Genomic DNA, 70,618 nt, shown 5'->3' with positions numbered 1-70,618 from the left:
TTCTATTACTTCACAACACTTTTTATTTAAAAAATAAAATAACAAGTATTACTAAAATAAAAAAAAAGATATAAATTTAATTTTGATAGCATTTGTATAACTACCATAATCACTATTAACATAAACATTATAGAATCCACTTAAATATAAACATAATATATAATATTGTTCAGAAGCACTCCCTTTAAAAATATAATATTTGAATAGTTAATGAACAGTGTTTGTTCAGCCAAATCCTTAGATGCATCGAATGCATAAATAACGAACAATTAATCAACAATTATATATGATTCTTAGTTAGTATATTAATATATTATTGGATTATTTTAAAACAAAACTGGATGTAATTATGAAAGGTTTTGTTTGTTAAAGTTACTTAAAAATTAAAATATATCTTTTTTCCAATAAATACATTATACGTTGAAAAATTTAAATCTTTAATAAAACTTTTTATATTTAACATTTTAACAAATACCAATTAACAAAATCTAATTATAATTGGAGTATAAATAAAACGAGAACTACTCAGATAAAAATGCTTAAAACGTCTTTTTTTAAAAATGATTTTTAATAATTAAAATTCAATATATAATCGATTAAACCGTATTATTTTTGTCAAAATTAGATCAAACAAATTGATTTAGTCAAAAAATCGATAAAGCAAACATTGAATCGACTAAATTAATATTTTTTTTATAGAAAATGACTACAATAATTCTATTATAGAAAATGACTAAAATATTTCTATTATATATATATATATATATATATATATATATATATATATATTAATTTTGAGAACCTTAAATCTTTAACTCTATGATGGCATAGAGATAAAAGAAGGGTTAGGATTTACAATTTTTAAAATAATAATAATAATAATAATAATAATATTTTAATAATTTTTTATAATAAAAATATTGTAGTTAATTTTTATTAAAAAATATTAATTTAGACGGATTTAAGATATAATTCATCGATTTTTTGACTAAATTAATTTGTCGAATTTAATTTGGACAAAAATAATACGATTTAATTAATTATATATATTAAATTTTAATTATTAAAAAATATTTTTAAAAAAATATTTTAAATATCTTTATCTGAATAATTCTGAATAAAACATACACATCCATATAATTTCCTTTCAATAGTTAATCTCTGACAGCAAAACAAGGTAAGTAAAGCGAAAGTCTAAGGAAGATGCAAATGATGGAGTCCTTTAAAATGATAAGAACTTCCAGTAGCTTTGAGTGGCGAAGTGGCAGCGAACAAAAGGATTTCAAGGAGAAGATTTTGAGTTCAAGGTGAACAATTTATTCATTGATTCATTCTATTTTTTATGGAAAGTACCTACCTCATTCATCACTTCTTATTCTGATCCGGCTGGAGGATCCAAGTTTAATTTGTAAGAGAAAACAAAAAATGAGCAAATAAAATCGCTCATCAAAGTTCAAAACCCTAACAAAAAATGGGTAATAAATTAATAAAGCTGAATAGATAGATACTTGCAGTAAAAGTATATAGGAGTGATATTGATTCGACTCATCTTAACCAATCAATAAGATATCAGATCAGATCAAATGAGCAGAAGCAATATCACACCGATTTACTTCTGCAGAATTAATATTTCATGTATATAAAAATTGTGTCTGTGCAAGCAAGCAAACAAGAGTGATATTGATTCGGCTCGTCTAAAATTTAACATGATTAATAAATTTAAGATGAACCGGATCAATACCACGCCATGTACTACTTTTGCAGAGAAGCTTGTGAAGGCACGCAAGACAGTTACTAGTACTACTTTGAGGAGAAACGCACCCTCTCCTCGCTCCATATATATATAGCAGAGTGGAAACAATATAACTATATATTATTGAATAATCCCTCCTAATTACTCTCAGTGCACGTATGTACTATATATCATCGAATCATATCGTATATATCATCTATAACAAAGGTTACCCTACTTATCTTTTATTAATATTAACCAATACTATTCAAATTTTAAAGGATTGGAGGGATGAGTTAGATAATATGTACTGTAGTGTAACATGTAGTGCATAATAAGCATCTTTATCATGATCAAGATTCACCAATACCACTCTATCTCTGCATATTAATAATAATAATGGAGGATTAGTTCTATTTTTTGTTTTATGAGTTGAGTTATGACACATGAAGCTACTAGGAAAGTCATGTCACCAATGACGCCAATTGCTAATATCATGGCCATTCTCTTTCAACAAGAGTTAGCTATTTACGTGTTAATTAAAAACCATAAACATTACTTGCACAATTTTTCTAATATACTTTATATTTATTTAGACAATAAATACATTTATTAACAAAAAATAAATACTTAATAAATATATATGATTTATAAAAATATTTCAGTTTTAGTTATTTTTATTGAAGTAAAGTTTTTTTTTAATATTTATCATTTTTTAAAAGATATTTTCAATATTTAATTTTATTCAATTTTGTCCTGACGATTTCAACACATTTAATTTTTTTTTTTTTCGATTTTTCAAAACTATTCTTAGACATTTTTAATTTTATCTCTAACATTTTAGATAAATTTAAAATTTGAAAGTAATTTTGATGCCAATAAAAGTTATTAAGAACAAAATTGAATAAAATTAAATGTTAGAGATATTTTAATTTTAAAAAATCACAAATACTAAAAACAAAAAGTATACTTTATTTTTTATTGTTGACCTAACACTTATTTATCTAAAAATAATAGTGAATATTGACCTAACACTTATTTATCTGATGAAAATAATACTTTTTTTTATTGTTGACCTAACACTTATTTATATAGAAAATTATTAAACACTACTTTGGTAAAATCACAATTTAATAGCTAAAAAAATGCTGAAGGATATTTTAGTAGAAAAATTAATTACTAAAATTTTTTTGAAGGTTATTATAGTAAAAATATAATTTAATTGCGAGAAAAAAAACTGTTAAAGGATATTTTAGTGAATAAAATTTAATTAAAAATAAAATTTTCGCTAAAGAGAATCTTTGTAAAATACAATTTATTTTTTCTTTAAAAAATAAATAAAGTTAATGTTATTATTTATTAACAAATTAGAGCTCAAATGGCATAATTTTCACATTCTTATTTAGAAGTCTTGGATTCGAATTTCACTCTTAAATTTTTTTTAAAAGTTAAAAAAAATATTTTATAAATAATGAGAAAAAGAATATTATTTTAACTACTCTTATAAGAAGAAAGACAAATTTTTTCTAAAAATAAATGAGAAAGTCTAGAGAGTCAGCACTTAACTAGCAAAAAAAAAATGAATAATCTTACACTATTAAATATAATTTCACAATATTAAAAATATTATTAATGGTTATAATCACAAAATCTACTGATTCGCTAATACTCCTAAAAAAATATGTAAACCAGAATATTTTCAATAATGAACTACACACTCACTACCAAAAAGAATGGGTTTAGCCACTCCAAAAAAACTGTGGCAATTATGCTTTTGCAACAAATGAACATCTGTGGCTAAAGAGGGCGACGCGTTTTTAGTTAGCCACGCTTTTTACTCCAATAGCCACGGTTTTAACACCCGTGAAGACATTTTATTAGTCACAACTTTAGCACGTTTAGACACACTCTTTTTCGTGGCAAAATAAAACATACTTTACCTGTGACAAAATTGACCAGGCCGGACTTTTTTGCCACACTTTTTTTCGTGGTTAATGATAGAAGTTAAATTAAAAAAAATATCATAATAAAAATGCTCTTTAATATAAAATTACATCATATAATATTAAAAAAATTAATCACATTCCTATACGTATTATCCATAGTATAAAAATATAAAATTAACAAATACTTAGTATTAAAAAGAAAATATCCTAGATTAATGGATTTAATGTTAAAAAAATATTCAAATAAAACTATTACAAATTAAATATCAAACTTTGCTAAAATGATACAAATCTTGAAAGTACCAAAATAATGAATTTATCAAGCTCTCCATTTCATGTTACACCACATACAAAAATATTTTTAGGTAAATAGTAAAAAATACACATAACTTCGGCCACTAAATTATACACCACTGAATTATACACTCTGTGGATACTTTGCTTTGTGTACTCCAATAAAATCTGTTAAGCAACATAGAGACCAAGAATTAAGCTAAAAAATTAATAGGCTACTTCTCGGATGTAATTTGCAGCTGCTTTGCGGCCTTCAATTGTCAGTTACATAACATCTTTTAAAATGCCAATTGGTAATTTAGAATCTATCTACAACCAATAACAAAAGAAAGAATGCATGTTCGAATAAAAAAAAAAGTCTAAAATTAACTTTCATTGTTGACTAAAAGAAATATAAAAAACAAAATGATGTCATGAAAATCTTCTTCGCGATTAGGGTTTACAGATAGAATTCTGATTCCACCGATTTTGCTTGCTTCTTTGGTGACTCAAACTGACGGTACTCGAACTGCAAATGATGGTCCCTGCTCTTTCACAAAACGTCCGGTGTGATCGTAGCTAGAACCTAAACAGGAACGTCTTGAGCGAATTGCTCTAAAGGTTAGTTGAATTGATCTGAGTGCAGGAGTTAAGAAATTACGATCTGGAGAAACGGAAGAAAACAAAAGGAGTTGGCTGCATGTTATCAAACTTGAATCAATTGCAGGAGCTAACAAACAGGGATTTTGAGAATAGTGGGAGGGAGTTATTGTTAAGACTGGGTGAGTGGGCTACTTAATAAAAGTTGCGCTTAACATTGCCGCTCAAAATTTCATTCATCTTATTATAGATGTTAATTTGAATTTTGTTTAGTGAAGTAACTATAAGGGATAAGTATTGTTTTGGTCCCTCACGTTGAGGGTCGGAATCGAATCCGTCCCCGATCTAATTTTTGATTTAGAATCGTCCTTAACGTTTTTTTTTCGTATTAAAATCGTCCTTTTTAATTTTTATTCCTAAACTATCCTTCCTTTTTAATAAAATTAAAAAAATTAAAAAAAAAAATAAAACACAGTCTCCCCTTCCCCACCCTCCGGTCTCCCCCTCCCCCACCCCTCCGGTCTCCCCTTCCCCCCACCATCCACCCCCACCCCACCCCCACCCCACCCCCGGTCTCCCCCTCCCCGTCTCCCCTTCCCGCCACCCCCACCCCCGGTCTCCCCTTCCCCCCTCCCCCACCCTCCGGTCTCCCCTTTCCCCTTTCCCCTTCCCCCTCCCCCACCCCTCTGGTCTCCCCTTCCCCACCCCACCCCCACCCCACCCCACCCCCGGTCTCCCCTTCCCCCTCCCCCACCCTCCGGTCTCCCCTTTCCCCTTCCCCCTCCCCCTCCCCTTCCCCTCACCCCCACCCCCACCCTCCCCCTCACTGCCTCCCCCTTCCCCCCCCCACCCAGCGTCCCCACCCGCCCCCTCCCCATCTGCCCTTCCCCCCACCTCCACCTCCACCTCCACACAGAGAAGCAAAAACAGAAAATCAACAAATCATAAACAGAAAGCAACAATTCAGAAATCAACAGCAAACAATTTAGTCATCAATTAACAAAATTCTTCCATCAATAGCAAATAATTCAGAAATAAGAAATTCAGAAATCAAGAAAACCAACAACTCAAAACCAACAATGATTCAACAAATCAAGAAGCAGAAGACGAAGCAGCGAAGCAAGAAGCAGAGGCGGCGAGCAGCAGCGGCGAGGCGGCAACCAGCAGCGGAGCGGAAGCCGACGACGACGAGGAGGTCACGGCGGCGACCTCCCTGTTTCTCCCCCCTTCTTTCTCTCTCCACCCCCGGTAGCGTGGTGAGGACGACGGCGGCAGCGCGGCGAGGACGCGGTGGTGATGAAGACGCGGCGGCTCCAAGCCCGTGACCCCTTCACTCACGATCCAGCAGCGAGCTGCTCCCTCCCCGGCGCCATCCCCCTCCCCCTTCCCTTCCCTTCCCCTCCCCTCCCCTCCCCTCCCCCTGCACCTTCGTATACCCCCCCACCCACGCGTTTTCTTCCCCCTCCCCTCCCCAAACACGCGTTTTGTTTTTTTTAATTTAATATATTTTATTATTAAAATAGGAATAGGGGTAGTTTAGGAATTAAATTAAAAATTTTAACAAAAAGGACGATTTTAATACCAAAAAAATACGTTAAGGATGATTTTAAATCCAAAATTAGAAGAGGGACGATTTCGATTCCGACCCTTAACGTAAGGGACCAAAACAATACTTATCCCTAACTATAACTTTTTAATTTAGAGTAAAATTTAATTTTAATAAAAAAAATATCAAATTGTAAAATTTACAACTTTAAACTATATTTAAAAAATTTCACATACTAATTAGAATTTAGAATTTTTACTCGTTGAATTTTAAAAAAATGACATCAGTAAAAATTAAAATAAATAAACTTAAAAATTGAGAATTTGATACTTTAAATTGAAAAAAAAAATTTGTACATAATTAAAAAATGAACTCCCATAAAAATAAATTTAATTTATTTTTTAAATTAAATTAATAAAATATAGGTATAAAACTAATATTCTGAATTTTAAAAGTTAAAATTCTGTTTATTAAGTTGCTATAAATTAATAGTGAGTAATTAAATAATGAATAATTAAATTAGTTATTATTTCAATCAATCATAGTTAGTATATCTTTTACTTTCTAAAATTAGTTAGAACTATTTTATCAAAGATAAATATGTACTCTTTTTATAAGTACTCTTTTTATAATTTTAATATTTATTTTCAATTGAATCATTTTATTCTATCATCAAAGTCTTTAAATAATGCATACGATAAAATTGGACACTGAAACTGTATTTGACCAAAAAAATTACCCACAAAAAAATGTAACAACTAAAAAAATATAAATATTAAAATTGTAGGTATATAATTTAGTCTTTTTGGTTATATTACAATCTGATTTAGTAACAAGTAATGAATAATACAACCACGTTAAAAAACTACGCTTAAATAAATAAAAAATTAATCAAATCAGCGCATACTAATACTAAGTTAAAAAAACACATGATGATTCAGAGATATTTGCCAAATTCAAGGATTATACGAAGTGAGAAAATTGCACATCATCAACAACATCTAAAATTAAACCATTAGCATACTTTATTAATTTTTCATGGCAGCACTCAAAAGGAGGGAGAAGAATTCAACAATTGAATAATTGGAAAAGCCTGCACCTGATAAATTGAATTTACCTTAAGTTACGGTTTAAATTTTGAAAAAGTATAAACTGCATAAAAATATTTTGAAAGGGATGGAGGACAAAACCAAATTAAATGCGGAATTTAAAAGTGAAAATCGTTCGATTTTGCCACGGTAATCATTGAATCTGTGGTCATTGAGAGAACTCATCTCAAGTTAACCACGAACAAACAAAATCGTCAAAAAATTTCATAAAATTGGGCCACAGAAATACAAGACATTGCAAGTGATTACCACGATCATATAAATTTGCCATTCTTTTTAATTCGTGAGTATCTTCCTGTGATAACGTCCGTGTTTCTGGTAGTGACTATCCCTTTATCCTCCTAAAAAAAATGAACAATTCAAAAGTACGTATATAGTTAATCATATTTTTTACCTTTAATTACAAAAAGTAGTAAGGGCTCTAGATTCTCGGAATATAAATATATACATAATTAAGGTATGATTAGCCATGTGCATGTGAAATTCCTTATCGAAAAATAAGAATCTACTCATTATAGAATTTCTTCATCAGAAACACCTCCCCTACCCTGTCTTTTCGTCAGTTAATTCATTTATATAGTACAAAGCTAATTAAGAGAGAGTGTTTTATGCAAATTGTTGGCAAAGAATGAAGAGCTTAAACTCCTGTATAAACTAATATTGATTCTGATACCCTTCTTAACTAATATCACATGTTTATACAATGTATATACATGCAGTGGAAGTATACAGGTGTGATATTGATTCGACTCATCTTTTCCTTCTTCTTGGATGCAATTTTTAATTGGTAAAAATTTGTTTATTGCAAGTATTCTACAACAAGCATCTTATATATTTTCCCTAATAAGAACTAAACAAGAACATCTGGGTTCTTTTGTGCAAACTTGGATATAGGAAAGACATATGCTTTAGTCGCGATAGTGACTAGGACTGGTTAATGTTGTCCGCGTATTTGTTGATTTATATAATAGTCAACTATAATATTAGGGAGATGTATAAAGAGATTCTTACATGTTGATGTTTTTTATTGTTAGTGTTTTGGTAATTGCCACATGTATTCTATTTCTAAGAATCTAATTAAATTGAGTTGAAAAGCTATATATTATTGTTTTAGCACAACTTATTTCCTTTTCCATAATTTAAACGCAAAACGATGAAAGGTGGGTTTGAGCTGTATTCAAAGGGAGCGACTCAAGAACTAATGGAGTGTGGAAAGAATATTTCTCTATACATTCTCTTATTGAGAGAAATCATAGAAATTGAATTAGTGATTGAATTGACTCTATTAGTCATATGTTTGTGTATTTATACATAAATTTACTAAAGAAATTAACTGACTAACCATAAATAGAGTCAATGCTAACTAATCCTAACAAACTTAAAGCAGTGCTAACTAATTTAATCAGGCTTAAAGTTTGAATTATCAAGTCACACCCACTCTCAAGTCAGGTGCATGTATGTTGAGGAGCCTGAATTTGTATGTGATGACATGAATTGAACAACTTGAGACTCAATGCTTTAGTGAGAATATGCAGCTTACTCTGCAAACTTAATAGACAGTAGCTTGATCACTTGTTCCTTGGTTTTGTCACAAACGATGTGACAATCCGCTTCTATATGCTTTGTTCTCTCATGAAATATTGAATTAGCAGCTATGCGTAATGCTGCCTGACTGTCGCAGTAGATAGGTATTGGCTTCATTGGTGAGAATTTGAGCTTCTTATTCATGATGAAACGTATCCACTGGGCTACACATGTTGCTGCCGCAAGAGCCCTGTACTTAGCTTTTGCTGATGAGTTGGCCATCACATTTTGCTTCCTACTCTTCTATGTTATCAAACTTGTTCCCAGGAAGAAGCAATAGCCCGTTACTGACCTTCTCGAATTGGGACATGCAGCCCAATCACTATCCAAATATCCAATCACTTCAAGATTTGACTTGGTGGAAAAGAATAGGCCTTGTACTGGGGAGGATTTTGGTGCGGAATTTATAACCCACAAACTAACCGGCAAGTACATCGGGTCGTACCAAGTAATACCTTACGTGAGTAAGGGTCGATCCCACGAGGATTGATGGATTAAGCAACAATAGTATTTGATAGGATTAGTTAGACAAATAGAAAATAGCGTTCGGAAGTTCAAAAGCATTAAAAAGTAAATTTAAAGTTGAAGACAGACAGGTGAATAGGTGATGAATAAAATATGAAGAAACAGTTAAGGTTTCAGAGTTATCTATTTTTCGGATTGACTTTTCTTATTATTTTATTTTAATCATGTAAGATCTAATTTATGGCAACTATATGTGACTAGACCCTAATTCCTTAGACCTTTTTAGTCTCCTCTAAAATTCATCAACAGCCAATTCCTTGGTCAATTAATTCCAATTAGGGGGTGAAGTTCAATTCTAGTTATATGCCACAGAAATCCTAATTACCCAAACATAAAAGGATTATATGTCACGTATCCTATTAAATCCAGATAAATTAGAAATTTAGGAAAATATGTTTTCAAGCTGTTGTTCAAGTAAAGAGCTTTTCCAAGTTATACAAGAACGCATTTAGAAAGAGGGTCATACTTCCGTTCCACCCAAATTCATAAAATAAAGAACGAAAACAATTCTTAAATATAAATCCATACATAAATTAAAATAGAAAAAAAAATAAAATCAATCCATACAAATAGACAGAGCTCCTAACCTTAACAATGGAGGTTTAGTTGCTCATGGTAAAGAGAAAATAAGGATTCAGGTAAAATGTACTGAGTTTCAATCTGATGGATCTAAATTTTATAACTAATCCTAATAATTTAAAAATAAAATTTCTAAAATTAAAATTAAAATAATATCTTTTCCTATTTAAAAATCAAATTTGAATTTAAATTCGAATTAATTAACAAGTCTTCAGCTGATGGGTGGGGACCACTTGATTTGTCCATTCTGCAGCTTTTAATCTGTATTTTCTGGGCTGGAAACTGGGTCTAAACAGCCCAGAAATTGCCCCAAACGTCTTTCTGCGTTTTTTTGCACGTTGCGCATGTCACGCGTACGCGTCGGTCACACGCACGCGTCAATGGTCTTTTTCCGCGAGTCACGCGTACGCGTCAGTGACGCGCACGTGTCAGGCACGCGTGCGCATCGCTCCTCGCTGCCATCTCCTTTAATTCTTGTGCTGCAGAAACTCCATCAAATCCAGCCGAATGCTACCTAAAATAAACAGTATTGCACAAAACTCAAAATAGCATCCATAGTGGCTAAAATATAATTAATTCTTTATTAAACTCAACAAATTACATGCAAATTCACTAGGAAAAGATAGGAAAGATGCTCATGCATCACAACACCAAACTTGAACTGTTGCTTGTCCTCAAGCAACCAAAACTAATATAAGCTTAGGATGTGAATTTGCATGAGAATGAGAGTTCGATTAAGCTCCATGTCTCTTCTTATAGTGGGGTTTACAACTGTAATTCTGAACAGTTTTGGCATCTCACTTTATCCTTTGAAGTTCATAATGATTGGCATCCATAAGAACTCAGAATTCAGATATTGTTATTGATTCTCCTAGTTCAGTATGTTGATTCTTGAACACAGCTACTTTATGAGTCTTGGCGTGACCCTAAGCATTTTGTTTTCCAGTATTACCACCGGATACATAAATGCCACAGACACATAACTGGGTGAACCTTTTCAGATTGTGACTCAGCTTTGCTAGAGTCCCCAGTTAGAGGTGCCCAGAGTTCTTAAGCACACTCGTTTTACTTTGGACCACGACTTTAACCGCTCAGTCTCAAGTTTTTCACTTGACACCTTCACGCCACAAGCACATGGTTAGGGACAGCTTGATTTAGCCGCTTAGGCCAGGATTTTATTCCTTTGGGCCCTCCTCTATCCATTAATGCTCAAAGCCTTGGATCTTTTTTACCCTTTGCCTTTAAAGGGTTCTTGGCTTTTTCTGCTTGCCCTTTTTTTTTCTCTTTGTAAATTTTTTTCGCCATTTTTTTTTGCAAGCTTTGTGTTTTTCACTGCTTTTTCTTGCTTCAAGAATCAATTTTATGATTTTTCAGATTATCAATAACATCTCTCTTTTTTTCATCATTCTATCAAGAGCTAACAATTTTTAACATTCATAAACTTCACTCTAAAAAATATGCACTGTTCATGTCATGCATTCAGAATCACAGAAAATACCACCACATTTAAGTAATTAAGATTATTCTTCAATATAGACCTACTTTCTCATGCAATATATCACTCCTGTATTTTTTTTATTTGAATTCAAGCTCAGTGAGTAATACATGAGACATCTTTTCAGAATTAAAGCAATAGGGAGAACTAAACTAGTCCTAGGATTCTAATTAATAAAGGATCATGCAACAAAGAAAGCAAAAATAGCAGAAAACCGGAACATAATATAGAAAAAGAGGGGAGGAAATAAATGAAAGGAACTCAACCACCTTAGTTATCCTAGCGGTCGTTTATTCTTCAGGTTGTGCTCCTCAGTGAAGATGATTCGCCTCCCTTTTGGTGCCATAGGAATAAACAGAAAATCCTTAAGCAAAGAGTCAACACCAAACTTAAAGGTTTGTTTGTCCTCAAGCAAAGAAGAACTGAAAATAGAAAGAAACAAATATTAATATGCAAGAAAAAGGAAAGGATAAAAGAACAAGAGAGAATTAGCATTGGGAGAGGGAGAAGGAAAATTGAAAATGGGCGGCGAAGACGACGCGTACGCATACGGCACGCGTACGCGTGGGTCGCGGAATTTTCTTAATGACGCGTCAGTGTCAGGCACGCGTCTGCGTGCCCTGGGTTTTGCGTGATTTGCGTGAAGCCAGCCGCGCGCGCGCGCAACTCTCTATTCGCGTGGCTAAGGAACCAATATTAGCATACGACGCGTTCGCGTCATGGACGCGCACGCGTGGATGGCTGTTTGGTCAAATGACGCGCACGCGTCAAGGACGCGTACGCGTGGGCAATTTTGTGCTTTTAGCACACTTCCAGCCCCAAGCCAGCACAACTCTCTGTCCAAACACCTTTTACGCCGATTTACGAAGTCACGCATACGCGTCGATGACGCAGACGCGTGGAGTGCCAAAATCATGATTGACGCGCACGTGTGGGGTACGCGTATGCGTGGGTTTGTTTCTGCTAGAGGCATCATTTTCGCATCATTCCCGCACAACTCTCTGTTCAAAGTTATTTTTCACGCACGCCTGATTGACGCGTACGCGTCAGCGACGCTTGCGCGTCGTGTGCCCCTTTTTTTCTTATCCTATTCCTATTCTAAGATAGCTGCATGATCTGAAAAAAAGTAAAAATTTAGTAAAAATCAAATAAGGAAGAAAACTACTACTACTAAAAATAGCTAATAAGGATATGAAATTATCGGGTTGCCTCCCGACAAGCGCTTCTTTAGCGTCACTAGCTTGACGGTCAGTTCTGCTAGTTCAGCAGATGAGTGGACCTCTGGCGATCAATCTCGCCTCCAAGATAGTGCTTTAACCTCTTGCCATTCACTGTAAACTTCCTGTCAGAATTCTCTTCCTGTATTTCCACATGACCATATGGTGAAGCTCTGGTAACCACAAACGGTCCTGACCACCGGGATTTCAGCTTCCCGAAAAAGAATTTTAGCCTTGAATTATACAGAAGCACTCTCTGTCCTGGCTCAAAGACTCTGATGGCAATCTTCTTGTCATGTAGTAGCTTGGTTTTCTCCTTATAGAGCTTGGCATTCTCATAGGCTGAGTATCTGAATTCATCAAGCTCATTCAACTGAAGCATCCGCTTAATTCCTGCAGCTTCTGAATCAAGATTCAGATATCTGATTGCCCAGTAAGCCTTGTGCTCTAACTCAACTGGCAAGTGACAGGCTTTGCCATAGACTAACTGATAAGGGGACATGCCAATTGGAGTCTTGTACGCTGTTCGGTATGCCCAGAGAGCATCATCAAGCTTCCTAGACCAGTCCTTTCTTGAAACACTGACGGTCTTCTCTAGAATTCTCTTAAGTTCCCTGTTGGAAACTTTAACCTGTCCACTCGTTTGAGGGTGATAGGGGGTTGCCACCTTATGACGGACTCCATATCTGTGCAGAAGAGAATCCAGCTGTCTGTTACAAAAGTGACTTCCTCCATCACTAATGAGTGTCATTGGGACGCCAAAATGGCTAAAGATATACCTCTGAAGAAAGCTCATTACCACCTTGGCATCATTAGTGGGTAGAGCCACAGCTTCCACCCACTTAGACACATAATCAACTGCCACTAGAATATAGTTGTTTAAATGTGTTCCCATGAAATCAATACCCCACACATCAAACAACTCAACCTCAAGAATCCCCTGCTGTGGCATTTTGTGATTGGCAGGGAGATTTGTGGCTTTTGCACATCTGTCACAGTGCTTCACAAATTCTCTTGAATCTCTGAAGAGGGTAGGCCAGTAGAACCCACTTTGAAGGACCTTTGTAGCTGTCCTTTCACCACCAAAGTGGCCTCCATATTCAGAACCATGACAGTGCCAAAAAATATGCTGTGTTTCTTCATCTGGGACACATCTCCTTATTATACCATCTGAACACCTTTTAAAAAGGTATGGTTCCTCCCAAATGTAGTACTTTGCATCAGTCAATAGCTTCTTTACTTGTTGCCTGCTGTACTCCCTTGGAATAAAATTCATGGCCTTATAATTTGCAATATCTGCCAACCATGGAGCCTGCTAAATGAGGAACAATTGCTCATCTGGAAACGTCTCAGTCACAGCTGTGGGTGGTTGTACTCCTGCTTCAGGCTCAATTCTGGAGAGATGGTCAGCTACTTGATTTTTTGACCCTTTCCTGTCTTTTATCTCAATATCAAACTCTTGAAGGAGCAACACCCATCTGATTAATCTTGGTTTAGAATCCTGCTTGGTTAGAAGGTACTTCAAAGCAGTATGGTCAGTATAAACAATAACCTTAGAACCAAGTAAATAGGACCTAAACTTATCAACAGCATACACAACAGCTAATAATTCCTTTTTTGTAGTTGTGTAATTCTTTTGAGCATCATTTAACACACGACTAGCATAATAAATGACATGTACAAGCTTACCATGCCTCTGTCCTAAAACAGCTCCTATAGCAAAATCACTAGCATCACACATTAATTCAAATGGTAAATCCCAGTCAGGGGGAGCTATAATGGGAGCAGAGGTAAGGTTGGCTTTCAGAGTTTCAAAAGCATGCAGACAATCAGAATCAAAGATAAAAGGAACATCAACAACCAACAGGTTGCTCAATGGTTTAGCAATTTTAGAAAAATCCTTTATAAATCTTCTATAAAATCCTGCATGACCCAAGAAACTCCTAATTGCCTTAACATTAGTTGGTGGTGGTAATTTTTCAATTACCTCCACCTTTGCTCTGTCAACCTCAATCCCCTTACTTAAAATCCGGTGTCCAAGAACAATGCCTTCTATAACCATAAAATGGCATTTTTCCCAATTTAAAATAAGGTTTGATTCTTGACACCATTTCAAGACAAGAAATAAATGTTTAAGACATGATTCAAAAGAATTACCAAAAACAGAAAAGTCGTCCATAAATATCTCAATAAAATTTTCAACCATATCAGAAAAAATTGAAAGCATACACCTCTGAAAAGTTGCTGGAGCATTGCCAAGTCCAAATGGCATTCTCCTGTAGGCAAATACTCCAAAGGGGCATGTGAATGTTGTCTTCTCTTGATCTTGAGGGTCCACTGCAATTTGATTATATCCAGAATATCCATCTAGAAAACAATAAAAAGCATGACCAGCTAACCTCTCAAGCATATGATCAATGAAAGGCAGGGGGAAATGATCCTTCCTTGTAGCAGTGTTGAGCCTCCTGTAGTTTATGCACATTCTCCATCCTGTGACTGTTCTTGTAGGAATAAGCTCATTCTTTTCATTCTTGATCACTGTCATCCCTCTTTTCTTGGGAACTACTTGCACAGGACTTACCCAAGGACTGTCAGAAATAGGGTAAATAATACCTGCTTCCCATAATTTCATTACCTCTTTTTAGACCACCTTTTTCATAGTTGGATTGAGTCTCCTTTGTGGTTGCACAACTGGTTTGGCATCATCTTCAAGGAGGATCTTGTGCATACACTTGGTTGGACTAATCCCTTTCAAGTCATTAATGGTCCACCCAAGAGCTGTTTTATGGCTCTTGAGCACTGAAACAAGTGCCTCTTCCTCTTCAGGCTTCAGGGAAGAGCTAATAATTACTGGATATGAATCATTTCCACCCAAGAACACATATTTCATAGAAGGGGGTAAGGGTTTGAGCTCAAGCTTGGGGGCTTCCTCCTCCTTGATTGGCGTGTTCATCAGTTTTTTTTGGGGTGGTGAATCGTCAACTTCAACTAATTCACACTCAGAAATAGGATCCAGAACATCATTAAGTACCTCAGTTTCCAGTACTTCTTGAACAAGTGGTTCAATAACATTTATTTTCATACACCCCTCAGAATCATTGGGGTGCTTGAGGGCTTCAAAAACATTTAGGACCACCTGTTCTTCATTGACCCTCAGGGTTAATTCACCCATTTGCACATCAATCAGAGATCTACCTGTAGCTAAAAATGGTCTACCAAGTATAATAGAGGGTTTTACCTCCTCTTCCATGTCTAATATAACAAAATCAACAGGGAAAATAAATGGTCCTACTTTAACAAGTAAATCTTCAACCACACACACATGTAATTTAATAGAAAGATCAGCAAGTTGAAGAGAAATATGAGTAGGTTTTACCTCCTCAATTTGAAGCTTTTTCATCACTGAAAGTGGCATGAGGTTGATGCTAGCTCCAAGATCACATAAAGCTCTCTGAATGCTGACTTCTCCAATGGTGCAAGGAATGACAAAGCTTCCTGGGTCTGGCATCTTCTTAGGAAGGGTGTGTTGAATAATAGCACTGCATTCCTTGGTTAACACCACGGTTTCTTGCTCCTTCCAATTCCTCTTGTGGGTCAACAACTCTTTCATAAATTTAGCGTAGAGAGGCATTTGCTCCAGAGCCTCTGCAAAAGGAATGTTGATCTGCAGCTTCTTGAAGACATCTAAAAATTTAGAGAATTGCTTTTCTTTGGACGCCTTCTGAAGCCTCTGAGGATATGACATTTTTGGCTTGTATTCAGGGGCCTTTGGTAAGGTTGGATAAGTGTCAAGAGAGTTAGGAAACGGGTTGTCTGCACGCTTAGGAGGGGCGTGCTCTACTTCTTCCTTCTTCTCCTCTGGAGTTTCCTTTTCAACTAGATCTTCATTGACCTTGGTCTCAGAACCAGCTACCTTACCACTTCTCAATTGAATAGCCTTGCAATCTTCTCTTGGGTTCACCACTGTATCACCAGGGAATGTATTTGAAGACCTTTCAGGTAATTGCTTGCTCATTTGACCCATTTGCACCTCCACATTTCTAATGGAGGCTCTGGTTTCTTACATAAAACTCATCATCATCTCCCAATTAGAATCTTCTTGGGATTTAGAATTTGCCTGCTGAGGTGGTTGTTGTTGCTGAGACTGAAATTGGCGGTTATTATAGTTGTTCTATTGAAAACCGCCCTGAAAACTATTGTTGAAGTTCTGAGGTCTCTGAGGTTGATCTCTCCACCCAAAATTTGGGTGATTCCTCCACTCCTGATTGTATGTCTTAGAATATGGATCATTGTTGAGATTTCTAGGACCACTCACCATGTAATTCACCTGTTCAGAAGAGGGTTGAGCATAATCATAATTATCATTTTGCATAAAGTTACCTGCCATGTCATAGGAGACTTCCTGTGGTGGATTTTGGGTGTTGATAGCTGAGACTTGCATGCCACCCATCTGTTGAGTAAGTAGATTTATTTGCTGAGACATCAGCTTGTTCTGAGCAAGAAGAGCATTAACAGCTTCTACTTCCAACACGCCTCTCTTTTGAGTGGTCTCAGAGTTCACAGAATTCCTGTTAGATGAGTATAAATATTGGTTGCTTGCAACCAATTCAATCAGCTCAATAGTTTCCTCTGGTGTCTTCTTCTTGTGCAATGAACCGCCTGTAGAAGTGTCTAGGCTCATCTTGGACATCTCACCCAAGCCTTCATAAAAGATATCCAGTTGGGTCCATTTGGAGAACATGTCTGGAGGGCATTGCCTAGTCAGTAGCTTGTATCTCTCCCAAGCTTCATAAAGAGTTTCTCCCTCTTTCTGTCTGAAAATCTGAACCTCCAACCTAAGCTTAGTCAGCTTCTTTGGTGGGAAAAATTTAGTGAGAAACTCAGTAACCACCTTTTCCCAAATATCCAAACTCTCCTTCGGTTGGGAATCTAGCCATAGCTTTGCTTTATCCCTCAGAGCAAATGGGAAGAGCATGAGTTTGTATACCTCAGGATTCACTCCATTTGTCTTCACAGTATCACATATCTGCAGAAAATCAGAAATAAACTGATTTGGATCTTCATGAGGAAGTCCGTGATACTGGCAATTTTGTTGCACCAGGGTGACCAATTGTGGCTTCAACTCAAAGTTGTTTGCAGCTATAGGAGGTACCACAATGCTTTTTCCATAGAGATCCGCAGTAGGAGAAGAATAAGAGCCAAGCACTCTCCTCTGTTGATCATCCTCGTTCGGATTTGCCACATTGGCATTAGCATTATTGTTAGGATCCATAGTGGATTCTGTAGCCTTGTAAAGTCTTGCTTGTTGTAAACGCCGTCTGAAAGTTCTTTCAGGTTCAGGATCAAAGTCTAAGAGATGTTATTTGTCTCTGTTCCTGCGCATAAACAAACAGAAAACAAAAAAAGATGGGACTCTCTACGTCAGAGTGCAGAGAAGTCCCTGTGAGATAACCTATGTAAAATAATAAAATAAAAATACTAAATAAATAAATAAATAAAGTTCGAAAATAATAACTAAAATTAAATAAAAAAAATTTCGAAAAGAAAAAACAAATAGAAAAATTAAAATAAAATCAACTGGATAACACCAAAATTAATTTCAGAAATTAAGAAAAAAAATTAATACTAAATTTGTTATTTTATTTTTTTATTTTATTTTTTGAAATTAATAAAGCAGAATTAAAATAAAATTAAAACGAAAATGAAATAAAGTAATAAAAAAACGACAAAAGGTTTGAAAAGAAATAAAAAATGGATTAAATAAAACTAATTAAATAAAACAAAATAATGAAATAGACAAAACGAAAGTGAGAAAAAAAAAAAGAAACGAAAGTAAAAGAAATAAAAAAGGAAAACGGGGTGGGGGTGCTAAAGAAAGAACAAAGAAAAGAGAAAAAAATAAATAAATATTACGGGAAGAAAAATAAACAAAAATGAAAAATAAAAATTAATAATAATAAAATAAAACTAATTAAAATCGAAACGCCTGATCTAAGTAATCAAGCAATTAATAGTTGTTAATCACAGTCAATTTTCTGGCAACGTCATCAAAAATTTGGTGCGGAATTTATAATTCACAAACTAACTGGCAAGTGCACCGGGTCGTACCAAGTAATACCTTACGTGAGTAAGGGTCGATCCCACAAGGATTGATGAATTAAGCAACAATAGTATTTGATAGGATTAGTTAGACAAACAGAAAATAGCGTTCGGAAGTTCAAAAGCATTAAAAAGTAAATTTAAAGTTGAAGACAGACAGGTGAGGAATAAAATATGAAGAAACAGTTAAGGTTTCAGAGTTATCTATTTTCCGGATTGACTTTTCTTATTATTTTATTTTAATCATGTAAGATCTAATTTATGACAACTATATGTGACTAGACCCTAATTTCTTAGACCTTTCTAGTCTCCTCTAAAATTCATCAACAGCCAATTCCTTGGTCAATTAATTTCAATTAGGGGGTGAAGTTCAATTCTAGTTATATGCTACAGAAATCCTAATTACCCAAACATAAAAGGATTATATGTCACGTATCCTATTAAATCCAGATAAATTAGAAATTTAGGAAAATATGTTTTCAAGCTGTTGTTCAAGTAAAGAGCTTTTCCAAGTTATACAAGAACGCATTTAGAAAGAGGGTCATACTTCCGTTCCACCCAAATTCATAAAATAAAGAACGAAAACAATTCTTAAATATAAATCCATACATAAATTAAAATAGAAAAAAAATAATAAAATCAATCCATACAAATAGACAGAGCTCCTAACCTTAACAATGGAGGTTTAGTTGCTCATGGTAAAGAGAAAATAAAGATTTAGGTAAAATGTACTGAGTTTCAATCTGATGGATCTAAATTTTATAACTAATCCTAATAATTTAAAAATGAAATTTCTAAAATTAAAATTAAAATAATATCTTTTCCTATTTAAAAATCAAATTTGAATTTAAACTCGAATTAATTAACAAGTCTTCAGCTGATGGGTGGGGACCACTTGATTTGTCCATTCTGCAGCTTCTAATCTGTATTTTCTGGGCTGGAAACTGGGTCTAAACAATCCAGAAATCGCCCCCAGCGTCTTTCTGTATTTTTTTGCACGTTGCGCATGTCACGCGTACACATCGGTCACGCGCATGCGTCAATGGTCTTTTTCCGCGAGTCACGCGTACGCGTCAGTCACGCGCACGCGTCGATGAGCAAATCTTCAAATTACGCGTACGCATCAGTCACGCGCACGTGTCGCCATGGATACTTCCAAATCACGCGCACGCATCAGGCACGCGTGCGCATCGCTTCTCGCTGCCATCTCCTTTGATTCTTGTGCTGCAGAAACTCCATCAAATTCAGCCGAATACTACCTAAAATAAACAGTATTGCACAAAACTCAAAATAGCATCCATAGTGGCTAAAATATAATTAATTCTTTATTAAACTCAACAAATTACATGCAAATTCACTAGGAAAAGATAGGAAAGATGCTCACGCATCACAACTCACGCGCACGCGTCAATGGTCTTTTTCCGCGAGTCACGCGTACACGTCAGTCACGCGCACACGTCGCTGAGCAAATCTTCAAATTACGCGTCAGTCACGCGCACACGTTGCCATGGATACTTCCAAATCACGCGCACGCGTCAGGCACGCGTGCGCATCGCTCCTCGCTGCCATCTCTTTTGATTCTTGTGCTGCAGAAACTCCATCAAATCCAGCCGAATGCTACCTAAAATAAACAGTATTGCATAAAACTCAAAATAGCATCCATAGTGGCTAAAATATAATTAATTCTTTATTAAACTCAACAAATTACATGCAAATTCACTAGAAAAAGATAGGAAAGATGCTCACACATCAGATTTCAAGTATCTTAGTACTCTTAGACCAACTTCGAAGTATTTGTCAGTGGGACATTCCAGAAATTGGCTTAACTTGCCAATTGCATAGATGATTTTGGGTCTTATATTTGCCAAGTATAGTACACGCCCAATTAGTCTTTGATATTCAGTGTTGGTCTCTAACCTTGTTCCTGTGGATTTTGATAGTTGATTGGAGTGACTGGAGTAATTCGTTGGGGTTGTGGCACTCTTGGCAGCCAGCATGCCATAATCTTTAAGTAGTTCAAGGCAATATTTGCGTTGGTACATTGCAAATCCCTCCCTGTTTCTGGCAAACTTGATGCCTAAGAAGTACTTAAGTTCACCAATGTCCTTGATCTGGAACAGTTTGTGCAAGTGATCCTTGATAGCCTGAATCTCAACCATACAATTTTCTGCCAAGACGAGGTCATCCATATACACAAGTATGGCGGTGAAGGAATTATCAAAGCTCTTAGTGAAGAGACAATCATCATGCTTCGATTGATGGTATCCAAAACTGGTGAGAGTGGTGGCAAGCTTGGTGTGCCACTATCTACTTGCTTGTTTTAATCCATAAAGAGACCGTGTAAACTTGCAAACCAAAGTAGAATCATCAACCTTAAGGTCTGGCGGTACTTTCATATACACATCTTCTTCAGGGAGATTGCCATGGAGGAAGGCCTTGTTGGCATCAAGTTGATGAACGATCTAATCATTTGTGGCTGCAACAGCAAGAAGATTTTTGAGTATGTTCATTTTAACCACAGGGCTGAATGTATCAAAGTAGTCATGGCCAGGGACTTGGGTGAAACCCTTTGCAACAAGACGCACCTTGTACCTCTCAACACTTCCATCATCTTTGAGTTTAGTTTTGAATACCCATTTGCAGCCAATCGCGCGTTTCCCTTTCGACAGAGTAGTAAGAAACTAAGTGTTGTTCTTCTCTAGAGCTTCAAGTTCTGCACTAATGGCCTGCTGCCAACAAGGATGCACAATTGCTTATTGATAGATTTTTGGTTCTTCAACGGTGGAAAATGCTAAGGATAGGTTCCTATGTGAAGGTGACAGTGACTTGTAGGATAAGACATCACTTAGTGGATATTTGCATCGGGTTGCAGGAGCTGAAGATGATTGGCAAGTTGGTCCTGTGTTTAATAAGGAGAAGTGAAAGTCTCTTAGGTAAGAGGGGGTCTCCGTTCTCTGGAGGATCACCTAATAAGCCCATCAGGTAGTGTAGTATTTTGATGTTGTGTAATAGTATGTGATGCAGTTTGAAATTCATGTTGTTATGGTGAATGATTATGTGGTAATGTGTGTAAGGGAGAACTCGAAACTATTTGAGAAGATGTGTTTGGACTAAGAGATGCACACAGTGTATTATTGGATGAGAAGTGAGTGATATTTTGTGAATGAGAGTGAATGATTGAATTAAAAGGATCTATAAATTGATGAATATGATTTTCTGGTTCTGGTATAGAATCAGAGATGCCATGAGTAATTAAATTAAAAGGAAAAAGATTCTCATAGAACTCAACATCTCTAGAAAGAAGCATTTCTCTAGTTTTTAGATCATGAAAAAGGTAGCCTTTAACTCCTTGTTTATACCCCAAAAAAGCGCATTTTCTATCTCTTAATCAAGCTTTTTTTGATGAGCTGAAGTGGTGGCAACATAAGCAAACCAGCCAAATACTCAAAAGTAGTTAATATCTGATAGGTTGTCATATAGAATTTGGTATGGGGACTACTTATTTTTCAAAATTATGCTGGGAATCCTATTGATTATGTAAATGGCTTGAGCACTTGCATAGTTCCAAAAATATTTTGGAATATTTGTTTGAAACATGAGTGCTCGAGTCATACCTAGTATATGTTGATGTTTTCTCTCAACAATGCCATTTTATTAAGGAGTTTCAACACAACTAGTTTAGTGGATAATGCTCTTGGCTTCATACTATGCTTGCATTTGGAACTCTAATCCATTGTCAGTTTGGATTTTTTTAATTGTTTTGTTGAACTGACAATGGTGATATAATTAAAAGGCATCTAAAGAAAATATCACATGGTGTGTGGCCTCTGAGTTTATTACCTGGGTACTACTGCAAAATACATTGAGAGACATTATGAAAGCTATACCTTGGTTTGATGGAAGTGATACCATCTGATTTGTTGTACCTATTGTCTTTGGTATTCGTTGTGCATCTGATTGTTGTAGCAGAGACAATAGCACACGTTTTTGCTCTAGGGTAAACTCTAGCTCAACTTTACTGTCCTCTCCAATAACGTTGTTGTTTGTATCATAATTCTCTTTAGCAACTACATTGTTGATGAAGCTTGTTCCACCTTGCTTGAAATGAGGTGGCATTCCATGTTCTTGTAACACACGTCAACCAACTGGCCAGTCTTACCACAATATGAACATTATTTTGAAGATCCTCTTCCTCTTTCTCTGCCAGCTCCTCTGCCATGCCCCCTTCTTCTATTTGCTTGAGGAGTGTTGCTTGAAGTGTTCATGAGGGTTCTAGCATCGAGTATAGGTTCAGTCTGATGTATTTGCCTTTCTTGCTGAAGTAGCAGGGAGAAAGCTTGGTCAATCTTTGGCATTGGCTTCATCAACATGACTTGAGACTTTACATGAGAATAAACTTCATTCAATCCTTTCAAGAATTGCACGACATAGGCATCCTCTCTGTAGTTTCTGACAATCTCCAAACCACACGCACAATTAGTCGCTGCACATGTTACACAAGGGGGTATAGGTCGCAGATTTTCAAGCTCTTCTCAAATTGCCTTTAATTTGGTGAAGTTTGTTATGACGGAGAGTTCACCTTGCTGATTGCGCTTAGCTCATCATCAATTTCATCGATCTTGAATATATTTTCTTGACTATACCTGTGTTCTAGGTCTCGCCACAAATCTGCCGGAACATCGTGCCAGATCACACTTTGAGCAATTTTTGGACTTAATGCCAAGGTTATCCAAGAAACAATGTAATCGTTGCATATATCCCATGCTTCATATAATGGATCATTCACATCTGGTTTTTCAATTGAACCATCAATAAATTTTACCTTATTTTTTGATCTTAACGCTCTCCACATTATTTTTTCCAACTGTGGTAATTTGAAGATGTCAAGATCGTAGTGATTAGAGGGGATCTTGGACTTTCATCAGGATGCAGGTAGTACGAACTCAACAGATCTGTGAGAGGACTCATGTTCTTCCTTGCATGCTAAGATTGCATGATGTTGAATTGATTCATCATATTCGCAAAGGTGTGCATGTCCATGTTTGGAAGCTCGTTTATCTAATCTGGCGCTATATGTATCAATGAATCTTTTAGCGTTCAAGATTCATGACTTCTTCTCTAAACTCGTTGATCAGAAAACAATTATTAGCATCGGAAAAACAGGAATTTTGCTAAGCTCATTGTAATATCATTAATCTCTATCGTGTGAATGAAGAGAAGAGGAAAAATTGGACAAAAACGAAGAGAAATTGTATATTGAAGAATTTGGAGTAGAGTGGAAAGAAAAACTGAATTAGGAATTGAATATCAAAGGTTTGAGGTAAGAAATTGAAATTGAAGTTGTGAATGAGGATTTGATGCGTCAATCACAATTAAGAATTAAATATTTAGGGTTTTAGGTAAGAAATTGAAATTAAAATTGGAATTCAAGTTTCAAATGAGAATTCGATTTGATGCGTCAATCATCTCTCCCTCGCTGTTTATTCGAATCAATTCGACCTTTAGATTTTAGCCTCCACTTTCACCGCATCATGATGAAAGGTGAGTTTGAGCTGCATCTAAAGGGAGCGACTCAAGAACTAATGGAATGTGAGGAGAGTGTTTCTCTACACATTTTCTTGTTGAGAGAAATCGCATAAATTGAATTAGTGATTGAATTGACTCTATCAGTCACATGTTTGTGTATTTATACATAAACTTGCTAAGGAGACTAACTAACTAACCATAAATAAAGTCAATGCTAACTAATTTTAACAAACTTAAAACAGTGCTAACCTATGATGCACGGATACTGACACGGACACGGGACACGACACGACACGGGACACGCTGACACGCAAATTTTAAAATCTTATATGACACGGGGACACGCATACATATAAAATATAAAGTATTTTTTAGATAAACCGTAATGATATTTTAATATTTTATTAATATTAAAATATAAATTAATTTTTTTAATTATTTTTAATATCTTATTTTAATTATATCAAGTATTGAAAATATGTTTTGTTTTAATAAATAATAATATATACTATATCTAAATTTATTTTAAGAATATATATTAAGAATAAGACCGGACACGCTGACACGTGATGGTATTTAGGTGTATCCAAGTGTGTCCGGAGAAGAATTTTTCATTTTGGAAAAGTCTAGGGGGCCAGCAACTTTGTTAAATTCTGGCCAGCATGTAACGAGCAAAGAAAAATGAGCCATTGAATGAAATCTCACACCAATCTCACACCATTAAAACCATCATTGATAGCTACAAATCACAAAAGTTGCTGGCCCCCTAACATTCTTCTTTTATTTTTTATTGAGACACGGTTTGGACACAGCAGACACGCATGTCGAATAAGTGTCGGTGAGTGTCATGTCTAAAATGTGTCCAATACGCAGATACGGCAACTCAGCAAAGTGTCCGTACTTCATAGGTGCTAACTAATCTAATTAAGCTTAAAGCTTGAGTTATCAAGTCACACAAAGATATCATCGAAAGAAAATATATAAACTTACCTAACATTTACATGTAATAAATTCGTCAAATTTCATATTTAACATACAAAGTCCAAAATAAAATTTGTTGATTTCTGATTTGTAACTTATTATAGGCTATTTACGAGTATTAAATTTGTCTTGTTATAAAATTCAACTTGACTTGAACTGTGTTAAAAGACCTAACAATTTTAAAAATAAAAATATAAATAAATTTAGCTAATATATATTCAAATTAAAATTACTATTAATAAAAAGTTTAAATATTTTATTTTAATAGGTGCACAATATTTACATTGAAAACTAAATTTTATATATTTTTTTATAATAACTTTTTTAATTAATAACGTTAAATTGATACTAGATCAAAGCAGTGAAAGATCGTATAAATGAATTAGTATAATAAGGACTTGTGTATGAATTTATATATACATGTGATGGATAAGATAAAGACAAATAAAATGCATAAGGAAATTGGGGATAAAAGAACTTCCAGGACCTGCAGAGGGAAAGAGTGAAGCCATGATGAGTCTATAACAGTGAGAGTAAGGGTGAGAGAGAATGAAAGAGAAGCTTAGGAGGATAGGACTCACAATCTCGATGCCTCTCTTCAAAGGCCGCTTCTGCTATTTCATTTTTGTTTTAAGGTATTTAAATAAAGATTGAAAGACTAAAATTTAGTATTTTGTTTATTGATCTAAAAATTAGTATTAAAATTTTTGTCTTTATTTCTAAAATTTTAATATTTTAATATTTTTAAAAAATAAAAACATATGAGACTAAAATTTTTGAAGATAAAAATTAAAATTTTAATAATATTTTATATTTAAAATACTTTTATTTTAAGTAATTAATTTTGATTTTATTCTTTATGAAAATTAAATTAGAGTTTGATTTTTATTTCAGTTTCTGTGTCCTATTTTATTTTAAATACAATATTAAAATTTATTTTAATCTTTATTTTTTAATCTCAATTTTTATTTCTCTTTCAAACGCTACTTAATTATTTATCTTATTGGTGTCCAGACAATTTTGCTCAATCAATTCAAATTCAAATAAATACTAAAACCGGGTGAGAAATATCAAATATGTCTCCATCTTGCAAGGTCCAATCAACATCCTTTATCATGGGCCAGTTTTACCACCTAGTATTGGGCTCAATACTAAAGAACCAACCCGATCCCCCAAGAACTTTTAAAAAAAAAATCATTTCTGAAATTAGCATTTTGGCCGCATAACTTAATTTTTGATAAAATAAACATTGAAAAAAGAAATGACATTTTGATAATAAAAAAATACAAAATGCACAAAATAGTTGGAGATATATTGGAAAAGGACTCTAAAGACAATTGTTTGACATCATTATTTGAAAATCAATTTTAAAAATATTTTTATCTTCTAAATTTTGTAATTTTATACTAAATGAATTCTTCTTTACAATTTCTTTCACAGAAATGACAAAATATTAAAAAAAATTTCAAAAAATTTAAAGATTGATTTTTTATATTTTAAATTAAAATTTTAAATATTCCAAAAAAATTAGATTAATATATAAATATTTTTTATTCATAAAAAAGATAAGTAAATTATCGTATCTGAATATTTATATCAGTAACAAAAATAATTTTAAAAAATATAAATCACAAAAAAATCATTAAAAAAGTTTAAACATATAAAAAATAACAAAAATTATTTTTTATAAATAACAAAAAAATTATATTTAACAAATAATTTATGCATTTAATTTAAATTTTATCGAATCATTTAGATAAGTCGCATAAAAAAAATGCAAAAAAAAAAAATTATTAGTGAATTTTCTTTGCACCTTTTAAAAATATTTTTGACTATTTTGAAATCACAAAAAAGTACCAATTTTTAAAGTTAAAAAATTGTATTATAATAATCATGTTTATAAAAATTTAATTTCTAATTTTTATAATACGTATTTAATATTTATTTATTTATATTAAATTTTTAAATATTTTTGAAAATTTTAGTTATTATTTATATCTTTTAAAATTAATTTTAACAATTACATGAATATTCGACTACTATTTTAACAATTTATCCTATAAAAAAATACGCTCGATCGAATTGAAATTATATTAACTTTATTTTTCTAATCATATTTATAAAAATATACCAAAATTTAATTTTTAAAATATATATTTAATATTTATTTTTTTAGATTTTTCAAAAATTTATTTGTTATATTTATCTGTTAAAAATTATTTTTTTAAGAATAACATGAATGTTTGACTTTCATTTTGATAATTTATCTTATAAAAAAAGCACTTGATCGAATTGAATTTGTATTTAAAAACCTAAAAAATGTTATTTCAATCTCGAGATATTTTTCAAAAAATATTTAATTTTTTTTTTTTGTTTTTTGGGGACCAAGGCGAGGAAGAACTGAAGCTGAAGCCATTTTCTGCGTCGTCTTCTCCCTCTCTCTGGGGAACACACAAATCTATACAATATTGGTAGCTACGCGCCGACGCAGTACACACACGCTCGAATGCGGTGCAGTTTCTAAGGCACAGTTGCTGCTGCAAAACTTTCCACATGGAGTTCCCGCTTTACGAGACGCGACGCCACGCTTCTTCTTCCACATCACCGTCTTCTTCTTCTACTACTACTACACTGCAAATTCCAAATTACCCTCCGCAACGCCAGGTGACGAAGATCTCTTCTTTTCTCTACCGATTTATGCTCTAATCTTCTGGATCATCTCAATTCATTCCATTTCTCCAATTTTCAGGCCAATGATGGCTCTGCAGGGAGCTTCCGCTCTTTGCTTTCGGTTCGAGGTACGTTTCTGCATTTTTCCCCTCGAATCACCTAACGGCTTTAGTTCTGGTTCGTTTTTGGCTTGCTGAATCTCTATTTACGGTTATTTGGCGGTGGTTTTGTGTTATAAGGTGTGAGTCAGCTGAAGGAGAAGTGGACGGAGTATAATCAGCCGAAGAAGCTCAGGAGATTGGTGTCGCTGTTTGTTTCCCCTACCGCCAAACACGTTGCGGTCGCCGCCGGGAACCGGATAACGGTTCTCAGTAAAGACGATGATTATCAAGTGCCTTGCGGCATTTTCGCCGGTAATTATCTTTATTCTCCTCTAAACTATTGTGCTCTTTTGGAGTGTTTGTTGGCGGATATTATTAGTTTCTTTGATCGTGTTGTGTGATTTCAGCTTAGAAAATTTTGTTGTAGATGTACGTGAACTTTATGTATATAAAAAATTTTGTAGGTGATGGAATGATGAGGCTTCTATAGTAATTAACAATGTTTAAGTTATGCATTGGTGATATAAGGGGAGAGGACCAAGGCATATATTTTGAGAGGTCATAGGTAATAACACGCAAAATCTGGGATTTGTACCTTTTGTAATGCCATGATAGTCCTATAGAATTTTGTTAGGAAGTGACTAGCAGCATTTATCTCTCTGCCAATATAAATTACATAATGCTATTTTTCTGTAATATATGTTGATTTTTTACATGCAAATAATGGATGGCAGCACCCCTGAGGTTCTTCCTAAGAGATGGATGACAGTCATAAAAAAACAGATGGCAAGTTCTAGAAAAATGGATGAACTCTTGCTTGTGTCAATGAAGGATTTTATCCAAATCTTGAGTTTGTGTAGACTGTGTAGTGTTTCCATTAGCTTTATGCCTTGATAGCGTTTCTGGATATGTTTATTCATTTTTTAATGAATTCCTTCCTCCTGGATAAAGGATGTTAGAAATTAACTTATACCTGATTACTTGTCTGTTGTCTTTATAAACTTGCTTCTGATATGGATTTGGGTTGTTAGGTCGCAGCCTTGGTACATTTAGTATGGGAGTGTGGTCTGAAGATGATGACATTCTTGGGGTTGCTGATGATACTGATACGCTATATTTTATCAAATTCAATGGTGAAGTAATAGCTGAAATTGTGAAGAAGCATTTGAAAATATCTTCACCAATTGTTGGCCTATCTTTTGAAAATGAGTCAGATGAGCACAAGTCTTACATGTAAGTTCAACATTTCTGTGTTCCTTGCTTTTAATATTCTGTAGAAAAATTGAAGTATGACTACTTGAACACTTTCTCGGGTAATGTTGGGAACTAAATAAGCCAATGGAAAGCCAATATGAACATTTTTTGCTCTCTCTTTTGATGTAGGTTCTCTGTCATTACATCTGATGGTTCACTTCAACAAATTGAGCTCAGTTATGGACAAAGTGGATATACCTTTCCCAATTATACTTCTTATCACAGGAAAAATCTCTGCAGCAATATTTTCTGCTTTGACCGTCATCATGAACTTAACTTTTTGGTGGCTGTTCACAAGAACTCTGGTACGATTTTGGTTATTTTCTGTTATATATGATTTGTTGTGTTTTAAGAAATACATTATACTATTTAAATAGATGAATTTTGGCTATCACTTTTATTAATTCCATAAGCAAACTTTTCACCTGATTGGTTTCAGTCTTTCTTTCTTAACAATTGAAATAAAGCTAAGAAAAGGACATTTAATACATACTTCTGAAATCTGAATAAAGTTTCTCTGGGTTACAAACATTTGTGTGCTAAAAATTACCTTTTGGTTCAATTGTTTAAAAGCTGCATTAAACTCACTTCCTTTCTCTGTTTTTGGTTTAAATAAGCTTTTTATGATTAAACTACATATTGTTGTTGTCTTCTCTGTATATATTTGATATCCTTTCTTTCAATTTTTTGGAAAAAAAATATATAGTTCTTATTTTGATCCTTTGAACGTAAGAAAAGCGAATTTTTTGTTTTATTCGCCTCCCTCCTTTTTTCAACATATATGCAGTAAAATATGTGTTATATCACACATGTTTGTAAAGGTGAAGGCCAATGTATTCTTAAGTACTCAGTCGTATGGTTTTATTTTAAATTTCAAATTATTATTATTTTTTTATTTTTGGTAATCAATTTCATTGATTTCATGCCTTTGAAATCCCCCCTTTTTTTTTCTGGGTCACAAAAATGAATTAATTTATCACTGAACTTTGTATGCCTTATCCTCTTATCTTGAGTTTGTTGATATCCTAGTACTATTTCTTTTCTAGTAACACAAGTTATTGGAAATGGAGAAGAGGCAATTGAATTATTATTTTTTTACATGTCTTGATCTGCAACTGGTGTTTGACAAAGTTCTTCACTAATTAGTTATGCATTTATCTCTAGGGTCTTGCCATCTTTCTCTTTGGCATACAAATTCAAGTAGAGAACTGGAGCAGTTGTCCTCTTTGCAGTTTAAGGGATTATATGTAAAACCAAAAGATTACAGAGGTCAACTAACATATCCAAAGGTGCTAATCTCACCACAAGGTACATTCATTACTACACTGGATTTGACAGGGTGCTTGCATATTTTTAAGTTGGACAGAGAAGGCTTCACGCTATCTCGGCTTTGCTTGGGGGAGCTAGACGATTCATCAATGTTTGATAATTTATCAGTTGGAGGGAGTAGGTCCTCTGTGGGACTTATGGATTTTATGTGGTGGAGTGACCATATCCTTGCTGTTGTAGAAAGGAATGGTGTTGTTTCATTGATTGACATCCTAAATGGTTCAAAAGTTCAGGAAGAGGGTCCTGCATACTTTTTGCCTGTTGTAGAAGGTGCACCAAAATACAAGGGATGTCTTTTTCTGTTAGCAACTCCGTCATCTCAAGAAAGATCTAATCCTTCTGATGTTGGATCAACAGATGAGTTACAACATATAGAGTGGATCACTGAAGATAGGCTTAATCAGTTTCACTTTTCTAGGTTGCTCTGGTGCCTTGTTACTTTTTCTGAGAAATCTGTCCCTGAAATGTACAGTATATTGATTAGCAAGAAAAGATATCATGATGCTCTGGATTTCGCTGATAGTCATGGACTGGATAAAGATGAAGTTCTGAAGTCACAATGGTTGAATTCTAGTCAAGGATTAAATGAAATAAATAAATATTTGTCAAGTATTAAGGATAGAGAGTTTGTACTTTCCGAATGTGTTGATAGAATTGGACCTACAGAAGATGCTGTGAAAGCTTTACTGGATTATGGTCTCCACATCACTGACCATTATAGATTCTCAGAAGTAGATGATCATACTTCTACTCTAGTATGGAATGCTCGTTTGGCCAGACTTCGAATTTTGCAATTTAGAGATAGGTTAGAAACATTTCTCGGAGTAAACATGGGAAGGTATGCTAAAAGTAATAGAAGTCAATTTTGTTAAATTAGACTCCCCTCCCCCTCCCAAAAAAAAAAACATATTTGAGCACAAGCATTATGTAATTACTGATCACCACAATCACAAACAATAGGATGTTTAAGTTTTGTGATTGTTCAATAATTCTGATGGTTTCCACTGACCCAAAGTTCATTGACACAGTTTTCTGCAGGTTTTCTGTGCAGGAATATGGCAAGTTTCGTGTTATGCCTATTAGCGAAGCTGCTGTAGCACTGGCTGAAAGCGGAAAAATTGGTGCCTTAAATTTGCTGTTTAAGCGTCATCCATATTCTTTATCTCCATTTATGTTGGAAATTTTATCTGCCATCCCAGAAACAGTTCCTGCCGAAACATATGTGCAGCTTCTTCCTGGGAGATCTCCTCCTGCTGGTGTTGCAGTGAGGAAAGATGATTGGGTTGAATGTGAGAAGATGGTTTGTTTCATTAACACATCAGTTGAAAGCCATGACATTCAAATCCAAGTCAAAACTGAACCACTTGTTAAACATTTTCTTGGAACTTTTTGGCCATCCATTGATGAGCTCACCAATTGGTATAAAACAAGAGCTAGATTCATGGATGATTTCAGTGGGCAGCTGGATAATTGTTTAAGCTTTCTTGAGTTTGCTCTTCACAAAGGTTTATCTGAGTTGCAGCAATTCCATCAGGATGTCCTATACTTGTATCAAATTATTTATTCTGATGACAGTGATGGCGAAACAAGCTCCAATATGAGTCTTGCCAAGTGGGGAGAGTTGTCGGACTATGATAAATTTAAATTTATGCTTAAGGGAGTCAAAGAGGAGAATGTAAATGAAAGACTACGCAATAGAGCTATTCCTTTTATGCATGGAAAGCTTCACATGGTATCTCTAAGCGGAGATATTAGTCTTCTTGATTCTGCAAATCAAAATATAGAGAAATCATTTCTGGTGAGATGGTTGACAGAAACTGCTTTGGTGAATAAATTGAACATATGCTTGGTGGTTATTGAGGAAGGGTGCAGAAACTTCCAAAGTAATGCCTATTTCAAAAGTGATGTTGAAGCTATTGACTGTGCTTTGCAATGCATATATTTGTCCACAGTTACAGATAGGTGGAGTACAATGGCATCCATTCTATCTAAATTACCTCCGCTACATGGTGAGTTTGGTTCTAATATCATAATGGTAATTAGCTCTATAATTTTGCTCATTTATACTCAATATTTCTTAGGGTTTCACTAGAATAATTAAATAAAAATATCAAAGGGGCAAACATATACTTGGGGTTGCTGGTGATATATTTACAGTTTGACACAACTACCAGACTGTAGTTAATTAACTCTATTCGGTTAATCAATTTTCCCCTTCGTAAATGTTGTTAACCACTTTTTTTTTGTTACTATATTTGTTCATTTTTCTGCTAGTACATCTATCACACCTGCTTGCCATCATTTAACACCTTCGTTTGAGTCCATGATTTGGCTGTTGTTAAGAGCTATCTAATGGCTTCTTGGGAAATCTAAAGACTTATATTCCGACAATTATCTTGAAATCAAAATTTCACTATTTTTCAAATTTTGATAAAACATTATTTACATGGTTTTGCTTAATTGATTGCCTTCCATGGTCCTATGCCATGTATCTTCTATCAACCAGTGAGTACCGACTGACACATGTGCATCCAATATCTTTCAGTGTCAACAAAATTTGTCCTCCTATAAACCATTATGTACCATGGCCTCCTTTTAGTTTATATTTGATTGTGATATCATTGTGTTCTTAAGCTGGGTACTTATCCTTTGGATCCCAAAACTTACCAAGTTCCAAGACATTTCTATTCATATCTTATATCTATATGTGCCTGTGCTAGTATGTGCCATTGAGTGAATTCTTGCAGATATGATTTGGTATCTAATATTAATCATTGGTTACATTAAAATATGTATTCTTGCGCAGGTACTACAATTCAAATAGAGAACCTTGAGAGAAGACTTAGACTTGCTGAAGGTCATATTGAAGCTGGGAGACTCTTGGCATTCTACCAGGTTGGTAGTTTCTCCTTTCTCGCTATGTAACTCCAAACTGGCATACTTTATGGTTATTTGTATGTCAATGGAAATGTGTATGTCAACATGGTCCGGATTACGAAATTGTTGCTTGGTACTGTTTTTGCCACTTAACTATTTGGCAACATGGTTATAAAGTTCAATATATTGTTTTAGCCATATGTTATGTACTTATTTTATTGTGTTGTCTTTTGTATCGATACAGGTCCCAAAGCCATTAAACTTTTTTGTGGAGGCTGAATCAGATGAGAAGGGTGTCAAACAGATCATTCGCCTTATTCTATCTAAATTTATTCGCCGTCAACCTAGCCGATCTGATAGTGAATGGGCCACTATGTGGCGTGATATGCAATACTTGAGGGAAAAAGCATTTCCTTTCCTGGACCTGGAGTATATTTTGGTTGAATTTTGCAGAGGGCTGCTCAAAGCTGGGAAGTTCTCTCTTGCAAGAAATTACTTGAAGGGTACGAGTTCAGTTTCTTTGGCATCGGAGAAGGCAGAAAGCCTTGTCATTCAAGCAGCTAGGGATTACTTTTTCTCAGCTTCAAGTCTTTCTTGTTCAGAAGTAAGATTTTCTATTACAACATAGTAATTCTAACATCTAATGTCTGAGACTTGTTCCCAATGCAAAGCATGCTATTGAAGCCATAAATGGGATAATAGATGGAACTATGCATTTTTTTTTTTTTTTGTTACATGATCTCAACTGCATGAATTGGTTAATTACGGTGCTGTAAATTGTTCCAGATCTGGAATGCTAGAGAATGCCTTAACCTATATCCAAATAGTGCAAATGTCAAGGCAGAGGCAGATATTATTGATGCACTTACAGTTAAGCTTCCCAACCTTGGGGTGAACATTCTGCCCATGCAGTTCAGGCAAATAAAGGATCCTATGGAGATTGTGAAAATGGCAATCACAAGTCCAACTGGAGCATATTTTCATGTTGATGAACTTATTGAAGTTGCTAGACTTCTTGGCCTGAGGTCTGCAGATGAAATAGCAGCTGTTGAGGAAGCTATTGCTAGAGAAGCTGCAGTTTCAGGTGATTTGCAATTGGCATTTGATCTTTGTCTTGTTTTGGCCCGCAAGGGGCATGGTTACGTATGGGATTTATGTGCTGCAATTGCAAGAGGTCCTGCTCTTGAAAATATGGATGTAGACTCTAGAAAGCAACTTTTAGGCTTTGCTTTGAGCTACTGTGATGAGGAATCCATTGGGGAGCTTCTCCATGCATGGAAAGACTTGGATTTGCAAGGCCAGTGTGAAACATTAATGATTTCGACAGGGACAAATTCTTCAAGATTTTCATTACAGGGTTCGTCTTTTAACTCACTTCCCAAACAAAGCATTCAAAATATTTGCTTTCAAGCGTCTAATGACATGAATACCAACAATCAGGATGTTCATCTTGAGAAAATTAAAGAAGAGCTTTCTGCTGTTGCTAAAAGCTTAGCTATTGGTGATCAAGCAGATTGGGCATCGTCCTTGACTGAAAATGTAAAAGTTCTGTCTTTTGCTGCTTCACAACTCCCTTGGTTGCTTGACTTGAGTAAGAAAGGAGAACATGATACAAAATTCATAACTGGGAAGCAGTATTTGAACATCAGAACACAGGCTGTGGTGATCATTTTGTCCTGGTTGGCTAGAAATGAATTTTCCCCTAGAGACAATCTGATTGCTTCTCTAGCAAAATCAGTTATGGAGCAACCAGTTACTGAAGAAGAAGATATAATTGGGTGTTCTTATCTTTTGAATCTTTTTGATGCTTTCAATGGAGTGGAAATTATAGAAGAACAGCTCAAAATACGAAAAGATTACCAGCAAGTTTGTAGCATCATGAATGTTGGGATGGCTTACAGCTTATTACACAATTCTGGAATAGGGACTGATCCTATTCAGAGGAAGGAGCTATTGAAGATGAGGTTTAAGGAAAAGCATGCATCACCCACTTCTGGTAAGTTTATCATGCTTGCATTGGTTATGAACTTAATTCTTCCCCGTTCATTTATTTCTGCTGTGGCAATTGGTATTTGTAGCAAATACATCATTCCAACTTATATTTTATTCTACTTTCAGATGAAATAGATAAGCTTGGCAAGGTACAGTCCTCATTTTGGAGAGAGTGGAAACTGAAACTAGAAGAGCAAAAGCGTCTGACTGATCATTCCAGAGCACTACAAAAGATAATTCCTGGGGTTGAAACAGAGCGTTTTCTGTCTGGGGATTCCATTTATATTGAGAATGTAGTTCTTAATCTCATTGAGTCAGTAAAAATGGAGAAAAAGCACATTCTGAAGGACATTTTAAAATTGGCTGATACTTATGGCTTAAAGAGTACTGAGGTATGAGGATTTGCTAGAATATCCTGAAATATGTATCATAAGGAAATATGTCTTTATTACGATGAAAGTATGAAACCATTATCTTTATTACACCTATGTTTTAACAAGCCTTCACATGAAGGGGGGTCTTGTATAAAAGTTGTTTTGGGGCCTAAGTTTAATTGCTTCCGCCTTTAGATCAACTTATATATATATAAGAAATTGTCTGAAGGGGAGCCTTGGAGCAACGGTTGAGTTGTCTCCATGTGATCTCAAGGTCACGGGTTGAAGGTGTGGAAATAGCCAATGATGTAATTATCAAGTTAGGCTGCATACATTACACCTTTTGAGTGCGGCCCTTTCCTGGACCCTGCGTCAATGCGGAATACTTGTGCACCGGGATGTCTTTTTTATATAAGATATTGTCTGAATGATCAGTTGATAATCTCATTATTTCTTTGTTAATTGCAGGTGCTATTGCAATACTTAAGTGCTGTCCTTGTTTCTGATGTTTGGACAAATGATGATATTACAGCTGAAATTGCAGATTGTAAAGGAAAAGTAGTTGACAATGGAGCCAATACCATTGAAACCATTTCATCAATTGTATACCCAGCAATTGATGGGTGCAACAAACTCCGGCTTGCTTATGTGTATGGCCTGTTGGCAGAGTGCTACTTGCAGCTGGAAAGCACCAAAGATTCATCACCAATGGCATATCATGATCATCAAAATTCTGATTTAAGGTTTGCTCATTATTACAGAGTCATTGAGCAAGAGTGCAAACGTGTATCATTTGTTAACAATCTTAACTTCAAAAATATAGCTGGTTTACATGGTTTGAATTTTGAGTGTTTTAGTGAGGAAGTTTATGCATGTATAGACGACAGTAGCTTGTCAGCTTTGTCAAAAATGGTACAGACTCTTGCAAATATTTACGGCGATTCATTGCCCGAGGGATTCATGTCATGGCAGGATGTCTACAAGCATTACATCCTGCATTTGCTCAGTGATTTGGAGAGCAAAGCTGCAAATGAATCTAGTGGCAGAACGCCTGAGTACCTTCAAAGCTTCATAAGTAAGCTTGAGCACAGCTATGGTTCATGCCGATCATACATTAGACTTTTGAGTCAGTCTGATGCTTTGGGGATCATGAAGAAGTACTTCACTATAATCATTCCTCTTTACAGTTCTTATGGATTCATACCAGACAATTCAACATGGCAAGACTGTCTTATTGTTCTTCTAGACTTCTGGATGAGACTGGCAGATGATATGAAAGAAGTTGCATTGGAGGAAAGCTCAGGAGAAACTGTTTGCTTCAATCCAGTGTGTTTAATAAGTTGTCTGAAAGCTTTTATGAAATTGGTGATGGAGGATATAATCTCACCAAGTCAGGGATGGGGAAGTATTTATGGCTATGTCCAGTGTGGTTTGAGTGGCGAGTCTACTTTAGAAATTTATAATTTCTGCAAAGCTATGATTTTTTCTGGCTGTGGGTATGGGGCCGTTGCTGAGGTTTTTTCTGTTGCATCGTCAGAATCAGGTTTAGCTTCTGATTCTGGCCAAGGTTCCCAAGATCTTCCTCATTTCTATTTGGATATTCTGGAAGCTGTTCTGCAGGAATTAGTCAATGGATCCCATGAGAACCGGAACCTGTTTCATATATTGTCATCTTTAAGCAAGTTTGAAAGTGATGTAAAAGTCATGCAATGTGTTAGACGTGTAATTTGGGAAAGAATGGTACAGTTCTCCGACAATTTACAGTTGCCAAGCTCCATCAGAGTTTATGTGTTAGAGCTTATGCAATATATATCAGGTAAAAGTATAAAGGGTTTCTCAGCTGAAATGGAAGCCAATGTCCAACCGTGGGAAGAATGGAATGAGTTGCTTTTTGCTGGCAGCAAGAGTGAGACTGATGTCAACAAGCAGTTGCTGGATAACAAAGATTCTTCTAATAGGTTTACAAATACTCTGGTTGCTCTAAAATCATCTCAGCTTGTAGCATCGATCTCTCCTAGCATAGAAATCACCGCAGACGACCTATTGAATGTAGACTCGGCTGTTTCTTGCTTTCTGAAGTTCTTTGGAGAAGCGAGTAATGATTCCCACTTTGATGCTCTGATAGCTATTTTGGAAGAGTGGGATGGACTGTTCACAACAGTGAAAGATCGACAAAGAGAAAATGCTGCTGAAGCATCTGAAGGTGGGAATGACTGGAACAATGATGATTGGGACGAGGGATGGGAAAGTCTTGAGGAAGTGGAAAACACCGAGAAAGTAAAGAAAGGGGACTCTGCTTCTGTTCATCCGTTACATGTGTGTTGGACAGAAATATTTAAAAAGCTCATAAGCGTATCAAGGTTTAGTGATGTGCTGAGACTGATTGATCAATCATTATCAAAACCGAATGTTACGTTACTTGATGAAGATGATGGCAGGAGCTTAAGCCAGATAGCACTCGGCATCGATTGCTTTGCGGCTTTGAAGATGACATTGTTGCTGCCTTACAAAGCATTACACTTACAGTGTCTGGTTGCAATTGAGGATAACTTGCGTCAAAGCATCCCTGCTTTAATGATTAGGAATGTTGAGTTACTAATTCTCGTTCTCTCATCTGGGCTTCTCACTACTATCTCCAGCGACTCCACCTATGGTAAAAGTTTCTCTTATATCTGCTATTTGATTGGAAACTTATCCAATCAATGTCAACAAGCTTTGGTATCAGGTAAAAGAATCAACACTAGTGAAGACGCTGAGAATCCATTGCTGCTTTTCAGAACGACCCTTTTCCCTATGTTCATATCAGAACTTGTGAAAGCTGATCAGCATGTTCTAGCTGGATTTCTTGTCACAAAATTCATGCACACTAATGAGTCGCTGAGTCTCATTAACATTGCAGAGGCCAGTCTCGATAGGTATCTGGAAAGGCAGTTGCACTTGCTACAGGTCAATGAGATCCCTGTTGACAAGACATGTATAACACTGAAGAACACTGTTGGAAGCTTGAGAGGCAAGATGAGCAGTTTAATCCAGTCCACATTGCCATTGCTTCCTACTAGAGTTAGATGAACGAAGTACCAATTTTCACCCGTCATGATCCGTTTTTATTCTTTTCAGCAAGCTCTTTTAAAGTAGCATGTGTATCAGATTAGGGTGTAAGGGTTTATGGATTAGTACAATCGTAGTTGCAATCTATTGAGAGTTGGTCGCCGGGGGTGGAAACTGCTTGGTCAAAGGAAAGCTAAATAGAGACTGAAAAAGTTGTCTACTTGTCTAATTGACGAGGCCAATGAGATGAATTTGCTTCTATGTAGAAGAGTTGGTGTATAAATTTGTTTTTAAAATATTTTCTATATATCTCCATAATAGCATTTCATGATATAGTTATTCAATTTGGACACACACCCCATCCTAAATCCCTGAATTCAAAGGGCCTCTTTCTTTTTGGTCGCACTGTGTCTTTCTAGTCTATTTTTCAAGCTTTCATTCCCTCCTGTTGCTAGTCGTGATCTGCAGCTAGTTGCACTTGTTCCGCAGTCATTATCATTATTGCTTCGTTCTCAGAATCTCAGGTGGCCAGCTTCCTCTGTTGGTTGACCAGCGCTTTTGACGTATAGTGTTGTAGCTGCCTCACGGATCTTGAAGACGATACCCGTCAAGAGTGGTGGATAGAGTTGAAACAACCTCGCCAATCTTGAAGACAATTTTGATCTTGGATAGGTGACGACGTCTGTCCGAGGCTCTAATCTTTGCACACATTTTGTCTTTCCGGCCAAATCACGACTCTCCACATCATCGTTGTCTCCAAAAGTTCGGCGGCTTTGGTAGTGGTCTCTGCACCACTTGCATGTTAAGTGTCAGCTTCCCCTTCTATTTAAATCGCATGCTTCAAGTCGTATTATTCGCCTCCTTGTATCTGATCTGATGTTGCTAAATTCATCTTTCAATGAGTTATTTTTGCTTCCGAAACTTGATATGCAATTGTTGCATTTGGACCTTGATAAAAATTATTATGATATGTAGATATGTACATTTTTTTATTTTTATACTAAAGATGGAAGACTCAAACCCGCAACCTCTTAAGTGAGTATGGAGAGACCATGTCATTTGAGTTATAACTCATTGGCTTAGATATGTACAATCTCTTTTTTTTTTTTACCAAAGATATGAGACTCGAACCCACAACCTCTTAATTGAGTATGGAGAGACTATGCCATTTGAGCTATTACTCATTGGCTTAGATATGTACACTCTTGCTCATGTATATTTGATATATTTAATTATATATGTTTGACTCTTTTTAATAGTTTAAATTTCTTCTAAGAACTATGATTGAAGTCTTCTATGATAATTGCCTTTGGTAATTTTAAATTTTTTTTTTTCAATTTTCTATTATTCATGCCGCATCTCTTAGTTTTTGTATATACGCCTTACTAGTTAAATACTAACCTATAAAATGTTAGTATTCATTCTGCACAGAGTCGAAAAAGATTTACACCTTAATGATATAAACTAAGAAACATAACCTAGTTCATATCAGTAATTGAATTCACAACTTACAGTTAGAAACTTTAGAGAGTATGTATAACCTTTCTTATATAATATTATAGGAAAAATGTCTCTAGGGAGCTCTGCTAGGATTTCGCCTCAAGAAGATAATTTGGTGTAATGAAGTACCAAGAAAGTCAAAAACCATTCAATATTGGACCTTAACCAACATGTGGAGAGCATGGAGGTGGTCGATGAGAACCCACCGAGTGCTCAGGAAGAGACAAAGATTTCGTATAAAGCTTCATTGCTATCAACACCAGGAATTCCTACGGAAGATGCTTCCTTTCTTTCAGATGAGACGGAGGAAGATGCTCCTAATCCGGACGATCGGTGGTATGTGGAGGAAGGTGGCCATTCTGAGGGAGCTAAGCCTTTCGACCCATGTCCGGTCATCCTGGTTTTTAAGGAGGAGTTCAACGAGTGGTGTAAACTCTAAACCATGGAAAGCGGTGCTCATCGTCAAAGTGTTTGGCAAAAGAATGCACCAGGATTTCATAGAGTAATGTCTCAATAGAGATTAGGTTAAAAAAGGTAGGATTAATATTATTGATATGGATCATGACTACTATTTGATACATTTTTTAGATAAGAAGGATTATTTTTATGTTCTTCTTCGAGGACCTTAGATGATTGCCGGACATTATCTTATGGATAGGAGGCTAGTTCGAAGAAAACATAAAAGAATTTCGCCAGAATTGGAGAAATATAATCATTCTAAAGATAACCGCATTATTGCAAAAGATGTGATGGAGGATAGAAGGTAAACTTTAGAATTGGAAGGCAAAGTTTAATATTCTAAACGTTGAAGAGGATACTAATGAGCCCTACAAGGAGAAGAATTCTCACGTTACTATTCAAAATGGCCCAGAGACGAAAGAAGCTAAAGAGAGGCCAAGCAGGTCCAATCTTGTTAAAAGGAAGGTTTTAAGACTAGGAGGGTAAAAATTCTCAAGTTAACAAAAAGAATCCTACTGTAAAAATTAGGCCCATTCTGCCCAAAAAGGCTTCAAGACCAAAGCTAAAGCCCAGGAGAAGTACCCCATTATTTCTGAAGTTACTCCAAGAGTTATGCAGAATAGGGTCTCTTCCTCTAGGAACCCTGACATGGAAGCAATTAGGAGTGTCCATGGATCGGATCCTATCCGCAGATCCACGGTAAATATCCGTATTCGATCCAAAATTGTGGATACGATCCGATCTGCAAATTGATCGGATCGGATCGCGGATATCTGCTCTACATCCGCGTATCCGATCCGCAGATCCGCACTATAATAATTAAAAAATAAATAAATATATATATGTTTGGTATTACATTTACTTGTTTGTATGTTTTAGTTAGTAATTATTATTCATATATTGTATTATTTTATTTCTGTTATTTAGAGAGAGTTTGATTAAAAATATTTTAGAAATAAATAAGTTTAAAAGTATGAAAGAAATATTTTTATCAAATTCTTTTACATAGAAATACAATTAAAAAGAGAATGTTTAATTATGCAGATATATCCGATATCCGATATCCGATCCGATCCGCAAATGTGCGGATATCATATCCGATCCGATCCGATGAAAATTGTGCGGATTAGATCGAATTTTTGGCCATATCCGATCCGCAGACACCCCTAGAAGCAATGGAAAGAGAGATGCTGGAGCGTATGATGGAATTGGAGAAGTAGTAAAGGGAAGCGTTCAACATGACAAAAAGAGTGAATGCGTTGTTTAAAAAAAACGTTGTGATGAATGAGTTCATGTCTGATCAACTGATTAAGACCCTTCAATCGGCAAAGGTGAAGGGGAAGAGCATGGATGTGATTCTGCTGAAAAAACCACCTGATCTCACCAAAGGGGTTCACTCTCTAAGTAATAAACAAACAGAGCAAGTCTCTCTGTACCAATCCAAATCGAATCCCAAAGTGTGTTCTAAATGCTCTGCTTAATGTAGCTGGTCTATTCGACCCCTTTTCTTTGTTAGGTTATTATGAATATTATTATTTAAAACAATAGAGGAGTAGGTGGTAAAAATTTTTTCATTCTTATTAGGAATTTGAGGAGAGATTATGAAGCTCATCTGATCATTTTACTAGAGAACCACATGAGTGGGAACCATGGTAAGAGAATTAGAGATAAAATAAGTTTTGATAGTTACTGTGTGGAGGAAGGTAGGGGCCATTCAAGGGGTATCTGGTATTTGTGGGATTCTTATCACTAGAAAGTGGAGGCTATTCAACAACACATTCAGTTTATTCATCTGAAGATTGAAGGTAGGAATTCTAGGCCATGCATGCTAATGGCTATTTATGGGATCCCCTAGAGACTATTGCAGAAGACGTTGTGGGAGAACCTTCGTGCTCTTCGTAATACTGTTGATCTTCCTTGGTGCACCATTGGTGATTTCAATGCCATCTTAGATAGCTATGAAAGAAAAGGAGGAGCTATACCACAAAGTAGTGGTGCTTTCCCTGACTTTATCTACTGTGTTTCGGAAGTTGGTCTTCTAGATTTGGATTACTCTGGCTTTCCTTTTACCAGGAGGAGAGGTAACTTTCTTGAACACCTTGATAGAGCCCTTAGTGATATTGATTGGGAAATTATTTTTTTTGAAGCATCTGTTAAATATCTTCCTTACTTAAAATTCAATTATTCTTCCCTTTGTCTACAACTCTCGCTTGCTATTGCCCCGAATAGAAGAAGACGTCCTTTTCATTTTCTAGTAGCATGGTTAAATTACCCAGATCTTGAAAATTTGGTCTCAAATAGCTCGATGGTTCAAGACTTTTAGAGTAATTGTGTTTAGAATTTTAAAAATCTCTCTTAAAACGTTAAATTCTGAAGTGTTTGGTGATATTAATAAAAAGAAGACCAAGATTCTTAGAAGGCTTCAAGGTATCAATAATAACCTGAGCAATGGCAATAATTGTTTTCTGGAAAAACTACAAAAAGATTTGTGGTTTGAATATGAAGTTATTCTGGAGCAGGAGGAGCTTTTATGGTATAAAAAATCTAGGTATAACTAGATTGAATTAAAAGACAAAAATATCAAGTATTTTCATGACACCACTATAGTGCAAAGAAGAAGGAATAGAATTGAAACTCTCCAAGATGATAATGGGGACTGAGTTACGGAAAGTACAAGTTTAGAGTTCATGGCTACTTCTTTCTTCACCAATCTATACACTAATGACATGCCAGATTAACCCTTTGTTTTGAGCAAAGGCTTCCCCAGCTTGAGTAATAAAGAGTTAGAGAGTATTGATGAGAATGCCTCTGTTGCAGAAATTAAATATTCTTTTTTTTTAGCACAGGGGCACTCAAAACACCAGGAAAAGATGGAATTCAAGTTATTTTTATTAGAATAAGTAGGATCTCATTGGTACTGTTTTATGTTAGCTAGTTCAGAAGGTCTTTATAACCCGCAAGAGGTGAAAGATATCAATGAGGCGCTGATCACTCTCATTCTTAAGGTGGAGCCCATGTCAAACCTGAAATAGATGCGCCCTGTTGGCCTTTGTAAGGTCTCATATAAAGTTATTACCAATATCCTGGCTAGAAAACTCAGAAGTATCATGGAAAAGTTGATTCAACCTACTCAATGCATCTTTGTGACTGAGAGACAGAATTTTGATAATATTATCATCATACATGAGGTTATCTAATCCATGAAAAGTAAGAAAGGTGACAAGGGATGGATAGTGATCAAATCTGACTTGAAAAAAGTTTACGACAGACTTAAATGAAACTTCATTGAAAACACTCTTAAGGATATTGGCATGCCTGAGCACTTTATTAGTTTATTTATTTATTTATTTATTGCATCTCCACTACTTATATGAGTGCTATGGAACGATGAGGCCCTTGATGAATTTTCTCCTTCCAGAGGTATTATCTCCATATATTTTCGTATTGTGCATGAAAAGGTTATCCCAACTCATTAGTATGGCTATTGATATGGATGTGTGGAAGCCGATAAGCCTAAGTTGGGACGGGCCCTAGTTATCTCATTTATGCTCTACGGACAATATCATTCTCTTTGTGAAAAATAGTATGGAGCAAGCATCTATTATTAAGAAAGTTCTGGAAGCCTTTTACAATAGCTCGAGTAAAAAAGTTAGCAATAAAAAGACCCGTGTTTATTTTTTCAATAATGTCAACCATAATGTGAGGGAAAGTATCAGTGATGTGCTACAGTTTTACAGAACTAATGACTTAGAAAAGTATCTTGGAGTGCATTTGCTTCACTCCAAGGTGACCGAGAGTACCTACAAAGGGATCATCAACAAAATGGAGGCAAGGCTAAATGGTTGGAAAGCTAGAACTTTTTTGCTTGCTGGCAGAGCAACCTTGGTAAAATTTGTCCTAACTTCTTTACTTATTTATATTATACAAATTATTTTGATTCTTTCATCTATTTGTAACTTGATTGATTTGAATTATAAGAAATTTTTTTTGGGGTGAAACTGGTAAAGCAAGAAAGACTTATCTCTTGAGTTGGAGGAATGTCAATAAATCGAAAAATTCTAGAGCCTTTATGATAAAGATGGGATGGGGTTCAACAACTAAGAATGATTGTTTATGGGTAAGAGTTTTGAGGTCTAAGTGCAAATGTGGAAACGATATCACTCACATTGTTAGAAGAAAGAATAATGAATCTAACATATCGAAAGATATCTGTTCGACCTGGAAAGATATGGAGCGTAACTCCATCTGGAGAGTTGGAAATGGTTCCAAAATCAATTTTTGGGAGCACAATTGGGTGCCTAAGTCCGGCTGTCTCAGTCAATATGCTTCGTAGGTAAGTGAGTTAAGTGATCCAAATATATCTCTGAATGGCTTCTTGTAGGTTTCAGGAGATTGGGATGTTAGTAAGATCAGATCTTTGTGATAAACCACTATTTTATGGTTTATCTTGTGTTGAATTGAGTGGTCTTTATCAGATTTTACTACACTTATTCATGTGAATTGCATGATTTTTTTACAATTCCTTCCCAATTTGGTTCTATGGTTGAAAAACTTGCTTCCTAAAGCCTTTAAACTGTGTATTTTTAATCCCCCTTTATACCATTCGATGCCGTGATCCGTGGGTTAAGTGTTTTCAGGCTATATAGGGCAGGAATGGCTTAGAGGATGGAGAGGAAGCTTGCATAAACGAAAGGAGCACAAGAATTAAAGAAGATAACCAGCGAGGAGCGACGCATGCGCGTACCTGCGCGTGCGCGTGAATTGGAGCTTTGCACAGCGACGCGTGCGTGTACCTGACGCGTATGCGTGACATGCGCCACGTGCAGAAAACGCTGGGGGAGATTTTGGGCTGAGTTTGGACCCAGTTTTCGGCCCAAAAATACAGACTAGAGTCAGGGGACAGCGGGGACTCAAGACACAATTCACACATTCTTAGTTTTAGTTTTGAATCTTGGAGAGAAACTACTACCTCCTCCAGGGTTCTTCATAGTCACATAGTTCTAGTACTACATTTTGGATTGGATAATTGCGAAGAGTTATTACCTCCGTTGAATATCTTTTACTAGTATAGTTCGTTTTCCTTTTTCCTTACTCTTTCATGTCCTTAATCTGTGTTCACAGTTACAATTGGATTGCTTTTTATGAATTATTAATGCAAAGGATATTTTCCTATTTAAATTTTATTATTTATTTAATCGCTTCCAATTTAATTTTAATTACCATGTCCCTTTTCTACTCTTATTATGTGTTTATGAAAATAGCATTCATGTTGACAGAGTAGATCCCAACTTGACTTGGGAGTTGACTAATAGGAGACCCTTGAGTTGAAAAACTCAAGAGTCAATCTATAATTGGAAGTTGTTGGCTGGCTCTCTAGTTACTAACGCTAATCCTTTCCCAAGGGAGGGGACTAGGACTTGTGAATAGAAGCTGGTTCACGTGCTTGACTTTCCTTTATTTGTTAAAGGTTAACTAAGTAATAACAGCAACCTTTTACCATTACTCTTGAGAAATTCCAACAATGATAGAACTTCCGATTAATCTTCCCCCGGTCAAGACCTTTTTATTCAATTTACATAGAATCGCTATTAGTTTTCATTGTTTTAACTTATAATTATTTATTTCTCTATTTTCCAATTCTAAAACCTCTTGGAAAACCTCCTGATCAATAAATAGCACTCTTTTAGCAACTCGTTGGGAGACGACCTGGGATTCATACTCCCAGTATTTTATTCTTATTTCTGTGACACCCCTTTCTAAATTGACAAGCGAAATTTTGTTGGTAGAGATCTATACTCACAACGTATTTATCTCCAAAAATCTTTACTAGCGACTTTCTGCATGCATCACTTGGCTTTCAGATGAGGTAGTAAAAAAGATTATCGCGATGGCACCTCCCTCATCCTGGAAAGATGGTGACCAACTTGCTTGGAGCCTCTCAGCTAACAGAACTTTTAACCTTAGATCAACATATAACTCTTTGGATCTTAACCCGTCAACGTCAGACCATGTTTTCAAGATGATATCGAAGTCGAAAGGTCCTGAAAGGATTCGATATTTTCTTTGGTTAGTAACGAACGAAGCTATCTTCACCAACGCAATAAGAGCTAGCTAGAAGACACATGTTAAAAAAAACTCAAACATCCTAAGATGTAGTGTTGAGAAAATCACAATCCACATTTTGAGGGATTGCCAGTTTGCCAAAAAAGTGTGGACATCTCTAGTACCTCAAGTTTTTTCTAATGATTTCTTCAACCTGGGACTGTGAGTGAATTTCTCTCAATTTATCTTAAAGAAGAGACTGGCCTTGCAGCTTTGGTATGGGAATTTCAACATTATGGTTTGATGGAGTAATACCCCAAATAGGTCTCCAAAGATTTGGCCGTCCGACAGATTCGTTCTCCAGAAAAAAGTCCCCAGTCCCCGAAATTGTTAAATATATGCCATATACGTCATTGCACGAGGTTTAGCCGGTTAACTGAACACTCTCTCTCATATGTGGAGGTGATCAGTGTGATGTGTTAGGTTAAAGGCTACGCGTCGCTTCTAGGACACATTGGTCCCTGCACACATGGCCAAAACGACGTCGTTTAAGTGCTTCATCAAACGTCGTCGTTTTGAGTGGGACAGATTAATCCCCAAACTTTTTCATGTCAATGTTATAAAACAGCAGCATTGTAAATGGGGACCTAGTATAAAAACACACGTCCTTTTCCCTTGGCTCTGTAAACCTTTACCCAGATTTTGCAAGGTAACCCTTCATCTTCCTCAACTCCATTAACGTTGACTGAAGTCTGTAACGGTGGTTTGACAAAGCTGACGGCGACTGGGTGGTGGCGGTGGTGTGTTGTGCATATCACTATTGTTGGAGGTAAGTTTACTAATTTTTTTCTGAATTAATTTGGAGGTGAAGATTGAAGTATGACGAACATGCATGTCATGTGTAGGATAGATCAAAGATACTGTGTTGCTAGTATAAGTTAAGTCAGAGTTCTAAAGTGATTTAGGTTGTGCCGTTTCATAATAACATTACCAATGCCGGTGTTAGAAAATTGGATTCTGTTTTAATGTTCTTGTAATGTGTTCATTGCTTATTTAATTTATGATAGATTTTTATTTTGTTATATTTAGATGAGTGAAGACGTGGTACCCGTATTTGACCACGGTGGAAACTTTGTTAGAGACAACAAGGGGGTGCTTGTGTACATCAATGGAGAAGTCAAGAAGTTTTCCCCAATGGATATTGACTTGATATGTTTCTTTGACCTGAAAAATTTTTTTTTAGACTTGGGTTACCATGACTACAAGGCAATATTTTAGTATGATCCTACTTCTGCTGACCTAGAATCCAGTCTTCACCCAATTTATGGAGACAAAAAGATCAGAGCTCTGTAAAAGAACAAAATGCTAAATGAGAATACTAACAAATTCTGCATCGATTTTGACCATTCAATCATGGAAGATACGGAGTTCATTGATGATGATGATGTTAGTGTTGAGGAGGTGGATGTGCAAGAGGTTAGTGCTGAGGATAATGGTGTTGAGAATGATGCAGATGTTGAGAGTTCAGATAGTGATGATGGATATGAGTCAACAGAAGATGCATTGTACAAGCCCCCACCTTCCGGATATGGTTTTTCGGATTCAAGTGAAGAGGAAGAGTCAGTCAGAGCTGGCAAGAAAGGAAAGAATAAGGGGAAGAAGAAATCCCCAATGAAGACCTTGCATAAGAAATCAAAAGTTAGTAAGCATGTTAATGGGCTAGTTGACAAGGACAATGGCAAGTCAAAAAGGACAAGTATTGGAAGAGAAGAGGTAGCTGGACCATCTGTCCACAAAAAGAGTCATGGTGGGCCTGCCAGGCCTAATAAGAGTGATTATGGGCCTGCTGGAACAGAAAAAGTTGTGAATGAACCTTCTAGTGACAACAAAAACAATGCTACACATACTAGTACCAATGAGACTGCATCAAAGTCCAGAAAACCTGCTACACTTGATGAAGAACTTGGTGTGGAGTTATTACCTGAGTCAGATATTGAGTTTGAGTATGAGTCTGAACAATTTTTGACTCCGAAAGACTCAAGTGATGATGGACAAAATGGGTTTGATTGACCTCAGTTTAATCCAAGTGCAGAATTTGGGGAGGTCCAATTTCAGCTGAACATGGAGTTTGAGTCACTTGAACAACTTAAGCAGGCTCTGAAAGACTTCACCATATCAGAGGGTAGGAGGATATTTTACATTAAGAATGATAAGAGAAGGGTCAGAGCTGCTTGTATACATGGAGAATTCATGCCTGAAAAAGAAGTGCAAAAAGTCAAGGCAAAGGCAAGAAAAGCAGCTAAAGAAAAGGCAAAGTTAGAAGCTGCTAAGGAAGCTAATGAAAATGACAAATCTGAAATGGTGGTGGGAATAAATGAGGCTGAAGCTGAAGGTGAAAAAGACAATGAGGTTACTCAGTCTATTATAGAGACCAACTTGACATATAATATTATTAATCAGAGACCTGATTGACTTATAGTATAAATCTTGAAGGACCTATTTGACTTATAACATACATCATAAAGGATTTAATTGTCCTAATAAATTTGCTCATGTATGAGGTTACTCAGCCTGAGGCACCAACTGGAGCTACTGTACCAAATGTTTGAATCAATATAAATGCTGCAACTGTAAGTATGCTTGATAATATTTTTCACTATTAATTCCTAAACACTAGATACTGATAATTTTTTATAATTCTATCAGGGAAGACAAACTCAGCCTCAACAACCTTTTAGACGTCCAAAGCAGACAATAATTAGGCCCAAGAGTCAGAAAAGTGTGAGTGCTAAGACAATAGTAGCTGCAAGTAGTAGCACAACCTTTAGAATGTTCAAATTCATTCCAACTCCCAGACTGAACCTCTCTAAGAAGAAATGATGCTTTCTTAAAATTTATTGTGAAAGGGACAAGACCTTGTTTGTTATTTTGAAGAAAATAGACCTCCACTTTTAATATTTTTTGTGTTACCACTTTATATCAGTGTGTGTAGAAGGAAATAGACCTTCTTTGGTTTGTTAATATTTTGATACAATTTATGTACATGCTCTATGTTGATGCTACTTTATGTTAATATTTTGATACATGATATTTGAATATTCTGGTTTGGATTATATACTATATTTTGTAATATCCACTTGGCCAAGTTACTTTCAATACTCTGATTTGGATATAAACTAGCTTAAATTTAGCATAATTGACAACCTCTAATATTCATTTAACTAAAATGAGCCATTCAAATACAATATTTTTTCAACAAATGTACAATGTTAATTGCTTAAATAACCACCATATAGATACAAAACAAAATCACAACTATAAGTGCACCTATTATTACACTACTAAACAACCTGAAGACACTATCTTTCTTGAGTTTCAAACTATCTTCATTCCTCTTTATTAACATCTCCTCCCAATTGCTTCACTCTCTCCTCCAAGCTATAATTCAAACTTGCACCAAATTCTTCACCCACGCATGTCTCCACAGAGGCCAATCCATTGCTTTCAACTACATCATCCACCAGATACCCAAAAATCTCATCAAACCATACAAAAAAATCACAATAACCTTGCTTTTCCTGCAATCAGAATAACAAAACAAAAATCATAACATTAGTCTTAGTCCCCAATTATCAAAACTATAGCACCACAAAAATCCACCACTCTAAAGTACCTTAAAGTGAAGACAGCCAAAGAACAGCCTATTCGGATTCTCTCCTGTGCGAGACCTGGATATTACGGCATATGTCCTGCACTTGCACTTAGGATGTTCTCTTCTAAGTCGCCCCCTTCGAAAGCCAGTCGAACCGCTGTCAACACTGAAGACATCATCAATAGTTTTCTGACCGCGTCTCCGACTTGCAACTGACATGCTGCCTCCACTCGCCATCACCTTCTTCAAAGCCAAAGACTCTCCCTCATATACTAAGATACATGGGTTGCAGACAAAGAGATAGGGGTTAAAGATGAAGACCTAATTTTATGTTGATCTCCTTTGAAACGGCGACGTATTGTGCCTCTCACGACGCTGCTGTTTTATAACATTGATATGAGAAAGTTTGGGGACTAATCTGTCCCACTCAAAACAACGTCGTTTGAAGAAGCACTTAAACGACGTCGTTTTGGCCACGTGTGCAGGGACCAATGTGTCCTGAAAGTGACGCGTAGCCTTTAACCTGACACGTCACACTGATCACCTCTACGTAGGAAAGAGAGTGTTCAGTTAAATCGGCTAAACCTGGAACAAGAACGTATATGGCATATATTTAATCGGGGAATGGGGACTTAGTTAATTTTTCTGGGAGACAAATCTGTTGGACGGCCAAATCTTTGGGGACCTATTTGGGGTATTACTCTGGTTTGATAGGTATAAGTTAATTTTTGAAGGGAAGAACTCTGCCCTATGAGCGATTCCTATTTTTATCCATAAACGGAAGACAGAAAGTTTTGAACTATATGAAGAAGAATCTATTCAAGGAGAATCCTAGTAAGTCAGACTGCCTCATTCGCTGGAAATCACCGTCGGAAAGTATGATAAAAATCAATGTAGACGGTTCATTTTACTCACATAACAACAATTCCATCTATGATAGAATCTTCATAAATCACTGGGGTAGATTCATAAAACGCTTTTCATGCAATCTTGGAAACTACTCCATAATGCATGCATAATTATGGGTCATAATCAAAGGCCTTCAAATAGCGACGGTAAATGAGTTTCAACAAGTCATCATTGAATCGGATTTACAGATGGCCCTCAATTTTGTCAAAAATGGGTGCCTCAATTCTCATCCTTGTGTGCTATTGCTCAAAAACATTATCATTCTTATGCGCCATTGCTCAAGGACATTGATGACTTGATCCGTTGAAAAATTATATTAGTTCAATTTTTAAATTTTTATTTTATAAGATTAGTTCTAGTTTCATCTATAATTAAAAAAATTGGACAAAAAAATTGATAAACTGACCTCTTGGCCATTTTGAACTACTTGGACTACACAAAGAGCAAAATCGGTGAGAATCGATTTGCTCTAGCCTGATTTTGCAAAAATCAGTAAACCGGCAAGTTTGAGAAATCCGAATTGGCTTAGTATTTATTTATTTTGGGTAAAGTATATTTTTTATTCCTGAAGTTTGACAAAAATTTCAAAAATACCACTAAATTTTATTTTGTTTCAATTTTGTCCCAAAAGCTTTTTATTTGCATCAAATATATTCCTGACGGCTAATTTTTCAAAAAATTTAAGATCAATTCAACAACAATTTCATAAGAACAACCCTCAACACAAGCAAATCAAGCATAATTTTTATGCATTATTGTTAGATTAGTATTAAATTTTTTGAAAATTTAATCGTCGAGGGTATATTTGATGCAAATCGAAAATTTTTGGAACAAAATTAAAACAAAATAAAACTTAGGGGTATTTTTAAAACTTTTGCCAAACTTTAGACACAAAAATATGTTTTACCCATTTATTTTTAACCCCCACTTCAAACGACATCGTTTTGACGTTTTAATTTTTTTTTTTAGAAAAAGCCTAGCTGAATCTGAAGCCCCACCACAGCCCCCAGCTCGCTCTCACACTCTCGTCTCTAACGGCACACCACAGACACACAGGCAGAGCTGGGAGCTCGCCTCGGTTCACGGACACTGCATGCTCGCCGACGTCGCTGCGCCTCTCGCCGGATCCTCCGCGTCGTGTGCTCCTCTCTCCTCCGTCTGAGCTCGGCTGCTCGCGCGTCTCTCGCCTCCGCGTCTGCTCGAGCTGTGCTTCCTGCTCATATCGCCGCCGCGCCTCCCTCGCCTCTCTCCCTCCTCACGTCTCTGCTCGACTTTGCTTCCTGCTCGCGTCTCACCGCGCCTCCCCCGCCTCTCCTCCGTCTCTGTGGGTGGTTGTTGCTGCTCGTCCCTCATCGTCTGTGCCTCCGTGGTTGTTGCTGCCTGCACGCTGCCGTGGGTCGTCCACCTTCTGGAATTGATTCTGCCTCTGCAACAACAGGTAACCATTTTAATTTTTTTTTCCAGTTATTCTAATATTTTATATGCTATATTAATTTTAAGTAGTTGATTCATTGATGTTATTGCTGTTAATTTTATTGTTGGTTGGTTTATGATGCTGATTAGAATATGGCAGTGATTGAAATATTGAATTGGTTTATGAATTTGTTTATGAATGTGAATATGCAGTGGTTTTGCTGATTATGAATATGCTGAGGTTTTGTTGATTGTTGAATTAGTTTATGAATATGTAGTGGTTTTTTGTTGATTGTTGATTGTTGCTCCTTTAACGATTCTGATTGGTTTTGCTGTTAGTTACTTAGTTGATTGATTTTTTTTTTTCTTTTATGGGATTTTAAGATGGCTTCGTCAGAAACACCATCAGAAACATAGTTATTTTTAGAATTAAGATACTATTGTGTGCAATCTCCTTGGAGGCTTGGACATAGTTTATGGATTGTTATTTTTATTGTGTCAAATTAAGATACTATTGTAGTAGTACTTACTAATTTTATGTCTATTTTCGTATTAGTTATTTTTAGAAGTTGAGACTTAATTGTTGTTAAAATGTTAGTGAAGACATGTATTTCAATTAATTTTAAGTTTTTGAAAATTTATATTTTTATTTAAATAAGACCGGGTCAATCAGTTCAATTAGTAACCTATTGGTTGAACCAAAGACTCAATAGCCTGACCGGTTCGATCACTGGGTCAGTTCTAACAACTATGATTTCATCACATCTGGTGTCTTTTCAATGCGAATATTTAAAGCACATGCTGACAAATGAGGCCAATTCCTATAGCTACAGGAAAGCAAACAAGCATCAAGAAGAAGGATATAGAGACACGTGTAGCTCCATTCTGGATTTTAAGGAGATAAAAAAAAGAGTGAAGTCTGATGAATATGTTGAAGCAAGCAGTCGGAAGAATTTGGAAAAGCAGCAGTGGTTATGCTTCAGAAGAAGGAACAAAAATTTTGGCTTGGAGTTATGTTCCTTCGTTCTATTTCCACAATACACAAGTAAACTCTCTTCTGCCTATCATAACTTCTTTTTTGTTTTCTTTCTGGGGGAAAATATTTGCTGGAATTTGAATTATTTATTCATTTAGAATAGCAGAAATCGGCTGAGTGACATGAAGTTGCAAACAGAGTTGAGTGGAAGTGTCGAACTGAGAGACAGTGGAACTTGAATTTTTAAAAAATAAGGTGTCAATAACAAAAATTTTAGATTTTGTAAGTTTGGAGAGTGAAGCTATGGTGTATTGCCTATCACGAAGTTAGAGAGATCTCAGTTGTATAATCAAAATAGGAATTTCACATAGTGTTCGCGCACTGTTCTTGGCATATAGAGATACTATCGATAGTGTGAACTCACAAGGGCATGATTAATTGTGGTTAACTCAGTTTGTTTCCTCGATTATTTCTGTCATTTGTATACTTCATGTAAAGCACTTGTTTCACAAGTTCATTCATTCTACATGTAAGTCTATTTGTCTAGTGACTTTTACACTCTTTATTGCAGAATTGTGCATTTCATCAGGGAGGGTGAACAATTTGTAGTGTTTATATATATATATATATGAATCGTTACCATACCAGTCAGATGATTTGGTTTTAATCATATTCAAGGTTGAAATCAAAACTCAAAAAGATGACATTGAAAATCAATAGCTCTCTGATGAAGATATAGTTCTCAAAATTATGAACTAAAAATATATGAAGTAAAAAAAAAAAAAATCTCATTTCAGTTCACTTGTTTTTCCCAGGCTCATACAGCACCTAGAAGCTTTTTCGGTGTTGAGGATTTCCTTGATGATGACAGCAGCAAACCTTACACTTACCAGAAAGGGAAGAAATCAAAGAATCCGGATAAACATGTATCGTTCAAACAAAGAACTGTTGCATACATGGAGCCTTTTACCCTTGATGTGTTCATCTCAAAGCGTTTTGTGTCGGCTTCGCTCACCCATAGAGTGACAAGCAAACAGGTTGCAGTTTCTGGTACCAACTCCAAGGACATAAAAGCTGTTCTTAAATCTCGTTCAGACATACCAGCTTGCATAGCAATTGGAAGGATTTTGGCCGAAAGAGCAAGAGAAGCTGATGTTTACACTGCCTCTTATACTCCAAGGGATAGGGATAAATTTGAAGGGAAAATCAGAGCTGTAGTTCAATCACTTATTGATAATGGGATTGATGTCAAGGTTTATCTTGATTGAGTTATTATTTATTAACATCTATTTGAGCAAAACTTGCCAACTAAATTATTGAGATTTTAGTTAGGGATGTAGGTTTGGTAAAGTTTTTTAAAGAGGTATAAATATTTTTTGTGTTTGGAAAATAAAAAAGATCACATATCTCTGAAAGCATGTTTGAGGAAGCTTTTTAAAGTTGGTGTTTATTAAAATTAAAAAATCTAATATAATTTTATATATTGATAATATTTAAAATTTGTTTTTGTATTTATTTTTATATGATTTTTTTTAATTTTAAAAGTTATTTTATCAAATACAACTGTTGCTATGTGTTTATTGAAAATTATTTTTAATTTTGTTTATCAAACATAAATGTTATAATTTTTAAAAAGTAAAAACGTTATCAAATAAGAAAATAACCTTCTTATGTGTTTTAAGCTTTCATAATATGTCTATATATAATTATTGAGATTATAGTTACTTATCAAAATACATATCTTGAAATTGAGTTTTATTAATATGAATTTGAATTATATGAATTTATCTCAATTGATGTAATTCATATGTTATGGATTCTCGAGTACAAAAAGAGCTTGATAAAGTTAGTGCAACAACAAATTTGGAGACCCAATCTCAACAGAAGAATGACGGTTCTGCGGTGCAAATCCACAAAGAGACACTTGGAGACAGGGGTCCATCAACGTGAGGTAGAATGATTAAACATTTCAATTATTTAATTTATTTTTTATGGATTGTGACCATTTAAATATTATTAGTTGGAATGTTAAGGGGGCGTCAAATAAGATGTCTCGGGTGCACTGTAAGGAGTTGGTACGAAAATTTCAACCAACTTTTTTTATTTTGGTGGAAACTCATATTGGGTTTGAAACTATGAAAGAATTTTGGGGGAGATTAGGCTATTATCCTGTAGGGATTGTAGATGCTGTTGGACACAAGGGAGGAATTTGGTTCCTCTCTGCTAATTTAAAATTTTCTTGTAAAATTCTTTGGGCTATGAATCAATGTGTAACTTTGGAAATTGATGGTGGTGGGCGAAGATGGATCTGCAGTGCGGTTTATGGCAGCCCTCAAGCCACTAATAGAGTAGAATTATGGAGTCATCTGCTTGATATTGGTTTGTGCATTCAGGACCCGTGGGTGGTGGTTGGGGATTTTAATGATATTTTGAGTGTTCATGAGGTGAAGGGGGTAATTTCTATTCAAATCGCAGTAGTATCTTTGCAAGTACTCTAGATTCTTGTGGTCTTTTTGATCTAACAACCTCTGGAAGACGGTTTACTTGGTTCCGTAAAATTCAAGGAAACAAAAATTGCAAAGAGATTGGATAGAGCTTGCTGTACTACAGAATGGCGCCTTCTTTTTCCAGAAGCTTTTGTTGAAGTTCTCAGTCGTTCCCACTCTGCTCATTGTCCCCTACTTATCCGATGTCAAGGAGTTCCTATTAAGAAAGGAAACCGGCCTTTTAGATTCCAAGCGGCATGGGCAACACATCCTGATTATAAGGCCATTGTTTAGAAATCTTGGGATAGTACAGACTTTGGCATCTATAGGAAGTTGCTGGGGTCCAAGAAGCTTCGTTGGAATTCAACTCTACGGTCTTCGACAATATTTTTATTAAAAAGAGGGAATTGGAGGCTTATTTGAATCGTATTCAACGAAAAATGGAAGCTGACGATGATCCGATTCTGAAGCACAAAGAGGAAGAATTGAGAGCTGAGTATAATATAGTTTTGGCCTAGGAAGAATTGCTTTGGTACCAGAAGTCAAGGGATCAATGGGTTCGGTATGGTGATAGAAATACTAGCTTTTTTCATATGCAAACCATCCTTAGAAGAAAATCTAACAAGGTTCATGGGTTGCTAGTCAGTGATGGGTCTTGGTCTGATGATCCGAAAGTTTTGCAAAGGAAGGTTGTTCATTTCTTCAAAAATATTTTTTGTTCTACTGAGCCTGTTGAGGTTAATTGCATGGGAGAAATTTCTATGACATCTCTTAGCCAGGATGCTTGTGATAATTTGTCTAAACCAGTAACAATGTTGGAGGTTAAAGAAGCTCTGGATAATATGAGCTCGTTCAAAGCTCCTGGGCCGGATGGTTTTCAAGTTTTTTCTTCAAGGAATATTGGGATGTGGTGGGTCATGAGGTATGGCGTACTGTTCAGAAAGATTCTTAGGGGAGACGTTAAGCCATTCTTTGTTGGAAACTTTGATTGTTCTTATCCCTAAGTGCGACCCTCCAACTAGATTGAAGGATTTTCGGCCAATAAGCCTTTGTAATGTAATTTATAAGCTAGTGACTAAAGTGCTGGTTAATAGATTACGACCATTTTTGGATGAGATTGTTAGCCCAACTCATGGAGGGTTTATTCATGGTAGAGGAGCACCTGATAATATTATTGTCGCCCAAGAAGTTCTTCACTTTCTTAAGCGGACAAAGTCTAGAAAAGGAGCTATGGCTTTTAAGATTGATTTAGAAAAGGCTTATGATAGAGTTGATTGGAATTTTCTTGAGCACACTCTTGAATCTTTTGGCTTTCCTTCTCTAATTATTCGGCTTGTAATGAATTGTGTTCAGGCCTTAAATCTTTTCATCCTTTGGAATGGGAATAGATTGGACAGCTTCCAACCTCGCAGAGGGCTCAGGCAATGAGATCTAATTTCTCCGTATTTATTTGTTTTGTGCATGGAGAGATTGGCGTGCTTCATTTCCAAACAAGTTGACGAGGGTATTTGGGATGGTGTGGCTATTTCTAGAGGGGGACCTAGAGTTTCTCACTTGATGTTTGCATATGACCTCCTCCTTTTTTGTAAAGCGAAGAAAAGTCAAGTTCAGAATGTTGTGCACACCTTAGAGTTGTTCTGTAAAGCTTCAGGTATGAAGGTTAACATTGAAAAATCTAAAACTATTTGTTTTAGAAATATCTCTAATAGAAGGAAGGAAATGTTGTCTGGTGTTTCTCATATTCCTTTTACTAGTGACCTAGGCAAATACTTGGGGGTGAACCTTAATCATCCTCGAGCTGCTAGATCTATTTTTTCGGACTCTTTAGAGAAGATCAAGAATAGGCTGGCTAGTTGGAAAGGTCGGCTCCTTAACAGAGCAGGTAGGCTTTGCTTAATTAAATATGTTGCTTCTTCTCTTCCTATTTATCAGATGCAAGTGACTCTTTTTCCTACTTCGGTTTGTCAAAAGATTGATTCTGTGCTTAGACAATTCTTGTGGAAGGGAAATGTGGGGGAGCGTTGCTTAAATTTGGTCAAGTGGAGCAAAGTTGTCACTCCAAGAAAATATGGAGGCTTGGGAATTAGAGATACTCAATGCGTAAATTTTGCTTTACTCGGAAAGCTTGTTTGGCAATTATTGCATAATAAAGATAAGCTTTGGGTAAGAATTATGTTGGCAAAATATTTATCTGGGAGTTCTTGCTTTTCACCCAAATTTTCTAATAATGTTTCAAGCACTTGGCGAGCGATTTATAAGACAATAGAAAAGCTTCGTGATGGTTTTGATTGGTGTACAGGCAGGATGTCTCAATCCTTTTGGTATCATGCTTAGCGACCATGTGGAACGCTAGCTCCTTTGGTTCCTTTTGTGCACATTTTTGACTCTCACTTGAAGTTAGAAGATGTTTGGCACCTTGGGCATTGGCAGTGGGATATTCTTTGCACAATGATTCCGGAAGAAGTTAAACTTGATTTGATGCTCTTTGATCCTATCAAGCAGGCAGGAGATAAAACAGGTTGGTTTTGGAAAAACTCAAATACTCTCACCTACTCGACTAAAAGCCGGTATGAATGGCTATTGAAGAAGAAATTTGGCTGGAATGATAATGAAAATTGGCTTTGGCTTTGGCGCTTGAGAATACTGGAGAAGATAAAGTGTCTGCTCTGGCTTTGCCTCAACAACGGAGTTCCCACAGTTAGTTACCGGTTTCAAAGAGGTATTTCTACTTCTGATTTTTGTCAGAGATGTTATCTTGCTCTAGAGGATATTAACCACTGCTTTAGAACTTGCCAAAAAGCTCGTCAGATTTGGATTAGCTTAAATTTGGAAATGACCGCTGAGGACTCTAATTTGGATTTTGTGTCTTGGATTCGTTCTAACCTCAACAAAAATGAGTTTATCTTTGCAGCGGCCTTTTGGTGGATTTGGAGGGATAGGAACAATGACATCTTCCACCAAGATGATCCATGGAGTAAGGAGAAAATTGTTCACTTAGTTAAACATGCTGCTCGAGATTTCTCTAATGTTGTTATCAACCAAAAACATATTATTCCTTCTTCTTTGAAATATAACTGGGAACCACCTCCAATGAATGTCTGTAAAGTGAACTGCGATGCAAGCGTTTTGAAAATGAGCAATTAGCTGGCTTTGGGTGTATTATTAGAGACAGCATGGGAATTTGGATAAAAGGTTGTTCTGCCAGTATACCTCTTTCTAGTGTTCTCTGTTGGGAGCTTCATGCTATTTGGAGAGGGCTTGTTATGGCTTGGGATTGCGAGTGCAAAGAGGTCATATGTGAAACTGATAATCTTGATGCGTTTCTTCTTGTTTCGCGAGGCACAACCAGCATGATTAGGAATGACTCTGATCTGCTTGACAAAATCAACGAGATGCTCCAGCGCAATTGGACAACTACTTTAGTGCTCATCCAGCGAACAGCAAACAGGGCGGCTGATTTAATGGCTAAGACTGCTGTTTTAAACAAGCAGGTGTATCTAGAGTGGTTACTATCTCCTAATAATTTAGACATTATTATTAGAGAAGAGTACTACTCTTTTTCTTATGTCTTTTTTCTGTGTTATATTCAGTCACCAAAAAAAATTTCATATGTTATGGTAATTTACAGGTAAAATTGAGATTCTCTTAATTTCTTTGTAAAATGTGATTTTTTATTATACACTCTTTAAATAGAACCAAAAAAATATGTAAAAAAATATTAAATAATAAGAGATCATACTTACAAAAAAAATTTTAAAAAAATTAAGAGAATTCACTTCTATAAATTGTGAGGTTGTTAAACATGTAAATGAATTTTTAAAAAAATGAATAATTGCACATTACGGAATTAATTTCACATAGTAATCCATATAACTAGCTTTCATAAAGTTTAAAGCTTTACAATTATGGAAATGTTGGTTTATCAAATAATTAATGCCAAGAAGTTATTAATTCAAAATTTTATTGGCAACATAAAGGTGCCAATTCATTTAATTTTTTATACGATGATTTTAGTAAATCTTAATTATGTGTTTAGTTTTGAATTAAGATATTAATTTTTGTACATTGTTAGTCTAAAAGATTTTTATATAGTCATATCAAATAATTCTATTTGTAACACTTAAAAAAGAAATAAGAATTAAGTCTAACACATTTTGATATAATTTTCTTAAACGAAAAAATGATGAAGAGATGAGAGAGCGAGTAGGCGATACGCGCGAACGTCTGATTTGAGCGGTTGATGCCTCTGCTTGTTTGTTTCTTTCTTACTTAGAACTAACACAAGAGACATGGATAGATAGATGAGTTTCAGTTTCAACCAACTCTTTGTGGCTGTGATGAAAGTAAAAAGTGGAAACAAAACCCAGAGAGAGAGAGAGAGAGATGGAGACTTTACCTCCCGAAATCTGTCTCAAGGTATTCTGTTTCCTGGATCACCACCATCTTGCTCTTGCTCAATTAGGTCAGTTACTCATTCATTACCCTCTTCTTCCTCTTCGATTTTACATCCTTTTCTCTTTCAAATTTTTCTTGAAATTAACGTCTGAAATTCACAATGGAATAGGATGGATCTGAATTTGGTTTTGTTCGGTTCTGTGCATTGGTTGCCTTGGATTATCTATTCCGCTTTTCTATGGTATTGGAATTGGAATTGAATCAGATAGGAAAGTTGCTTGGAAATTAAAAGTGAATATGAATATGCCATTGACTTTTACTCTGCCTTTTGAATTAATACCATTTTATTATCAGTGAAAGAAAAATCGTTTACGATGTATATTTGGATCTCACTAATTGGAATTGAATATTCCGGCTTCTGATATTAACTGTTAATGGAAAACAGCAACATGATTTGGTTGTAGTGTGGTTTTCATAATTTGGGAAGTAAAATATAACTGCTGGAATGTTGCAATTTGTTCCTACAGTGTGCAGGAAGTGGAAGTTCATCGCCTCCGACAACGATCTATGGTCTAATCTTTTTAAGGAAAGATGGGGAGGAAATCATGCTGCTTTCTATGCTCCAATCGGTTCAAAATCTTGGAAGGATGTATATGAGGTTCAAGACCGCTGCGATCGAGTTGGAGTGTAAGTGGTTTAATCAAACTCGTACAACTTAGGTAAACTTGAATCATAATGCTCAATTTGTAAACCCGTAACTCGTAAGAGATCACAGAGTTAATTCGGGAGTTTAATACCGCAGTACTAAAATGAATTTGGAAAATTATTGAAGTCTTATGCAAAGGGAGTGATTTCTTTCTGTTTTTTTTTTCTCCCCATAAAATTAGGGGTTTGAAGATTATTAGAGAAGGTAGCGACTACTATCTTGTTCACCAAGGTGAGATCCAGCGACATCTGGGTTCAAGAAAGAATCAAGAACATGTTAATGGACGCAGCAGCCACACTTTTTGTTCAGAAAATGACTTCATTGGAGAAGGTTCTCTGATTCAAGAGAGATCTCGCCGCGGAATTCTGGACAAGATCCTATTCTTCATTGGGGATTTGGAAGTTGCTTCTGCTGGTGCAAAACGCAGGCGTCCACTCTGAATATCTTCATTGCAATATTCAATTTCACTGTAAAACTACTCTATATGTAACCATTAATTTTATGTATATATATTTATGCACTTATTATTTGTACGATAAAAAATGTATTCAGTTATTGTGAAGCATTTTAATTTGTAGCTTTTTCAGATAATAAGCACACTAATGATAAATGATAGCTAATGCTACTATACATGCGCAGAACATTATAGTATTGTATAATTTTATTAGTTAATTTAAATTGCCATCTCCTTAAAAAGTCATTTCTTGTAATATTGGTATCATTAAGTATTTGATGATATCTATATACCTTTCTCGTATAATTTTGTATTATTGTACTCGTCTAAATTTAGAAGAATGCTGGGAGTCGTCAATATTTATTGTTTTTTGTTATCATCTAGTTATCAATTTAATTCCTCTAGTCTAATAATCTAACATCATATTTTATTTCTATACTTTTAAATATAAATAATTAACTGTTAATAAAAAAAATAAATTCTGATGGTCTCTCTTAACATTCTTCAATTTATAAATGACAATTACCAAACTTCCCTTAAGCTTAAGCTTATATTATACTATCTATTAAATGATATACCATGTATCCCCCACTATATTGGAATGTATGATAGAAACCTCTAGTTAACGGTTTTTTTTTTTTTTTAGTAGGGATTAGTTGATTAGTTAGTTGGAACTTTGAAGAGAATAGAAGCCTGGATCAAAACAACAATAAAGGGTATACAACCATAGGAAGAACTTAGAACTTCTTGTGGCAAAGTGTCCACCTCAAAAAGGTTTCAAAGCCACCAAGAACCATCGCTCAGGGCTAACACTACATCCAGTCATTAATGCACCTTCGGATGATAACATGCATCCTTTCACACTCATGTTCAATACCACAACCAACTTCCTTCCTTCACCGCACAAACCATTTTTCATCAACGAATAGTGGCTTACTGTTAATGGTTAATCTTGGCCTATTACTGGGAGAAAACGCATTGGAACTTTAAACAGCAAGTTTCATCGAATCAACAATAAAATATTACGTATTAAGTGAACAAATTCCACTATCATATAAGTACTTGGCGAAAGTAAAGGCTATATAAAGGATGCATCAATTGAATGGAGAGCAATTTTTCATTACAAAAGGAGAGAGAGAGAGAGAGAGAGAGAGAGAGAGAGAGAGAGAGAGAGAGAGAGAGAGAGAGAGAGAGAGAGAGAGAAATAGTATGGCACATTAGGTAACATATACTATTCCCAACGGGACAAAGTGTGGATCCCGCCCTCAAAAGAATAACATGAGAACTACCAAAACGGAGATTTCTCCTCCAAGTAATATTAATAGCCAATAGGAATCTAATGCACTACGGTATGGATACCAAAAACACTTAAAAAAACAAAAAGAAAAGAAGAAATAGCTCCACCAATCTTTTTTCTGCTTGAATTCCCTTTTTGCCTTGGTTGGTGGACAACAGGTTTATCTTCACACTTAGATCGCATCTTTATGCCAATTAGACAGAAAACTGCCTTATGTAAGTAAATGTTGAAGCAACCGCATTCAGTGCCTCCACAGAAAACTTAAGATAACACCAGTTAGATGTTCAATGGCTCTGATTCAGTGTCCCTTTCCTTCATTTGCCATTCTCCTGCTTCTGTTTCAAACACAAATCCCATCCCCAAGTTAGAAAGCTTTTCTTCCACCAAAAGAGAAAGGGCTATGGATAAAATCATTTCAAGGTTAAAATAAAGTTGCCAAAGGGTGGGTATCTTAGTGTGAGGATCTTACTTGGCTTTTCTGCAATGACCATCAGTCGCCTTTGTAAGATACAGGCAACCATCAGGAAAATTGAGCACATGCCAAACATCACAGTGATAGGGAATGCATCAACCTGCACAGACAAAATACACAATAGTCAAATTACCTTGAACCAAAGGTTTTGAATATATATATATATATATAAGAAAGTGGCAAAATTAGCAACTTACGTTGTACAGCACAACACACACAAAAATGTTCAGAGGAATGCGGAAGAAGTTCATGATTGTGCTCCTAGCCTCCTCCGGAATATATTGAGATCTCATCTTCATAATAGATGGCCAGAATATGCCAACACAACTCTCGAAAGTACAGAAGCCAAGAAGCTGAATGGAACCAGAAAATGAGATGCCTCCACCTTTCTCCTTTGTAGGAGACACAACGAACTGTTCCCAACAAACCAGTCAATTTATAGCAGAATAGTATGCAATGCAAATAACAATACTAAATAGAGCAGGGAAGACTAGCATACAGTGGTCAAAATGGGAAGTATTAGAGAAGCAGCAGAAACTGCAAAAACAATCTGCATGTAGCCCTCTACTCGGAGTGATGCGCGAGCCATCAACCTAGATGCCAGTGAGCTTCCCAACATTGAAGATAACATGAATGTTGCAAAAATAAAACCATGTGGAATTTCTTCATCGTTTGGGCTCAATGCAGGAGTCCATAGGAATACAAAGGTATACATTGAACCTTCAAAGAGAGATTGTATGGCACCCAACAAGGCAATTTTTTCATCTGAAACACACAATATATATTAATAGATGAACATGGGAAACTAGCAAGAGATGAACAAAGTACAATGATATCAACATAAAAAGTAGAACCAGATAAAACATCTGCTTGCATAATTATTGAGGTATGTTTAATAACAACTGCCTTACGGTTACAGAGAAGTTAGTATTTCTCTTCTAGATTTGCATAGTAAATATACATTCCATGTTAGTTAGGACCAGCTTCTAACTGCATGTTAAACACCAGGGACAAGACACAACTCTGATACCAAATATTCCAAGCAACTGCCTCGTGTTTAACAGCAGAGTTGGCTCCTATGGTTAATCATTTACACACTTCACTGCTAGGATGTGATCAAATGCAATGCAACCATTGCAGTACTATAGTGGACAGTGTAATGTGCAGTTTCAAATTTCAAGCATTTACATGGAACTACTGTATAAACATACCAAGAAAAAAATTATCAAAACTTAAGAATCTACCTGATGCAATGGCCACAGCAGCACCCCTGAATTGGGTAAGCAAGTCCTTGTTCTCAGAAGGATCCCCAAAATTTTCAGTCCACGTAGATAAGATGATGGCCATACCAATTGCAAGAAAACATGAAGCAGCATCAAAGGGAGCGACAGGTCCAAGAGACAACGTATCAACAAGAACATTTCCAAACAGCCCAGAGACAATAGCAACAAGACCGTTTCCAAGAAATATAGCTTTTGAAAACGTCAATGATAGCCACTGTTGATCAAAGCCCCTCTGAAAGATAATATTAACAAAAAGCTGAATTGAGGCTCACAAATGCAAGATGTTTACATGCATCATGGATATACTATAATAATTGAGAACATTGCAGAAATGGTTTATCAGCCACATATTTTGATTGTAAATATGTATTGATAAATATACAAAAAACTATATCAATCCAATTTGGTGTGCCAGCCAAAACAATCAAATCAAAATTGTTATTTTGCGGATATAAAACCCACTCATGTGCAATGCATTATTCAAATCATATACAGCCTCCACATACAAATTATATTTTCATATCTGCTGCATTCAGATTACAAGGAACTATTTGTGAGTCAAAATTATCTGGAGGAAAAATATTATCAAAGAAGCATCCGGCAACCGTTAAAAACATTTATTCCTCACCTTGTTGTGCTCAGCAACAAGCCACGATTCAAATGCTGAAAACAGAAGTGAAGTGGCAATACCTCCCAAAACACGGCCCAACATGAGTACTTTGTATTGTGGAGAATGCTTGGTGATGCAACTCAGGATGTAGGTTATGCAATAGGTCACACAGGCCCTCTTACGCCCCCTGATTTTCGAGTAAGAAGCATGAGATACCCCGAAAAAGTGCTATGACATTTCCACAAGAAGATGCACTCGGGATAAAAGAAAAAAACTCACTGTTTGTCAGCTAGAGATCCCACAATTGTTCCAAAGAGCATGGAAGACCCAAAACCAGCAATGAAAAGCTGTCCTATCTCTCCTTTCCCGTAGCCATATGTACTGTAAAGGTAGTACACATATGGACCTTGCAACCAATCTCCAGCTGTAACCATACAAACAGCAACCCATTAGACTACCAAAAACACTTACAATGGTAACTCGGCTACTTGAAGAATTTCAATTTAAGCATCCCCCTCATCCCTCACCAAACATTACTATAGTTTGATTTATCTATCCATAAATAGAGTGGCAAAACTTAACAATCTTGGTAAAAGAAAAAATAATTAAGCACAGTGTATAAGCGAATTGTAGATACTACAATTCCACATCCTTTTCAGTTTTCACATAAAAAAAAAAGAGAAAAGAAAAGTAGAATTAAAACATAAATGCAAATCACAGTTGCCACAACCACGAGATACATCACTACTATCAGCAGGAACCAAACTCGCTCAGATATAATTAAGATCCGTCTCAGATAAATGTTTGATTCCTCCCTTACAATTTCACAATGAAATTGACGGTGAGTCGAGTAGCAAAAACACAATTGCTTTGTAAAGATCTATAAAATAATAATAATTAATATTCTGCCATCGTGAAAGAAAACAAAAAAGGAAATAAATAAATAATTAAATATGAGACACTGGATAAGCATTAGTTATTTATTTTCCTAGAACAATTAAATGCCGAAGAAAACACTACCTAACTCACTCATTCTCTTTCTCTTTCTGTCCCCATTCGATCGAATTTCAATTTCAATTTCAGGAACGAAACTAAGAATCCAGACAGTGTTGCGGAAAAAGCACGTCCAGTTCGAAAGCGAATATGAAAACCTCAAGACAGATCAAGGAAGGAAAATGACAGGACGTACAGATCGAGAAGGAGAAATGGCGCAATGGCGCGAGATCCCTCTCGATCTGAGAGAAGAAGGAAGAGAGAAAGCAGATCTAAGGTAAAAGCGTACCCATCATGAGGGAATACACGATAAGGTAATTGTTCTTGAAGGAATTGAAGGCGGAAGATGTGTTGATTCTGTCCTTGTTGCTCTTGCTCAGCTCCAGTGCCGCCACCACCGCGGCCAATACACCAAAGACCATGTAGTAGAACACCTCCATTTTCGAACAAGAAGAAAGAGGAAGAAAGGAATGAGAATGGGAATGAGAACGCGCCCAGGGGAAGCAGTAAGCAGAGTACGGACGATTTTCTTTCTTGTTCTGTGAGAGTTGAGAGAGAGAGAGAGAAACAATGGGAGGTGAGATTATATATACTTATATAGTGTTTCTGCCTCAGTGAGGGAGCTATGATCCTGTGTTACGCTGCTGCTATACTAATCCTGCTACTCCCTCGCCCTCGCACCATGCCTTGTACCTTACTAACATTTATTTATTCAATTAAAATATTGCCATATTTAATTAATATTAGGTTGATTTACCTATTAAGAAAATGGTTTTTAGAATCTCCTATTAAGAAAATGGTTTTTAGAATCTCCATCTACTTTTAAGATTAATTGTAATGTTAAGTATTCTGATTCAAGTGATAGTGTTAGTTTTACTTGTATTATTAGAGATTGTAATGAAAATTGACAAAGAAGGTGTTTAAGAATGATTAAAAGTAATAGTATTTTTCAAAGAGAATTGTTTATTATTTGAAGAAGATATCTCTTAGTTTGGTATATGGGTCAACGAGATGTTATTTATGAAACAGATTGTATAAAAATTTTAATCTTGTTACTAATCACCAAGATAATTTTGGATTTATTGATCTGTGAATACTCAAAATAAGAAATATCATGAATTGACATTGGCATGTTGACTTTTGTTTGATTAAAAGAGATGCAAACACAGTGATAGACACTATGATAAAAATGATGATAAAATTACAACTTCATCGTGTGAAACTTTATTCACTTTATAAGGAGTTTAAAAGTAGTCTTAGATAAAACTGTATATTTAAACAATTTCTTTATTTTGTTTAGTTTATTTAAGTCACAACAAAAACTAATAAAATAATATTCCATTATTAATGTTATGTTTTATTAATTCATTGACTCCAAGTGTGACAAATGGCAAATAAATATAGTCTTTCTAATTTTAGTTTGATTTTATTTGATTGATAGTATAAAATTTATACAGTCGTATAATAATATTCGTTTTTTAATAATTATTTACACAATTAATATTTAATAATTATTTTTACTGATTTTATGTTAAATACTTAAATACATATATAAAATTATTTTATACTAAAAATACATCAAAATTAAATTCTTTCAATTACATTCCCCTTTCATATTTGTTCTCCATTACAATGGTCAAGTTTCACACTTTCACTCACGATTTTCATGATATCTATTTAAAAAATAAAATAAAATAAATGCATATTAAGTTATTAACTCTCGATACATGATACAATTTATATTTTTATTGAGCGATGTGGATTATTTTAGTGTAAAATAGTTTTGCATGATGAGTCAATTAAGTATTTTTTGTATAAATAGCATGGCTGTAAATTGTAATATAAAATTTTGTTCTAAATCTTGACTAATTATATTGTATTGTAGACATCAGGTTCATTGTTTAGTTATTAAATTTATAAACTTATAATAAATATAATATTAGTCAATATAATAAATATTTTATTCTTTAACCTAGAAATTTTTGGATTTAAATCTTATAAATCATAAATATATTTTTTATTTATATATAATATGGAGAGTATTAGAAAAAAATATATGTCAAACTTTTCTCCAGTTTTATTATATATAATAGATAAAATAAAAAAATAAAATAATTTAATTAACTGAATATATAAATTAATTTTCATTATCAATATATTACAGTTGAAAGTTGTAACACTATGACAAACCATGTTAGCTTTTGTAAAATTAAACAGTTTGTTAAAACCAATGTCATGATGTCAAACTATTAGTAATATTCTACATAAATATCTTTTTAAAAAAAAAATAATTACGGCCTAGTAATAGTATCTTTTTTGGTGTCTAAAGGGAAAAAAAAAAAGGAGAAAGATCAAAACAGAAGAGAAACGAGCTTAGGGGGGGGGGGGGGGGAAGGGATGTCGCTACAGAGGATTGTTGCTACATATCCCAAGACTTCAACCATTCTGTATAATTCAGCACGTTAAGAACAACGTGCTTGGCCACTGCATCTGCTACTTTATTTGTTGTCCTTTGTTTTCACCTCATCAGCCAACCATTTCCATTGTAAAACTTCATGAATCATTTGAATTAAGTCTATATAAGCAGCTTGCCTATAAGGTCTAAAAAAGTTGTAAAATAAGAAGCTTTTAAGTTGTCCTTCTTACACACAATTTCACGGTAACCACTTCCCCAAACCAAAATAAATATCTCCATATTGCAACCTATTCGCATCCCAATGCAAACACATTGGATAAGAGAAAAATTCTTGTACAGCCCTTTACCCAATTCCCGTTCGAGGTATATTTTACCTTAAAAAGTTCTGATACATGTCCATGTATGTAGGCATCTTCATTTTTGACAAGCTCATTCTGAACATTTTTTATTTTTTTAATTAGGAGAAATATTAAAGAAATAATAATTTAAAATTATTTTATTTAATTCAATATTTATAATTTTACGCATGTAATATTTATAATTATATATTTACTATATAAAATATATTTTTTTGCGATAAGTAATAAATTCAAGCGAAAGCCAATGAAAAATAATTGAATTTAGTTAATATATGTTCTAAGTTAAAATTATAAATTAAAAAATTATAAAAATACAAAATATTTAAATTTTAATGTATGTATTATGTATTTATTGAAAGAAAAATTTAAAAAAAAAAAAACTCCCACTTATAATAATCTTAATAACTTTGGCCCCTAAAGTCTTGCCGCAAGTATTTTAGTTAATTAATCTGACTTACATTTAAGGCATTAACGCCTATCATGGAAACATCTCAGTCATTAACTATGGCATCTGATTTATTTTTCTTTCGTCGATTTTATAGTGTTGGTAAGAGTAGCTTTCAATTGCAATAATCTTAAAAGAGCAACAGTAGTAGTATTTAAAATTGAGAGAGAAAGCGCGAGAGATGACGTGATATTTAAATATTTATAAGAGATGTTTAAATCATGTTTTCTTTTATCTTAATTATAAAATGTAACTTTGTTAAGATTAAAATAATATATTTTTAATTTATTTGACTAAAATATCTTTTAATAATTATTATAATATAATTATATATATTTTGTAATAATTTTTTAATTGATCAAATAATTATAATATAAAATGTATATCTATTATTAATGTAATAAAATTTATTTTTGTATAATATTTTATTGATATAAAAATTTCAGATTAAATATTTTTATAACAAATTAAAATATTACATATTATATGATAAATATTAAATAAATAAAATTTATTATAATTATAATAAATATATATTTTATATTATTAATATTATGTTTAAAGACAAGGGAAAATTGAAAATTCACAGCACCGACAGTGCGAAGTGCGAACGACTTGGAACTGAAAGCTAAAAGCTACAAAAGAAGCTAGTAACGTACAAACACGGTGAAGGGAAGGTGGCGTTCTAGAGGATCATTGAGGTGGGAGTGTGACGACAACGCGGTAATCGTCGTTTGGATATAGATGGGGTTGACACGTGGTTGACAGATGGAGGTGGTGGTGGTCCTGTGGTGTCGGTGGTTAATGGCAAATTGGCGCAAATAAAAAGTGAGAGAGAGATATGCTTTTAGCGGCGAAGTCTCGGATCTTGTAGACTTGTACTGTACTCCCTAG

General features: G+C 35.2%; 5 protein-coding genes across 6 annotated transcripts; 3 read left to right on the top strand and 2 right to left on the bottom strand.

The window, feature by feature from the left end:
* Positions 1-22,877: 22,877 nt before the first annotated feature.
* On the bottom strand, positions 22,878-23,557 carry LOC140180713 (uncharacterized). The gene is made up of 2 exons (XM_072221996.1): positions 23,285-23,557; positions 22,878-23,162 (listed from the first exon to the last, which is right to left on the bottom strand). Exons 1-2 carry the CDS (start codon positions 23,555-23,557, stop codon positions 22,878-22,880), a joined length of 558 nt encoding a protein of 185 aa, XP_072078097.1.
* A 3,987-nt stretch (positions 23,558-27,544) lies between these two features.
* LOC112764697 (MAG2-interacting protein 2) lies at positions 27,545-39,188 on the top strand. Its single transcript, XM_025810429.3, has 12 exons — positions 27,545-27,876; positions 27,962-28,010; positions 28,122-28,295; positions 29,015-29,216; positions 29,367-29,542; positions 30,402-31,404; positions 31,605-32,575; positions 33,373-33,461; positions 33,688-34,047; positions 34,230-35,439; positions 35,562-35,827; positions 36,278-39,188. Exons 1-12 carry the CDS (start codon positions 27,766-27,768, stop codon positions 38,876-38,878), a joined length of 7,212 nt encoding a protein of 2,403 aa, XP_025666214.1. The 5' UTR covers positions 27,545-27,765; the 3' UTR covers positions 38,879-39,188.
* Positions 39,189-52,362: 13,174 nt separating this feature from the next.
* LOC112766277 (uncharacterized) lies at positions 52,363-55,121 on the top strand. Its single transcript, XM_025812183.3, has 3 exons — positions 52,363-52,857; positions 53,660-53,877; positions 54,624-55,121. The coding sequence occupies exons 2-3, from the start codon at positions 53,755-53,757 to the stop codon at positions 55,074-55,076; spliced, it is 576 nt and encodes a 191-aa protein (XP_025667968.1). The 5' UTR covers positions 52,363-52,857; positions 53,660-53,754; the 3' UTR covers positions 55,077-55,121.
* A 5,324-nt stretch (positions 55,122-60,445) lies between these two features.
* LOC112766701 (uncharacterized) lies at positions 60,446-62,091 on the top strand. Its single transcript, XM_025812597.3, has 3 exons — positions 60,446-60,756; positions 61,217-61,376; positions 61,577-62,091. Exons 1-3 carry the CDS (start codon positions 60,678-60,680, stop codon positions 61,833-61,835), a joined length of 498 nt encoding a protein of 165 aa, XP_025668382.1. The 5' UTR covers positions 60,446-60,677; the 3' UTR covers positions 61,836-62,091.
* Positions 62,092-62,928: 837 nt separating this feature from the next.
* Positions 62,929-67,186, bottom strand: LOC112764080 (uncharacterized). Of its 2 annotated transcripts, none has more exons than XM_025809604.3 (8): positions 66,794-67,186; positions 65,791-65,935; positions 65,530-65,698; positions 64,863-65,133; positions 64,118-64,383; positions 63,816-64,031; positions 63,616-63,718; positions 62,929-63,481 (listed from the first exon to the last, which is right to left on the bottom strand). In XM_025809604.3, the coding sequence occupies exons 1-8, from the start codon at positions 66,942-66,944 to the stop codon at positions 63,423-63,425; spliced, it is 1,380 nt and encodes a 459-aa protein (XP_025665389.1). In that variant the 5' UTR covers positions 66,945-67,186; the 3' UTR covers positions 62,929-63,422. The 2 variants fall into 2 exon arrangements, with proteins under 2 accessions (XP_025665389.1, XP_029150297.1); XM_029294464.2 differs by having other exon boundaries at positions 66,532-67,073.
* Between the last annotated feature and the right edge of the window lie 3,432 nt (positions 67,187-70,618).

Source organism: Arachis hypogaea, chromosome 17, assembly GCF_003086295.3.
Source record: "Arachis hypogaea cultivar Tifrunner chromosome 17, arahy.Tifrunner.gnm2.J5K5, whole genome shotgun sequence".
NCBI lineage: Eukaryota > Viridiplantae > Streptophyta > Magnoliopsida > Fabales > Fabaceae > Arachis > Arachis hypogaea.
The sequence above is the reverse complement of the archived record's forward strand: the minus strand, read 5'-3'. Positions and strand labels throughout refer to the sequence as shown.

Excerpts from the sequence above, each read along its gene's own strand:
- LOC112766701 (XM_025812597.3), top strand. The coding sequence starts at position 60,678 with ATGGAGACTTTACCTCCCGAAATCTGTCTCAAGGTATTCTGTTTCCTG. Across the intron at positions 60,757-61,216 it reads TCTTGCTCTTGCTCAATTAG|TGTGCAGGAAGTGGAAGTTC; the intron begins GTCAGTTACTCA and ends TTGTTCCTACAG. Across the intron at positions 61,377-61,576 it reads CGCTGCGATCGAGTTGGAGT|GGGTTTGAAGATTATTAGAG; the intron begins GTAAGTGGTTTA and ends CCATAAAATTAG.
- LOC140180713 (XM_072221996.1), bottom strand. The coding sequence starts at position 23,557 with ATGTGGAGAGCGTTAAGATCAAAAAATAAGGTAAAATTTATTGATGGT. Across the intron at positions 23,163-23,284 it reads AGCTAAGCGCAATCAGCAAG|ATTGTCAGAAACTACAGAGA; the intron begins GTGAACTCTCCG and ends TGTGGTTTGGAG.
- LOC112766277 (XM_025812183.3), top strand. The coding sequence starts at position 53,755 with ATGAATATGTTGAAGCAAGCAGTCGGAAGAATTTGGAAAAGCAGCAGT. Across the intron at positions 53,878-54,623 it reads TCTATTTCCACAATACACAA|GCTCATACAGCACCTAGAAG; the intron begins GTAAACTCTCTT and ends TGTTTTTCCCAG.
- LOC112764080 (XM_025809604.3), bottom strand. The coding sequence starts at position 66,944 with ATGGAGGTGTTCTACTACATGGTCTTTGGTGTATTGGCCGCGGTGGTG. Across the intron at positions 64,384-64,862 it reads TGCTGTGGCCATTGCATCAG|ATGAAAAAATTGCCTTGTTG; the intron begins GTAGATTCTTAA and ends TGTGTGTTTCAG. Across the intron at positions 64,032-64,117 it reads TACTTCCCATTTTGACCACT|TTCGTTGTGTCTCCTACAAA; the intron begins GTATGCTAGTCT and ends TGTTGGGAACAG.
- LOC112764697 (XM_025810429.3), top strand. The coding sequence starts at position 27,766 with ATGGAGTTCCCGCTTTACGAGACGCGACGCCACGCTTCTTCTTCCACA. Across the intron at positions 27,877-27,961 it reads ATTACCCTCCGCAACGCCAG|GCCAATGATGGCTCTGCAGG; the intron begins GTGACGAAGATC and ends TCCAATTTTCAG. Across the intron at positions 29,543-30,401 it reads GGCTGTTCACAAGAACTCTG|GGTCTTGCCATCTTTCTCTT; the intron begins GTACGATTTTGG and ends ATTTATCTCTAG.